Below are 72,089 nucleotides of genomic sequence, written 5' to 3'. Positions count from 1 at the left end.
GTATAACAGGAATAATTCCAACCAGTTTGAAAGTGATGGTCATTTCTACGTTCCGGGCAACCTAGGCTTCACTCTAGGGTGTTGTTACACCAGATCGAATTGTTAGGGCCTGAGAAGTCAACGCCAGAAGAGTAAAACACAATATATGTACAACAGTTTTTCCATCGTATAAAATGAATAATTGCTAACATTGTGAAGGTACTGGTCATTTCTATGTTCCGGCAACCTAGGCGTCACTCTAGGGCGCTGCTCCACCAGATCGAATAGCTAGCGACTTAGAATTAAACGCCAGAAGCATAGAATGCAATAAGAATACAACAGTTTTTCCATCGTATAACCGGAATAATTGCAACCAGTGTGAATGTAATGGTCATTTCTACGTTCCGGGCAACCTAGGCTTCACTCTGGGTCGTTAATCCACCAGATCGAACAGCTAGGGACTTAGAATTAAACGCCAGAAGCATAAAATACAATAAAGATGCAACAGTTTTTCCATCGTGTAACAGGAATAACTGCGACCAGTATGAATGTAATAGTCATTTCTACGTTCCGGGCAACCTAGATTTCACTCTAGGCCGTTGCTCCACCAGCTCGAATTGTTAGGGTCTTAGAAGTCAACGCCAGAGGCATCAAATACAATATAAATACAACAGCTTTACCATCGTACAAAATGAATAATTGCAAACAGTGTGAAAGTAATGGCCATTTCTACGTTCCGGGCAACCTAGGCTTCACTCTGGGTCGCTGCTCCACCAGATCGAATAGCTAGCGACTTAGAATTAAACGCCAGAAGCATAGAATGCAATAAGAATACAACAGTTTTTCCATCGTATAACCGGAATAATTGCAACCAGTGTGAATGTAATGGTCATTTCTACGTTGCGGGCAACCTAGGCTTCACTCTGGGTCGTTGCTCCACCAGATCGAACAGCTAGGGACTTAGAATTAAACGCCAGAAGCATAAAATACAATAAAGATGCAACAGTTTTTCCATCGTGTAACAGGAATAACTGCAACCAGTATGAATGTAATAGTCATTTCTACGTTCCGGGCAACCTAGATTTCACTCTAGGCCGTTGCTCCACCAGCTCGAATTGTTAGGGCCTAAGAAGTCAAAGCCAGAAGCATAAAATACGATATAAATACAACAGCCTTTCCAACGTATAAAACGAATAATTGCTACCAGTGTGAAAGTTATGGTCATTTCTACGTTCCGGGATACCTAGGCTTCACTCTAGGACGTCGCTCCATCAGATCGAATAGTTAGAGCCTTAGAAGTCGACGCCAGAAGCATAAAATACAGTAAAGACGCAACTGTTTTTCCATCGTATGACAGGAATAATTGCAACAAGCGTGAAGGTAATGGTCATTTCTACGTTCCGGGCAACCTAGGCTTCGCCCTACGGCGTTGTTCCACCAGATCGAATAGTCAGGGCCTAAGAAGTGAACGCCAGAAGCATAAAATACGATATAAATACAACAGTTTTTTCATCGTATAAAACGAATAATTGCAACCAGTATGAAAGTTATGGTCATTTCTACTTTCCGGGCAACCTAGGCTTCACCCTAGGGAGTTGCACCACCAGGTTGAATTGTTAGGGCCTTAAAAGTCAATGCCCGAAGCATAAAATGCAATAAAAATACAACAGTTTTTCCATCGTATAACAGGAATAATTGCAACCAGTGTGAAAGGAATGGTCAATTCTACGTTCCGGGCAACGTAGGTTTCACTCCAGGGCGTTGCTCCACCAGTTCGCATAGTTAGGTCATAAGAAGTCAACGCCAGAAGCATAAAATACGATATAAATACAACAGCTTTTCCATCGTATAAAATGAATAATTGCTAACATTGTGAAGGTACTGGTCATTTCTACGTTCCGGCAACCTAGGCTTCACTCTAGGGCGTTGCTCCACCAGATCGACTAGTTGGGGCCTTAGAAGTCAACGCCAGAAGCATAAAATACAATAAAGATGCAACGGCTTTTCCATCGTATAACAGGAATAATTGCAACCAGGGTGAAGGTAATGGTATGTTCTACTTTCCGGGCAACCTAGGCTTCACTCTAGGGCGGTGCTCCACCAGATCTAACAGTTACGGCCTTAGAAGTCGACGCCAGAGGCATAAAATACAATATAAATACAACAGCTTTACCATCGTACAAAATGAATAATTGCAAACAGTGTGAAAGTAATGGCCATGTCTACGTTCCGGGCAACCTAGGCTTTACTCTGGGTCGTTGCTCCACCAGATCGAATAGCTAGAGACTTAGAATTAAACGCTAGAAGCATAAAATACAATAAAGATGCAACAGTTTTTCCATCGTGTAATAGGAATAACTGCAACCAGTATGAATGTAATGGTCATTTCTACGTTCCGGGCAACCTAGATTTCACTCTAGGGCGTTGCTCCACCAGCTCGAATTGTTAGAGCCTAAGAAGTCAAAGCCAGAAGCATAAAATACGATATAAAGACAACAGCTTTTCCATCGTATAAAACGAATAATTGCAACCAGTGTGAAAGTTATGGTCATTTCTACGTTCCGGGATACCTAGGCTTCACTCTAGGGCGTCGCTCCATCAGATCGAATAGTTAGAGCCTTAGAAGTCGACGCCAGAAGCATAAAATACAATAAAGATGCAACTGTTTTTCCATCGTATTACAGGAATAATTGCAACAAGCGTGAAGGTAATGGTCATTTCTACATTCCGAGCAACCTAGGCTTCACTCTAGGGCGTTTCTCCACCAGACCGAATAGTTAGGTCCTTAGAAGTCAACGCCAGAAGCATAAAATACGATATAAATACAACAGCTTTTCCATCGTATAAAAGGAATAATTGCAACCAGTGTGAAAGTTATGGTCATTTCTACATTTCGAGCAACCTAGGCTTCACTCTAGGGCGTTGCTCCAACTGATCGAATAGTTAGGGCCTTAGAAGTCAACGCCAGAAGCATAAAATACAATATAAATACAACTGTGTTTCCACCATATAAAACGAATAATTGCAACCAGTATGAAAGTTATGGTCATTTCTACGTTCCGGGCAACCTAGGCTTCACCATAGGCCGTTGCTCCTCCAGATCGAATAGTTAGGACCTAAGATGTCAAAGCCCGAAGCATAAAATACGATGTAAATACAACAGCTTTTCCATCGTATAAAAGGAATAGTTGCAAACAGTGTGAAAGTAATGGTCATTTCTTCGTTCCGGGCAACCTAGGCTTCACTCTAGGGCGTTGTTCCACCAGATCGAATAGTTAGGGCCTATGAAGTGAACGCCAGAAGCATAAAATACAATATAAATATAACAGTCTTTCCATCGTATAAAACGAAAGATAGCAACCAGTGTGAATTTATGGTCATTTCTACGTTCCGGGCAACCTCAGCTTCACTCTAGGGCGTTGCTCCACTAGATCGAACAGCTAGGGCCATAGAAGACAACGCCAGAAGAATAAAATACAATATAAATACAACAGTTTTTCCATCGTATAAAACGAATGATTGCAACCAGGATGAAACTTATGCTCATTTCTACTTTCCGAGCAACCTAGGCTTCACTCTAGGGCGTGGCTCCAACAGATTGAATAGTTAGGGCCTTAGAAGTCAGCGCCAGAAGCATAAAATACAATATAAATACAACAGCATTTCCATCGTATAAAACGAATAATTGCAACCAGTATGAAACTTATGGTCATTTCTACTTTCCGAGAAACCTAGGCTTCACTCTGGGTCGCTGCTCCACCAGATCGAATAGCTAGCGACTTAGAATTAAACGCCAGAAGCATAGAATGCAATAAGAATACAACAGTTTTTCCATCGTATAACCGGAATAATTGCAACCAGTGTGAATGTAATGGTCATTTCTACGTTGCGGGCAACCTAGGCTTCACTCTGGGTCGTTGCTCCACCAGATCGAACAGCTAGGGACTTAGAATTAAACGCCAGAAGCATAAAATACAATAAAGATGCAACAGTTTTTCCATCGTGTAACAGGAATACCTGCAACCAGTATGAATGTAATAGTCATTTCTACGTTCCGGGCAGCCTATGCGACGCAGTAAGGCGTTGCACCTCAACATCCAATAGCTACGGCCTTAAAAGTCAACGCCAGAAGCATAAAATACGATATAAATACAACAGTTTTTCCATCGTATAAAATGAATAATTGCAGACATTGTAAAAGTAATGGCCATTTCTACGTTCCGGGCAACCTAGGCGTCACCCTAGTGCGTTGCTCCACCACATCTAATAGCTACGGCCTTAGAAGTCAACGCCAGAAGCATAAAATACAATATAAATACAACGGCTTTCCCATTGTATAAAACGAATAATTGCAAACAGTGTGAAAGTAATGGCCATTTCTACGTTCCGGGGATCCTAGGCGTCACTCTAGGGCGTTGCTCCACCATATCTAATAGATAAGGCCTTAGAAGTCAACGCCAGAAGCATAAAATACAATAAAAATGCCACAGTTTTTCCATCGTATAGCATGACTAATTGCAACCAGTGCGAAAGTAATGATCATTTCGACTTTTCGGGCATCCTAGGCTTAACTCTGAGGCGTTGCTCCACCAGATCGAAGAGTTAGGGCCTTAGAAGTTAGCGCCATAAGCATAAACTACAAAATAAATGCAACAGTCTTTCCATCGTATAAAACGTATAATTGCAACCTGTGTGAAGGTTATAGTCATATCTACGTTCCGGGCAACCTAGGCTTCACTGTAGGGTGTTGTTCCACCAGATCGAATAGGTAAGGCCATAGAAGTCAACGCCCGAAGCATAAAATCCAATAAATATACAAGAGTTTTTCCATCGTATAACAGGAATAATTGCAACCAGTGTGAAAGTGATGGACATTTCTACGTTCCGGGCAACCTAGGCTTCACCCTAGGGCGTTGCTCCACCACCTCGAATATTTAGGTCCTAAGAAGTCAACGCCAGAAGCATAAAATGCAATAAAAGTACAACAGTTTTTCGATCGTATAACAGGAATAATTCCAACCAGTTTGAAAGTGATGGTCATTTCTACGTTCCGGGCAACCTAGGCTTCACTCTAGGGCGTTGCTCCACCAGATCGAATTGTTAGGGCCTAAGAAGTCAAAGCCAGAAGCATAAAATACGATATAAATACAACAGCTTTTCCATCGTATAAAACGAATAATTGCAACCAGTGTGAAAGTTATGGTCATTTCTACGTTCCAGGCAACGTAGGCTTCACCCTAGGGCGTTGTCCCACCAGATGGAATAGTTAGGGCCTAAGAAGTCAACGCCAGAAGCATAAAATACAATATAAATATAACAGTTTTTCGATCGTATAAAACGAATAATACAAACCAGTGTGAAGGTTATGGTCATTTCTACCTTCCGGGCAACCTAGTCTTCACCCTAGGGCGGTGCACCAACAGATTGAATAGTTAGGGCCTCAGAAGTCAACGCCCGAAGCATAAAATACAAAATAAATAGAACAGCTTTTCCATCGTATAAAACGAACAGTTGCTACCGGTGTGAGAGTTATGGTCATTTCTACGTTCCAGGCAACCTAGGTTTCACACCAGGGCGTTGCTCCACGAGTTCGAATAGTTAGGTCATAAGAAGTCAACGCCAGAAGCATAAAATACTATATAAATACAACGGCTTTTGCATCGTATAAAACAAATAATTGCAACCAGTGTGAAAGTTATGGTCATTTCAACGTTCCGGGCAACCTAGGCTTCACCCTAGGCCGTTGTTCCACCAGATCGAATAGTTAGGTCCTAAGAAGTGGACGGCAGAAGCATAAAATGCAATAAAAGTACAACAGTTTTTCCATCGTATAGCAGGAATAATTTGCAACGAGTGTGATAGTAGTGGTCATTTCTACGTTCCGGGCAACCCAGGTTTCACTCCAGGGCGTTGCTCCACCAGATCGAATAGTTACGGCCTACGAAGTCAACGCCAGAAGCATAAAATACGATGAAGATGCAACAGTTTTTCCATCGTATAAAGCGAATAATTGCAATCAGTGTGAAAGTTATGGTCATTTCTACATTCCGAGTAACCCAGGCTTCACTCTAGGGCGTTGCTCCACCAGATCGAACAGTTAGGGCCTAAGAAGTCAACGCCAGAAGCATAAAATACGATATGAATACAACAGCTTTTCCGTCGTATAAAAGGAATAATTGCAATCAGTGTGCAAGTAATGGTCATTACTACGTTCCGGGCAACCTAGGCTTCACTCTACGGCGTTGTTCCACCCGATGGAATAGTTAGGGCCTAAGAAGTCAACGCCAGAAGCATAAAATACGATATAAATACAACAGCTTTTCCATCCTATAAAAGGAATAATTGCAACCAGTGTGAAAGTAATGGTCATTTCTACGTTCCCGGCACCCTAGGCGTCACTCTTGGGCGTTGCTCCAACGCATCTAATAGCTACGGCCTTAGAAGTCAACGCCAGAGGCATAAAATACAATATAAATACAACAGCTTTTCCAACGTATAAAAGGAATAATTGCAAACAGTGTGAAAGTAATGGTCATTTCTACGTTCCGGGCAACATAGGCTTCACTCTACGGCGTTGTTCCACCAGATCGAATAGTTAGAGCCTAAGAAGTCAACACCAGAAGCATAAAATACGATATAAATACAACAGCTTTTCCATCGTATAAAAGGAATAATTGCAAACAGTGTGACAGTAATGGTCATTTCTACATTCCGGGCAACCTAGGCTTCGCCCTAGGGCGTTGCTCGACCAGATCGAATAGCTAGGGCCTTAGAAGTCAACGCCCGAAGCATAAAATACAAAATAAATACAACAGTTTTTCCATCGTATAAAACGAATAATTGCTACCAGTGTAAAATTAATGGTCATTGCTACGTTCCGCGCAACCTACCCTTCACCCTAGGGAGTTGCTCCACCAGATCGAATAGTTACGGCCTTAGAAGTCAGCGCCAGAAGCATAAAATACAATAAAGATGCAACAGTTTTTCCATCGTTTAACAGGAACAACTGCAACCCGTATGAATGTACTGGTCATTTCTACGTTCCGGATAACCTAGGTTTCACTCTAGGGCGCTGCTCCACCAGATCAAATAGCTAGCGACTTAGAATTAAACGCCAGAAGCATAGAATACAATAAAAATTCAACAGTTTTTCCATCGTATAACAGGAATAATTGCAACCAGTGTGAATGTAATGGTCATTTCTACGTTCCGGGCAACCTAGGTTTCACTCTAGGGCGTTGCTTCACCAGGTCGAGTAGTAAGGGCCTAAGAAGTCAACGCCAGAAGCATAAAATACGATATAAATACAACAGCTTTTCCATCGTATAAAAGGAATAATTGCAAACAGTGTGAAAGTAATGGCCATTTCTACGTTCCGGGCAACCTAGGCTTCACTCTACGGCGTTGTTCCACCAGATCGAATAGCTAGGGCCTAAGAAGTCAACACCAGAAGAATAAAATACACAATAAATACAACAGCCTTTACACCGTATAAAACGAATAATTGCAACCTGTGTGAAGGTTATGGTCATATCTACGTTCTGGGCAACCTATGCTTCACTGTCGGGCGTTGCTCCACCAGATCAAAATGTTAGGGCCTAAGAAGTCTACGCCCGAAGCATAAAATACGATATAAATACAACAGCATTTCCATCGTATTTAATGAATAATTGCAAACAGTGTGAAAGCAGTAGTCATTTCTACGTTTCTTGCAACCTAGGCTTCACTGTATGGCGTTCTTCCACCACATCGAATAGCTACGGCCTCAGAAGTCCACGCCTGAAGCATAAAATACAATAAAGATACAACAGTCTTTTCATCGTATAACAGGAATAATTGCAACAAGCGTGAAAGTATTGATCATTTCGGCGTTTCGGGCATCCTAGACTTAACTCTGAGGCATTGCTCCACCAGATCGAATATTTAGGGCCTAAGAAGTCAACGCCAGAAGCATAAAATGCAATAAAAGTACAACAGTTTTTCCATCGTATAACAGGAATAATTCCAACCAGTTTGAAAGTGATGGTCATTTCTACGTTCCGGGCAACCTAGGTTTCACTCTAGGGCGTCGCTCCAATAGATCGAATAGCTAGGGACTTAGAATTCAACGCCAGAAGGATAAAATACAATATATGTACAACAGTTTTTTCATCGTATAAAATGAATAATTGCAAACATTGTGAAAGTTATGGTCATTTCTACTTTCCGGGCAACCTAGGCTTTACGCTAGGGCGTTGCTCCACCACATTGAATAGTCAGGGCCTTAGAAGTCAACGCCCGAAGCATAGAATGCAATAAAAATACAACAGTTTTTCGATCGTATAACCGGAATAATTGCAACCAGTGTGAATGTAATGGTCATTTCTACGTTCCGGGCAACCTAGGCTTCACTCTGGGTCGTTAATCCACCAGATCGAACAGTTAGGGACTTAGAATTAAACGCCAGAAGCATAAAATACAATAAAGATGCAACAGTTTTTCCATCGTGTAACAGGAATAACTGCGACCAGTATGAATGTAATAGTCATTTCTACGTTCCGGGCAACCTAGATTTCACTCTAGGCCGTTGCTCCACCAGCTCGAATTGTTAGGGTCTTAGAAGTCAACGCCAGAGGCATCAAATACAATATAAATACAACAGCTTTACCATCGTACAAAATGAATAATTGCAAACAGTGTGAAAGTAATGGCCATTTCTACGTTCCGGGCAACCTAGGCTTCACTCTGGGTCGCTGCTCCACCAGATCGAATAGCTAGCGACTTAGAATTAAACGCCAGAAGCATAGAATGCAATAAGAATACAACAGTTTTTCCATCGTATAACCGGAATAATTGCAACCAGTGTGAATGTAATGGTCATTTCTACGTTGCGGGCAACCTAGGCTTCACTCTGGGTCGTTGCTCCACCAGATCGAACAGCTAGGGACTTAGAATTAAACGCCAGAAGCATAAAATACAATAAAGATGCAACAGTTTTTCCATCGTGTAACAGGAATAACTGCAACCAGTATGAATGTAATAGTCATTTCTACGTTCCGGGCAACCTAGATTTCACTCTAGGCCGTTGCTCCACCAGCTCGAATTGTTAGGGCCAAAGAAGTCAAAGCCAGAAGCATAAAATACGATATAAATACAACAGCCTTTCCAACGTATAAAACGAATAATTGCTACCAGTGTGAAAGTTATGGTCATTTCTACGTTCCGGGATACCTAGGCTTCACTCTAGGACGTCGCTCCATCAGATCGAATAGTTAGAGCCTTAGAAGTCGACGCCAGAAGCATAAAATACAGTAAAGACGCAACTGTTTTTCCATCGTATGACAGGAATAATTGCAACAAGCGTGAAGGTAATGGTCATTTCTACGTTCCGGGCAACCTAGGCTTCGCCCTACGGCGTTGTTCCACCAGATCGAATAGTCAGGGCCTAAGAAGTGAACGCCAGAAGCATAAAATACGATATAAATACAACAGTTTTTTCATCGTATAAAACGAATAATTGCAACCAGTATGAAAGTTATGGTCATTTCTACTTTCCGGGCAACCTAGGCTTCACCCTAGGGAGTTGCACCACCAGGTTGAATTGTTAGGGCCTTAAAAGTCAATGCCCGAAGCATAAAATGCAATAAAAATACAACAGTTTTTCCATCGTATAACAGGAATAATTGCAACCAGTGTGAAAGGAATGGTCATTTCTACGTTCCGGGCAACGTAGGTTTCACTCCAGGGCGTTGCTCCACCAGTTCGCATAGTTAGGTCATAAGAAGTCAACGCCAGAAGCATAAAATACGATATAAATACAACAGCTTTTCCATCGTATAAAATGAATAATTGCTAACATTGTGAAGGTACTGGTCATTTCTACGTTCCGGCAACCTAGGCTTCACTCTAGGGCGTTGCTCCACCAGATCGACTAGTTGGGGCCTTAGAAGTCAACGCCAGAAGCATAAAATACAATAAAGATGCAACGGCTTTTCCATCGTATAACAGGAATAATTGCAACCAGGGTGAAGGTAATGGTATGTTCTACTTTCCGGGCAACCTAGGCTTCACTCTAGGGCGGTGCTCCACCAGATCAAACAGTTAGGGCCTAAGAAGTCAACGCCAGAAGCATAAAATAAAATATGAATACAACAGCTTTTCCATCGTATATAATGTATATTGGCAAACAGTGTGAAAGTAATGATCATTTCTGCGTCCCGGGCAACCTAGGATTCACTCTAGGGCGTTCTTCCACCTGATCGAATAGTTAGGGCCTAAGAAGTCAACGCCAGAAGAATAAAATACAATATAAGAACATCAGCTTTTCCATTGTATAAAATGGATAATTGCAAACATTGTGAAAGTAATGGTCATTTCTACGTTCAGGGCCACCTAGGCGTCACTCTAGGGCGTTGCTCCACCACATCTAACAGTTACGGCCTTAGAAGTCGACGCCAGAGGCATAAAATACAATATAAATACAACAGCTTTACCATCGTACAAAATGAATAATTGCAAACAGTGTGAAAGTAATGGCCATGTCTACGTTTCGGGCAACCTAGGCTTTACTCTGGGTCGTTGCTCCACCAGATCGAATAGCTAGAGACTTAGAATTAAACGCTAGAAGCATAAAATACAATAAAGATGCAACAGTTTTTCCATCGTGTAATAGGAATAACTGCAACCAGTATGAATGTAATGGTCATTTCTACGTTCCGGGCAACCTAGATTTCACTCTAGGGCGTTGCTCCACCAGCTCGAATTGTTAGAGCCTAAGAAGTCAAAGCCAGAAGCATAAAATACGATATAAATACAACAGCTTTTCCATCGTATAAAACGAATAATTGCAACCAGTGTGAAAGTTATGGTCATTTCTACGTTCCGGGATACCTAGGCTTCACTCTAGGGCGTCGCTCCATCAGATCGAATAGTTAGAGCCTTAGAAGTCGACGCCAGAAGCATAAAATACAATAAAGATGCAACTGTTTTTCCATCGTATTACAGGAATAATTGCAACAAGCGTGAAGGTAATGGTCATTTCTACATTCCGAGCAACCTAGGCTTCACTCTAGGGCGTTTCTCCACCAGACCGAATAGTTAGGTCCTTAGAAGTCAACGCCAGAAGCATAAAATACGATATAAATACAACAGCTTTTCCATCGTATAAAAGGAATAATTGCAACCAGTGTGAAAGTTATGGTCATTTCTACATTTCGAGCAACCTAGGCTTCACTCTAGGGCGTTGCTCCACCTGATCGAATAGTTAGGGCCTTAGAAGTCAACGCCAGAAGCATAAAATACAATATAAATACAACTGTGTTTCCACCATATAAAACGAATAATTGCAACCAGTATGAAAGTTATGGTCATTTCTACGTTCCGGGCAACCTAGGCTTCACCATAGGCCGTTGCTCCTCCAGATCGAATAGTTAGGACCTAAGATGTCAAAGCCCGAAGCATAAAATACGATGTAAATACAACAGCTTTTCCATCGTATAAAAGGAATAGTTGCAAACAGTGTGAAAGTAATGGTCATTTCTTCGTTCCGGGCAACCTAGGCTTCACTCTAGGGCGTTGTTCCACCAGATCGAATAGTTAGGGCCTATGAAGTGAACGCCAGAAGCATAAAATACAATATAAATATAACAGTCTTTCCATCGTATAAAACGAAAGATAGCAACCAGTGTGAATTTATGGTCATTTCTACGTTCCGGGCAACCTCAGCTTCACTCTAGGGCGTTGCTCCACTAGATCGAACAGCTAGGGCCATAGAAGACAACGCCAGAAGAATAAAATACAATATAAATACAACAGTTTTTCCATCGTATAAAACGAATGATTGCAACCAGGATGAAACTTATGCTCATTTCTACTTTCCGAGCAACCTAGGCTTCACTCTAGGGCGTGGCTCCAACAGATTGAATAGTTAGGGCCTTAGAAGTCAGCGCCAGAAGCATAAAATACGATATAAATACAACAGCCTTTCCAACGTATAAAACGAATAATTGCTACCAGTGTGAAAGTTATGGTCATTTCTACGTTCCGGGATACCTAGGCTTCACTCTAGGACGTCGCTCCATCAGATCGAATAGTTAGAGCCTTAGAAGTCGACGCCAGAAGCATAAAATACAGTAAAGACGCAACTGTTTTTCCATCGTATGACAGGAATAATTGCAACAAGCGTGAAGGTAATGGTCATTTCTACGTTCCGGGCATCCTAGGCTTCGCCCTACGGCGTTGTTCCACCAGATCGAATAGTCAGGGCCTAAGAAGTGAACGCCAGAAGCATAAAATACGATATAAATACAACAGTTTTTTCATCGTATAAAACGAATAATTGCAACCAGTATGAAAGTTATTGTCATTTCTACTTTCCGGGCAACCTAGGCTTCACCCTAGGGAGTTGCACCACCAGGTTGAATTGTTAGGGCCTTAAAAGTCAATGCCCGAAGCATAAAATGCAATAAAAATACAACAGTTTTTCCATCGTATAACAGGAATAATTGCAACCAGTGTGAAAGTTATGGCCATTTCTACGTTCCGGGCAACCTAGGCTGCACTCTAGGGCACTGCTCCACTAGCTCGAATAGTTAGGGCCTTAGAAGTCAACGCCCGAAGCATAAAATACAAAATAAATAAAACAGTTTTTCCACCGTATAAAACGATAAATTGCAAACAGTGTGAAAGATATGGCCATTTCTACGTTCCGGGCAACCTAGGCTTCACTCTAGAGCGTTTCTCCACCAGACCGAATAGTTAGGTCCTTAGAAGTCAACGCCAGAAGCATAAAATACGATATAAATACAACAGGTTTGCCATCGTATAAAATGAATAATTGCAAACAGTGTGAAAGTAATGATCATTTCGGCGTTTCGGGCATCCTAGACTTAACTCTGAGGCATCGCTCCACCTGATCGAATAGTTAGGGCCTAAGAAGTCAACGCCAGAAGCATAAAATACAATATAAATACAACAGGTTTGCCATCGTATAAAATGAATAATTGCAAACCGTGTGAAAGATATGGACATTTCTACGTTCCGGGCAACCTAGGGTTCACTGTATGGCGTTCTTCCACGACATCGAATAGCTACGGCCTCAGAAGTCAACGCCTGAAGTATAAAATACGATATAAATACAACAGCTTTTCCATCGTATAAAACGAATAATTGCAACCAGTGTGAAAGTTATGGTCATTTCTACATTTCGAGCAATCGTGGCTTTACCCTAGGGCGTTGTTCCACCAGATAGAATAGTTCGGGCCTAAGAAGTCAACGCCAGAAGCATAAAATACGATATAAATACAACAGCTTTTCCATCGTATAAAACGAATAATTGCAACCAGTGTGAAAGTTATGGTCATTTCTACATTTCGAGCAACACAGGCTTCACTCTAGGGCGTTGCTCCACCTGATCGAATAGTTAGGGCCTTAGATGTCAATGCCCGACGCATAAAATGCAATAGAAATACAACAGTTTTTCCATCATATAACAGGAATAATTGCAACCAGTTTGAAAGTGATGGTCATTTCTATGTTCCGGGCAACCTAGGCTTCACTCTAGGGCGTTGCTCCGCCAGATCGAACAGTTAGGGCCTTAGAAGTCAACGCCCGAAGCATAAAATACAAAATAAATAGTACAGTTTTTCAATCGTATAAAACGAATAATTTCTACTAGTGTGGAAGCTATGGGCATTTCTACTTTCCGGGCAACCTAGGCTTCACCCTAGGGAGTTGTTCCACCAGATGGAATAGTTAGGGCCTAAGAAGTCAACGCCAGAAGCATAAAACACGATATAAATACAACAGTTTTTCCATCGTATAAAACGAATAATCGCAAGCAGCATGAAAGTTATGGTCATTTCTACTTTCAGAGCAACCTAGGCTTCACCCTAGGGAGTTGCACCACCAGGTTGAATTGTTAGGGCCTTAAAAGTCAATGCCCGAAGCATAAAATGCAATAAAAATACAACAGTTTTTCCATCGTATAACAGGAATAATTGCAACCAGTGTGAAAGGAATGGTCATTTCTACGTTCCGGGCAACGTAGGTTTCACTCCAGGGCGTTGCTCCACCAGTTCGCATAGTTAGGTCATAAGAAGTCAACGCCAGAAGCATAAAATACGATATAAATACAACAGCTTTTCCATCGTATAATATGAATAATTGCTAACATTGTGAAGGTACTGGTCATTTTTACGTTCCGGCAACCTAGGCTTCACTCTAGGGCGTTGCTCCACCAGATCGACTAGTTGGGGCCTTAGAAGTCAACGCCAGAAGCATAAAATACAATAAAGATGCAACGGCTTTTCCATCGTATAACAGGAATAATTGCAACCAGGGTGGAGGTAATGGTATGTTCTACTTTCCGGGCAACCTAGGCTTCACTCTAGGGCGTTCTTCCACCAGATCGAATAGTTAGGGCCTAAGAAGTCAACGCCAGAAGAATAAAATACAATATAAGAACATCAGCTTTTCCATTGTATAAAATGGATAATTGCAAACATTGTGAAAGTAATGGTCATTTCTACGTTCAGGGCCACCTAGGCGTAACTCTAGGGCGTTGCTCCACCACATCTAACAGTTACGGCCTTAGAAGTCGACGCCAGAGGCCTAAAATACAATATAAATACAACAGCTTTACCATCGTACAAAATGAATAATTGCAAACAGTGTGAAAGTAATGGCCATGTCTACGTTCCGGGCAACCTAGGCTTTACTCTGGGTCGTTGCTCCACCAGATCGAATAGCTAGCGACTTAGAATTAAACGCTAGAAGCATAAAATACAATAAAGATGCAACAGTTTTTCCATCGTGTAATAGGAATAACTGCAACCAGTATGAATGTAATGGTCATTTCTACGTTCCGGGCAACCTAGATTTAACTCTAGGGCGTTGCTCCACCAGCTCGAATTGTTAGGGCCTAAGAAGTCAAAGCCAGAAGCATAAAATACGATATAAATACAACAGCTTTTCCATCCTATAAAACGGATAATTGCAACCAGTGTGAAAGTTATGGTCATTTCTACGTTCCGGGATACCTAGGCTTCACTCTAGGGCGTCGCTCCATCAGATCGAATAGTTAGAGCCTTAGAAGTCGACGCCAGAAGCATAAAATACAATAAAGATGCAACTGTTTTTCCATCGTATTACAGGAACGATTGCAACAAGCGTGAAGGTAATGGTCATTTCTACATTCCGAGCAACCTAGGCTTCACTCTAGGGCGTTTCTCCACCAGACCGAATAGTTAGGTCCTTACAAGTCAACGCCAGAAGCATAAAATACGATATAAATACAACAGCTTTTCCATCGTATAAAAGGAATAATTGCAACCAGTGTGAAAGTTATGGTCATTTCTACATTTCGAGCAACCTAGGCTTCACTCTAGGGCGTTGCTCCACCTGATCGAATAGTTAGGGCCTTAGAAGTCAACGCCAGAAGCATAAAATACAATATAAATACAACTGTGTTTCCACCATATAAAACGAATAAATGCAACCAGTATGAAAGTTATGGTCATTTCTACGTTCCGGGCAACCTAGGCTTCACCATAGGCCGTTGCTCCTCCAGATCGAATAGTTAGGGCCTAAGATGTCAAAGCCCGAAGCATAAAATACGATGTAAACACAACAGCTTTTCCATCGTATAAAACGGATAATTGCAAACAGTGTGAAGGTAGTGGTCATTTCTACGTTCCGAGCAACCTAGGCTTCACTCTAGGGCGTTGCTCCATTAGACCGAATAGCTAGGGCCTTAGAAGTCAACGCCAGAAGCATAAAATACGATATAAATACAACAGCTTTTCCATCGTATAAAAGGAATAGTTGCAAACAGTGTGAAAGTAATGGTCATTTCTTCGTTCCGGGCAACCTAGGCTTCACTCTAGGGCGTGGCTCCAACAGATTGAATAGTTAGGGCCTTAGAAGTCAGCGCCAGAAGCATAAAATACAATATAAATACAACAGCATTTCCATCGTATAAAACGAATAATTGCAACCAGTATGAAACTTATGGTCATTTCTACTTTCCGAGAAACCTAGGCTTCACTCTAGGGCGTTGCTCCACTAGATCGAATAGTTAGGGCCTAAGAAGTCAACGCCAGAAGCATAAAATACAATATAAATACAACAGCTTTGCCATCGTATAAAATGAATAATTGCAAACAGTGTGAAAGATATGGACATTTCTACGTTCTGGGCAACCTAGGGTTCACTGTATGGCGTTCTTCCACGACATCGAATAGCTACGGCCTCAGAAGTCAACGCCTGAAGTATAAAATACGATATAAATACAACAGCTTTTCCATCGTATAAAACGAATAATTGCAACCAGTGTGAAAGTTATGGTCATTTCTACATTTCGAGCAATCGTGGCTCTACCCTAGGGCGTTGTTCCACCAGATAGAATAGTTAGGGCCTAAGAAGTCAACGCCATGAGCATAAAATACGATATAAATACAACAGCTTTTCCATCGTATAAAACCAATAATTGCAACCAGTGTGAAAGTTATGGCCATTTCGACATTTCGAGCAACATAGGCTTCACTCTAGGGCATTGCTCCACCTGATCGAGTAGTTAGGGCCTTAGAAGTCAACGCCAAAAGCATAAAATACAATATAAATACAACAGTTTTTCCACCATATAGAACGAATAATTGCAACCAGTAAGAAAGTTATGGTCATTTCTGCTTTCCGGGCAACCTAGGCTTCACCCTAGGCCGTTGCTCCACCAGATCGAATAGTTAGGGCCTAAGAAGTCAACGCCAGAAGCATAAAATACGACATAAATACAACAGCTTTTCCACCGTATAAAACAAATAATTGCAACCAGTGTGAAAGTTATGGTCATTTCTACGTTCCGGGCAACCTAGGCTTCAATGTATGGCGTTCTTCCACCACATCGGATAGCTACGGCCTCAGAAGTCAACGCCTGAAGTATAAAATACAATAAAAATACAACAGTCTTTCCATCCTATAACAGGAATAATTGCAACCCGTGTGAAAGTGATGGTCATTTCTACGTTCCAGGCAACCTAGGCTTCACTCTAGGGCGTTGCTCCACCAGATCAAACAGTTAGGGCCTTAGAAGTCAACGCCCGAAGAATTAAATACAAAATAAATAGAACAGTTTTTCCATTATATAAAACGAATAATTGCTACCAGTGTAAAAGTTATGGTCATTTCTACGTTCCGGGCAACCTAGGCTTCACCCTAGGCCGTTGTTCCACCAGATCGAATAGTTAGGGCCTAAGAAGTGAACGCCAGAAGCATAAACACAATATAAATACAACAGTTTTTTGTTCATATAAAACGCATGATAGCAACCAGTGTGAAAGTTATGGCCATTTCTACGTTCCGGGCAACCTAGGCTGCACTCTAGGGCATTGCTCCACTAGCTCGAATAGTTAGGGCCTTAGAAGTCAACGCCCGAAGCATAAAATACAAAATAAATAAAACAGTTTTTCCACCGTATAAAACGATAAATTGCAAACAGTGTGAAAGATATGGACATTTCTACGATCCGGGCTACCTAGGCTTCACTCTATGGCGTTCTTCCACCACATCGAATAGCAACGGCCTCAGAAGTCAACTCCAGAAGCTTAAATACAATATAAATATAACAGTATTTCCATCGTATAAAACGAATAATTGCTACCAGTGTAAAAGTTATGGTCATTTCTACGTTCCGGGCAACCTAGGCCTCACCCTAGGCCGTTGTTCCACCAGATCGAATAGTTAGGGCCTAAGAAGTGAACGGCAGAAGCATAAAATACAATATAAATACAACAGTCTTTCCATCATATAAAACGAATGTTAGCAACCAGTGTGAAAGTTATGGCCATTTCTACGTTCCGGGCAACCTAGGCTTCACTCTAGGGCGTTTCTCCACCAGACCGAATAGTTAGGTCCTTAGAAGTCAACGCCAGAAGCATAAAGTACGATATAAATACAACAGCTTTTCCATCGTAGAAAAGGAATAATTGCAAACAGTGTGAAAGTAATGATCATTTCGGCGTTTCGGGCATCCTAGACTTAACTCTGAGGCATCGCTCCACCTGATCGAATAGTTAGGGCCTAAGAAGTCAACGCCAGAAGCATAAAATACAATATAAATACAACAGGTTTGCCATCGTATAAAATGAATAATTGCAAACAGTGTGAAAGTGATGGCCAATTCTACGTTCCGGGCAACCTAGGCTTCGCTCTATGGCGTTGCTCCACCAGATAGAATAGATAGTGCCTTAGAAGACAACGCCAGAAGCATAAAATACAATATAAATACAACAGTTTTTCCACCATGTAAAACGAATAATTGCAACCAGTATTAAAGTTATGGTCATTTCTACTTTCCGGGCAACCTAGGCTTCACCCTAGGGCGTTGCTCCAACAGATTGAATAGTTAGGGCCTTAGAAGTCATCGCCCGAACCATAAATTGCAAAAAAAATACAACAGTGTTTCCATCATATATCAGGAATAATTGCAACCAGTTTGAAAGTGATGGCCAATTCTACGTTCCAGGCAACCTAGGCTTCACTGTAGGGCGTTGTTCCACCAGATCGAACAGTTAGGGCCTAAGAAGTCAACGCCAGAAGCATAAAATACGATATAAATACAACAGCTTTTCAATCGTATAAAAGGAATAATTGCAAACAGTGTGAAAGTAATGGTCATTTCTACGTTCCGGGCAGCCTAGGCTTCACTCTAGGGCTTTGCTCCACCAGATCAAACAGTTACGGCCTTAGAAGTCAACGCCCGAAGCATAAAATACAAAATAAATAGAACAGTTTTTCCATTGTATAAAACGGATAATTGCTACCAGTGTAAAAGTTATGATCATTTCTACGTTCCGGGCAACCTAGGCTTCACCCTAGGGCGTTGTTCCACCAAATCGAATAGTTAGGGCCTAAGAAGTGAACGCCAGAAGCATAAAATACAATATAAATACAACAGCCTTTCCATCGCATAAAAGGAATAATTGTACCCAGTGTGAAAGTAATGATCATTTATACGTTCCGGGCAACCTAGGCTTCACTCTAGGGCGTTGCTCCACCAGATCAAACAGTTAGGGCCTTAGAAGTCAACGCCCGAAGCATAAAACACACAATAAATAGAACAGTTTTTCCATGGTATAAAACGAATAATTGCTACCAGTGTAAAAGTTATGGTCATTTCTACGTTCCGTGCAACCTAGGCTTCACTCTAGGGCGGTGCTCCACCATATCGAATAGCTACGGCCTTAGAAGCCTACGCCTGAAGCATAAAATACAATAAAAATACAACGGTCTTTTCATCGTATAACAGGAATAATTGCAACAAGCGTGAAAGTAATGATCATTTCGGCGTTTCGGGCATCCTAGACTTAACTCTGAGGCATTGCTCCACCAGATCGAATAGTTAGGGCCTAAGAAGTCAACGCCAGAAGCATAAAATACAATATAAATACAACAGTTTTTCCAATGTATAAAACGAATAATTGCTACCAGTGTAGAAGTTATGATCATTTCTTCGTTCCGGGCAACCTAGGCTTCACCCTAGGGCGTTGCTCCACTAGATCGAATAGTTAGGGCCATAGAAGTCAACGCCAGAAGCATAAAATACGATATAAATACAACAGCTTTTCAATCGTATAAAAGGAATAATTGCAAACAGTGTGAAAGTAATGGTCATTTCTACGTTCCGGGCAACCTAGGCTTCACCCTAGGGCGTTGCTCCACCAGATTAAACAGTCAGGGCCTTAGAAGTCAACGCCCGAAGCATAAAATACGATATAAATACAACAGTTTTTCCATCGTATAAAACTAATAATTGCAACCAGTGTGAAAGTTATGGACATTTCTACGTTCCGGCAACCTAGGCTTCACCCTAGGGCGTTGTTCCACCAGATCGAATAGTTAGGGCCTAAGAAGTGAACGCCAGAAGCATAAAATACAATATAAATACAACAGCCTTTCCATCTTATAAATGGAATAATTGCACACAGTGTGAAAGTAATGGTCATATCTACGTTCCGGGCAACCTAGGCTTCACTCTAGGGCGTTGCTCCACCAGATCAAACCGTTAGGGCCTTAGAAGTCAGCGCCCGAAGCATAAAATACAATATAAATACAACAGTTTTTCCATCGTATAAAACGAATAATTGCAACCAGTGTGAAAGTTATGGTCATTTCTACGTTCCGGGCAACCTAGGCTTCACCCCAGGTCGTTGTTCCACCAGATCGAATAGTTAGGGCCTAAGAAGTGAACGCCAGCAGCATAAAATACAATAAAAATACAACAGTCTTTCCGTCCTATAACAGGAATAATTGCATCCCGTGTGAAAGTGATGGTCATTTCTACGTTCCGGGCAACCTAGGCTTCACTCTAGGGCGTTGCTCCACCAGATCGAATAGTTAGGGCCAAAGAAGTCAACGCCCGAAGCATAAAATAGAAAATAAATAGAACAGTTTTTCCATCGTATAACAGGAATAATTGCAAAGAGTGTTAAAGTAATGGTCATTTCTACGTTCCGGGCAACCTAGGCTTCACTCTAGGTCGTTGCTCCACCAGATCAAACAGTTAGGGCCTTAGAAGTCAACGCCCGAAGCATAAAATACAAAATAAATAGAACATTTTTTCCATTGTATAAAACGAATAATTGCTACCAGTGTAAAAGCTATGGTCATTTCTACGTTCCGGGCAACCTAGGCTTCACTCTAGGGCGGTGCTGCACCATATCGAATAGCTACGGCCTTAGAAGCCTACGCCTGAAGCATAAAATACAATAAAAATTCAACGGTCTTTTCATCGTATAACAGGAACAATTGCAACAAGCGTGAAAGTAATGATCATTTGGGCGTTTCGAGCATCCTAGACTTAACTCTGAGGCATTGCTCCACCAGATCGAATAGTTAGGGCCTAAGAAGTCAACGCCAGAAGCATAAAATACAATATAAATACAACAGTTTTTCCATTGTATAAAACGAATAATTGCTACCAGTGTAAAAGTTATGGTCATTTCTACGTTCCGGGCAACCTAGGCTTCAGCCTAGGGCGTTGTTCCACAAGGTCGAATAGGTAGGGCCTAAGAAGTGAACGCCAGAAGCATAAAATACAATATATATACAACAGCTTTTCCATCGTATAAAACGAATAATTGCAACCAGTGTGAAAGTTATGGTCATTTCTACATTCCGAGCAACCGAGGCTTCACTCTAGGGCGTTGCTCCACCAGATCGAATTGTTAGGTCCTTAGAAGTCAACGCCAGAAGCATAAAATACGATATAAATACAGCAGCATTTCGATCGTATAAAAGGGATAATTGCAAACAGTGTGAAAGTAATGGTCATTTCTACGTTCCGGGCAACCTAGGCTTCACTCTACGGCGTTGTTCTACCAGATCGAATAGTCAGGGCCTAAGAAGTCAACTCCAGAAGAATAAAATACAAAATAAATACAACAGCCTTTACACCGTATAAAACGAATAATTGCAACCTGTGTGAAGGTTATGGTCATACCTACGTTCCGGGCAACCTAGGCTTCACTGTAGGGCGTTGCTCCACCAGATCGAGGTGTTAGGGCCTAAGAAGTCAACGCCAGAAGCATTAAATACAATATAAATACAACAGTTCTTCCATCGTATAAAACGAATAATTGCAACCAGTGTGAAAGTTATGGTTATTTCTACATTCCGAGCAACCTAGGCTTCACTCTAGGGCGTTGCTCCACTAGATCGAGTAGCTAGGGCCTTAGAAGTCAACGCCAGAAGCATAAAATACGATATAAATACAACAGCTTTTCCATCCGATAACAGGAATAATTGCAACCCGTGTGAGAGTGGTGGTCATTTCTACGTTCCGGGTAACCTAGGCTTCACCCTAGGGCGTTGTTCCACCAGATCGAATAGTTAGGGACTAACAAGTGAACGCCAGAAGCATAAAATACAATATAAATACAACAGTTTGTACATCGTATAAATCGAATAATTGCAACCAGTGTGAAAGTAATGGTCATTTCTACGTTCCGGGCAGCCTAGGCTTCACTCTAAGGCGTTGCTCCACTAGATCGAATAGCTAGGGCCTTAGAAGACGACGCCAGAAGCATAAAATACGATATAAATACAACAGCTTTTCCATCGTGTAAAAGGAATAATTGCAAACAGTGTGAAAGTAATGGTCATTTCTACGTTCCGGGCAACCTAGGCTTCACTCTAGGGCGTTGCTCCACCAGATCAAACAGTTAGGGCCTTAGAAGTCAACGCCCGAAGCATAAAACACAAAATAAATAGAACAGTTTTTCCATGGTATAAAACGAATAATTGCTACCAGTGTAAAAGTTATGGTCATTTCTACGTTCCGTGCAACCTAGGCTTCACTCTAGGGCGGTGCTCCACCATATCGAATAGCTACGGCCTTAGAAGCCTACGCCTGAAGCATAAAATACAATAAAAATACAACGGTCTTTTCATCGTGTAACAGGAATAATTGGAACAAGCGTGAAAGTAATGATCATTTCGGCGTTTCGGGCATCCTAGACTTAACTCTGAGGCATTGCTCCACCAGATCGAATAGTTAGGGCCTAAGAAGTCAACGCCAGAAGCATAAAATACAATATAAATACAACAGTTTTTCCAATGTATAAAACGAATAATTGCTACCAGTGTAGAAGTTATGATCATTTCTTCGTTCCGGGCAACCTAGGCTTCACCCTAGGGCGTTGCTCCACTAGATCGAATAGTTAGGGCCATAGAAGTCAGCGCCAGAAGCATAAAATACGATATAAATACAACAGCTTTTCAATCGTATAAAAGGAATAATTGCAAACAGTGTGAAAGTAATGGTCATTTCTACGTTCCGGGCAACCTAGGCTTCACCTTAGGGCGTTGTTCCACCAGATCGAATAGTTAGGGCCTAAGAAGTGAACGCCAGAAGCATAAAATACAAAATAAATAGAACAGTTTTTCCATTGTATAAAACGAATAATTGCTACCAGTGTAAAAGTTATGGTCATTTCTACGTTCCAGGCAACCTAGGCTTCACCCTAGGGCGTTGTTCCACCAGATCGAATAGTTAGGGCCTAAGAAGTGAACGCCAGAAGCATAAAATACAATATAAATACAACAGTTCTTCCATCGTATAAAACGAATAATTGCAACCAGTGTGAAAGTTATGGTTATTTCTACATTCCGAGCAGCCTAGGCTTCACTCTAGGGCGTTGTTCCACCAGCTATAATAGTTAGGGCCTAAGAAGTGAACGCCAGAAGCATTAAATACAATAAAAATCCAACAGTTTTTCCATCGTATAACAGGAATAATTGCAACCCGTGTGAAAGTGATGGTCATTTCTACGTTCCGGGCATCCTAGACTTAACTCTGAGGCATTGCTCCACCAGATCGAATAGTTAGGGCCTAAGAAGTCAACGCCAGAAGCATAAAATACAATATAAATACAACAGTTCTTCCATCGTATAAAACGAATAATTGCTACCAGTGTAGAAGTTATGATCATTTCTTCGTTCCGGGCAACCTAGGCTTCACCCTAGGGCGTTGCTCCACTAGATCGAATAGTTAGGGCCATAGAAGTCAACGCCAGAAGCATAAAATACGATTTAAATACAACAGCTTTTCAATCGTGTAAAAGGAATAATTGCAAACAGTGTGAAAGTAATGGTCATTTCTACGTTCCGGGCAACCTAGGCTTCACCCTAGGGCGGTGCTCCACCAGATTAAACAGTTAGGGCCTTAGAAGTCAACGCCCGAAGCATAAAATACGGTATAAATACAACAGCTTTTCCATCGTATAAAATGAATAATTGCAAACAGTGTGAAAGTAGTGGTCATTTCTACGTTCCGAGCAACCTAGGCCTCAATCTAGGGCGGTGCTCCACCATATCGAATAGCTACGGCCTTAGAAGCCTACGCCTGAAGCATAAAATACAATAAAAATACAACGGTCTTTTCATCGTATAACAGGAATAATTGCATCAAGCGTGAAAGTAATGATCATTTCGGCGTTTCGGGCATCCTAGACTTAACTCTGAGGAATTGCTCCACCAGGTCGAATAGGTAGGGCCTAAGAAGTGAACGCCAGAAGCATAAAATACAATATATATACAACAGTTTTTCCATCGTATAAAATTAATAATTGCAACCAGTGTGAAAGTTATGGACATTTCTACATTCCGAGCAACCTAGGCTTCACTCTAGGTCGTTGCTCCAACAGATTGAATAGTTAGGGCCTTAGAAGTCAACGCCCGAAGCATAAAATGCAATAAAATTACAACAGATTTTCCATCGTATAACAGGAATAATTGCAACCAGTTTGAAAGTGATGGTCATTTCTATGTTCCGGGCAACCTAGGCTTCACTCTAGGGCGTTGCTCCGCCAGATCGAACAGTTACGGCCTTAGAAGTCAACGCCCGAAGCATAAAATACAAAATAAATAGTACAGTTTTTCAATCGTATAAAACGAATAATTTCTACTAGTGTGGAAGCTATGGGCATTTCTACTTTCCGGGAAACCTAGGCTTCACCCTAGGGAGTTGTTCCACCAGATGGAATAGTTAGGGCCTAAGAAGTCAACGCCAGAAGCATAAAACACGATATAAATACAACAGTTTTTCCATCGTATAAAACGAATAATCGCAAGCAGCATGAAAGTTATGGTCATTTCTACTTTCAGAGCAACCTAGGCTTCACCCTAGGGAGTTGCACCACCAGGTTGAATTGTTAGGGCCTTAAAAGTCAATGCCCGAAGCATAAAATGCAATAAAAATACAACAGTTTTTCCATCGTATAACAGGAATAATTGCAACCAGTGTGAAAGGAATGGTCATTTCTACGTTCCGGGCAACGTAGGTTTCACTCCAGGGCGTTGCTCCTCCAGTTCGCATAGTTAGGTCATAAGAAGTCAACGCCAGAAGCATAAAATACGATATAAATACAACAGCTTTTCCATCGTATAATATGAATAATTGCTAACATTGTGAAGGTACTGGTCATTTTTACGTTCCGGCAACCTAGGCTTCACTCTAGGGCGTTGCTCCACCAGATCGACTAGTTGGGGCCTTAGAAGTCAACGCCAGAAGCATAAAATACAATAAAGATGCAACGGCTTTTCCATCGTATAACAGGAATAATTGCAACCAGGGTGGAGGTAATGGTATGTTCTACTTTCCGGGCAACCTAGGCTTCACTCTAGGGCGGTGCTCCACCAGATCAAACAGTTAGGGCCTAAGAAGTCAACGCCAGAAGCATAAAATAAAATATGAATACAACAGCTTTTCCATCGTATATAATGTATATTGGCAAACAGTGTGAAAGTAATGATCATTTCTGCGTCCAGGGCAACCTAGGATTCACTCTGGGGCGTTCTTCCACCAGATCGAATAGTTAGGGCCTAAGAAGTCAACGCCAGAAGAATAAAATACAATATAAGAACATCAGCTTTTCCATTGTATAAAATGGATAATTGCAAACATTGTGAAAGTAATGGTCATTTCTACGTTCAGGGCCACCTAGGCGTAACTCTAGGGCGTTGCTCCACCACATCTAACAGTTACGGCCTTAGAAGTCGACGCCAGAGGCATAAAATACAATATAAATACAACAGCTTTACCATCGTACAAAATGAATAATTGCAAACAGTGTGAAAGTAATGGCCATGTCTACGTTCCGGGCAACCTAGGCTTTACTCTGGGTCGTTGCTCCACCAGATCGAATAGCTAGCGACTTAGAATTAAACGCTAGAAGCATAAAATACAATAAAGATGCAACAGTTTTTCCATCGTGTAATAGGAATAACTGCAACCAGTATGAATGTAATGGTCATTTCTACGTTCCGGGCAACCTAGATTTAACTCTAGGGCGTTGCTCCACCAGCTCGAATTGTTAGGGCCTAAGAAGTCAAAGCCAGAAGCATAAAATACGATATAAATACAACAGCTTTTCCATCCTATAAAACGGATAATTGCAACCAGTGTGAAAGTTATGGTCATTTCTACGTTCCGGGATACCTAGGCTTCACTCTAGGGCGTCGCTCCATCAGATCGAATAGTTAGAGCCTTAGAAGTCGACGCCAGAAGCATAAAATACAATAAAGATGCAACTGTTTTTCCATCGTATTACAGGAACGATTGCAACAAGCGTGAAGGTAATGGTCATTTCTACATTCCGAGCAACCTAGGCTTCACTCTAGGGCGTTTCTCCACCAGACCGAATAGTTAGGTCCTTACAAGTCAACGCCAGAAGCATAAAATACAATATAAATACAACTGTGTTTCCACCATATAAAACGAATAATTGCAACCAGTATGAAAGTTATGGTCATTTCTACGTTCCGGGCAACCTAGGCTTCACCATAGGCCGTTGCTCCTCCAGATCGAATAGTTAGGGCCTAAGATGTCAAAGCCCGAAGCATAAAATACGATGTAAACACAACAGCTTTTCCATCGTATAAAACGGATAATTGCAAACAGTGTGAAGGTAGTGGTCATTTCTACGTTCCGAGCAACCTAGGCTTCACTCTAGGGCGTTGCTCCATTAGACCGAATAGCTAGGGCCTTAGAAGTCAACGCCAGAAGCATAAAATACGATATAAATACAACAGCTTTTCCATCGTATAAAAGGAATAGTTGCAAACAGTGTGAAAGTAATGGTCATTTCTTCGTTCCGGGCAACCTAGGCTTCACTCTAGGGCGTTGTTCCACCAGATCGAATAGTTAGGGCCTATGAAGTGAACGCCAGAAGCATAAAATTCAATATAAATATAACAGTCTTTCCATCGTATAAAACGAAAGATAGCAACCAGTGTGAATTTATAGTCATTTCTACGTTCCGGGCAACCTCAGCTTCACTCTAGGGCGTTGCTCCACTAGATCGAACAGCTAGGGCCATAGAAGACAACGCCAGAAGAATAAAATACAATATAAATACAACAGTTTTTCCATCGTATAAAACGAATGATTGCAACCAGGATGAAACTTATGCTCATTTCTACTTTCCGAGCAACCTAGGCTTCACTCTAGGGCGTGGCTCCAACAGATTGAATAGTTAGGGCCTTAGAAGTCAGCGCCAGAAGCATAAAATACAATATAGATACAACAGCATTTCCATCGTATAAAACGAATAATTGCAACCAGTATGAAACTTATGGTCATTTCTACTTTCCGAGAAACCTAGGCTTCACTCTAGGGCGTTGCTCCACTAGATCGAATAGTTAGGGCCTAAGAAGTCAACGCCAGAAGCATAAAATACAATATAAATACAACAGCTTTGCCATCGTATAAAATGAATAATTGCAAACAGTGTGAAAGATATGGACATTTCTACGTTCTGGGCAACCTAGGGTTCACTGTATGGCGTTCTTCCACGACATCGAATAGCTACGGCCTCAGAAGTCAACGCCTGAAGTATAAAATACGATATGAATACAACAGCTTTTCCATCGTATAAAACGAATAATTGCAACCAGTGTGAAAGTTATGGTCATTTCTACATTTCGAGCAATCGTGGCTTTACCCTAGGGCGTTGTTCCACCAGATAGAATAGTTAGGGCCTAAGAAGTCAACGCCATGAGCATAAAATACGATATAAATACAACAGCTTTTCCATCGTATAAAACCAATAATTGCAACCAGTGTGAAAGTTATGGCCATTTCGACATTTCGAGCAACATAGGCTTCACTCTAGGGCATTGCTCCACCTGATCGAGTAGTTAGGGCCTTAGAAGTCAACGCCAAAAGCATAAAATACAATATAAATACAACAGTTTTTCCACCATATAGAACGAATAATTGCAACCAGTAAGAAAGTTATGGTCATTTCTGCTTTCCGGGCAACCTAGGCTTCACCCTAGGCCGTTGCTCCACCAGATCGAATAGTTAGGGCCTAAGAAGTCAACGCCAGAAGCATAAAATACGACATAAATACAACAGCTTTTCCACCGTATAAAACAAATAATTGCAACCAGTGTGAAAGTTATGGTCATTTCTACGTTCCGGGCAACCTAGGCTTCAATGTATGGCGTTCTTCCACCACATCGGATAGCTACGGCCTCAGAAGTCAACGCCTGAAGTATAAAATACAATAAAAATACAACAGTCTTTCCATCCTATAACAGGAATAATTGCAACCCGTGTGAAAGTGATGGTCATTTCTACGTTCCAGGCAACCTAGGCTTCACTCTAGGGCGTTGCTCCACCAGATCAAACAGTTAGGGCCTTAGAAGTCAACGCCCGAAGAATTAAATACAAAATAAATAGAACAGTTTTTCCATTATATAAAACGAATAATTGCTACCAGTGTAAAAGTTATGGTCATTTCTACGTTCCGGGCAACCTAGGCTTCACCCTAGGCCGTTGTTCCACCAGATCGAATAGTTAGGGCCTAAGAAGTGAACGCCAGAAGCATAAACACAATATAAATACAACAGTTTTTTGTTCATATAAAACGCATGATAGCAACCAGTGTGAAAGTTATGGCCATTTCTACGTTCCGGGCAACCTAGGCTGCACTCTAGGGCATTGCTCCACTAGCTCGAATAGTTAGGGCCTTAGAAGTCAACGCCCGAAGCATAAAATACAAAATAAATAAAACAGTTTTTCCACCGTATAAAACGATAAATTGCAAACAGTGTGAAAGATATGGACATTTCTACGATCCGGGCTACCTAGGCTTCACTCTATGGCGTTCTTCCACCACATCGAATAGCAACGGCCTCAGAAGTCTTCTCCAGAAGCTTAAATACAATATAAATATAACAGTATTTCCATCGTATAAAACGAATAATTGCTACCAGTGTAAAAGTTATGGTCATTTCTACGTTCCGGGCAACCTAGGCCTCACCCTAGGCCGTTGTTCCACCAGATCGAATAGTTAGGGCCTAAGAAGTGAACGGCAGAAGCATAAAATACAATATAAATACAACAGTCTTTCCATCATATAAAACGAATGTTAGCAACCAGTGTGAAAGTTATGGCCATTTCTACGTTCCGGGCAACCTAGGCTTCACTCTAGGGCGTTTCTCCACCAGACCGAATAGTTAGGTCCTTAGAAGTCAACGCCAGAAGCATAAAGTACGATATAAATACAACAGCTTTTCCATCGTAGAAAAGGAATAATTGCAAACAGTGTGAAAGTAATGATCATTTCGGCGTTTCGGGCATCCTAGACTTAACTCTGAGGCATCGCTCCACCTGATCGAATAGTTAGGGCCTAAGAAGTCAACGCCAGAAGCATAAAATACAATATAAATACAACAGGTTTGCCATCGTATAAAATGAATAATTGCAAACAGTGTGAAAGTGATGGCCAATTCTACGTTCCGGGCAACCTAGGCTTCGCTCTATGGCGTTGCTCCACCAGATAGAATAGATAGTGCCTTAGAAGACAACGCCAGAAGCATAAAATACAATATAAATACAACAGTTTTTCCACCATGTAAAACGAATAATTGCAACCAGTATTAAAGTTATGGTCATTTCTACTTTCCGGGCAACCTAGGCTTCACCCTAGGGCGTTGCTCCAACAGATTGAATAGTTAGGGCCTTAGAAGTCATCGCCCGAACCATAAATTGCAAAAAAAATACAACAGTGTTTCCATCATATATCAGGAATAATTGCAACCAGTTTGAAAGTGATGGCCAATTCTACGTTCCAGGCAACCTAGGCTTCACTGTAGGGCGTTGTTCCACCAGATCGAACAGTTAGGGCCTAAGAAGTCAACGCCAGAAGCATAAAATACGATATAAATACAACAGCTTTTCAATCGTATAAAAGGAATAATTGCAAACAGTGTGAAAGTAATGGTCATTTCTACGTTCCGGGCAACCTAGGCTTCACCTTAGGGCGTTGCTCCACCAGATTAAACGGTTAGGGCCTTAGAAGTCAACGCCCGAAGCATAAAATACAAAATAAATAGAACAGTTTTTCCACTGTATAAAACGAATAATTGCTACCAGTGTAAAAGTTATGGTCATTTCTACGTTCCAGGCAACCTAGGCTTCACCCTAGGGCGTTGTTCCACCAGATCGAATAGTTAGGGACTAACAAGTGAACGCCAGAAGCATAAAATACAATATAAATACAACAGTTTGTCCATCGTATAAATCGAATAATTGCAACCCGTGTGAAAGTAATGGTCATTTCTACGTTCCGGGCAGCCTAGGCTTCACTCTAGGGCGTTGCTCCACCAGATCAAACAGTTACGGCCTTAGAAGTCAACGCCCGAAGCATAAAATACAATATAAATACAACAGTTTTTCCAATGTATAAAACGAATAATTGCTACCAGTGTAGAAGTTATGATCATTTCTTCGTTCCGGGCAACCTAGGCTTCACCCTAGGGCGTTGCTCCACTAGATCGAATAGTTAGGGCCATAGAAGTCAACGCCAGAAGCATAAAATACGATATAAATACAACAGCTTTTCAATCGTATAAAAGGAATAATTGCAAACAGTGTGAAAGTAATGGTCATTTCTACGTTCCGGGCAACCTAGGCTTCACCCTAGGGCGTTGCTCCACCAGATCAAACAGTTAGGGCCTTAGAAGTCAACGCCCGAAGCATAAAACACACAATAAATAGAACAGTTTTTCCATCGCATAAAAGGAATAATTGTACCCAGTGTGAAAGTAATGATCATTTATACGTTCCGGGCAACCTAGGCTTCACTCTAGGGCGTTGCTCCACCAGATCAAACAGTTAGGGCCTTAGAAGTCAACGCCCGAAGCATAAAATACAAAATAAATAGAACATTTTTTCCATTGTATAAAACGAATAATTGCTACCAGTGTAAAAGCTATGGTCATTTCTACGTTCCGGGCAACCTAGGCTTCACTCTAGGGCGGTGCTGCACCATATCGAATAGCTACGGCCTTAGAAGCCTACGCCTGAAGCATAAAATACAATAAAAATTCAACGGTCTTTTCATCGTATAACAGGAATAATTGCAACAAGCGTGAAAGTAATGATCATTTGGGCGTTTCGAGCATCCTAGACTTAACTCTGAGGCATTGCTCCACCAGATCGAATAGTTAGGGCCTAAGAAGTCAACGCCAGAAGCATAAAATACAATATAAATACAACAGTTTTTCCATTGTATAAAACGAATAATTGCTACCAGTGTAAAAGTTATGGTCATTTCTACGTTCCGGGCAACCTAGGCTTCAGCCTAGGGCGTTGTTCCACAAGGTCGAATAGGTAGGGCCTAAGAAGTGAACGCCAGAAGCATAAAATACAATATATATACAACAGCTTTTCCATCGTATAAAACGAATAATTGCAACCAGTGTGAAAGTTATGGTCATTTCTACATTCCGAGCAACCGAGGCTTCACTCTAGGGCGTTGCTCCACCAGATCGAATTGTTAGGTCCTTAGAAGTCAACGCCAGAAGCATAAAATACGATATAAATACAGCAGCATTTCCATCGTATAAAAGGGATAATTGCAAACAGTGTGAAAGTAATGGTCATTTCTACGTTCCGGGCAACCTAGGCTTCACTCTACGGCGTTGTTCTACCAGATCGAATAGTCAGGGCCTAAGAAGTCAACTCCAGAAGAATAAAATACAAAATAAATACAACAGCCTTTACACCGTATAAAACGAATAATTGCAACCTGTGTGAAGGTTATGGTCATACCTACGTTCCGGGCAACCTAGGCTTCACTGTAGGGCGTTGCTCCACCAGATCGAGGTGTTAGGGCCTAAGAAGTCAACGCCAGAAGCATTAAATACAATATAAATACAACAGTTTTTCCATCGTATAAAACTAATAATTGCAACCAGTGTGAATGTTATGGACATTTTTACATTCCGAGCAACCTAGGCTTCACTCTAGGGCGGTGCTCCACCATATCGAATAGCTACGGCCTTAGAAGCTTACGCCTGAAGCATAAAATACAATAAAAATACAACGGTCTTTTCATCGTATAACAGGAATAATTGCAACAAGCGTGAAAGTAATGATCATTTCGGCGTTTCGGGCATCCTAGACTTAACTCTGAGGCATTGCTCCACCAGATCGAATAGTTAGGGCCTAAGAAGTCAACGCCAGAAGCATAAAATACAATATAAATACAACAGTTTTTCCAATGTATAAAACGAATAATTGCTACCAGTGTAGAAGTTATGATCATTTCTTCGTTCCGGGCAACCTAGGCTTCACCCTAGGGCGTTGCTCCACTAGATCGAATAGTTAGGGCCATAGAAGTCAACGCCAGAAGCATAAAATACGATATAAATACAACAGCTCTTCAATCGTGTAAAAGGAATAATTGCAAACAGTGTGAAAGTAATGGTCATTTCTACGTTCCGGGCAACCTAGGCTTCACCCTAGGGCGGTGCTCCACCAGATTAAACAGTTAGGGCCTTAGAAGTCAACGCCCGAAGCATAAAATACGGTATAAATACAACAGCTTTTCCATCGTATAAAATGAATAATTGCAAACAGTGTGAAAGTAGTGGTCATTTCTACGTTCCGAGCAACCTAGGCCTCAATCTAGGGCGGTGCTCCACCATATCGAATAGCTACGGCCTTAGAAGCCTACGCCTGAAGCATAAAATACAATAAAAATACAACGGTCTTTTCATCGTATAACAGGAATAATTGCATCAAGCGTGAAAGTAATGATCATTTCGGCGTTTCGGGCATCCTAGACTTAACTCTGAGGAATTGCTCCACCAGGTCGAATAGGTAGGGCCTAAGAAGTGAACGCCAGAAGCATAAAATACAATATATATACAACAGTTTTTCCATCGTATAAAATTAATAATTGCAACCAGTGTGAAAGTTATGGACATTTCTACATTCCGAGCAACCTAGGCTTCACCCTAGGGCGTTGTTCCACCAGATCGAATAGTTAGGGCCGAAGAAGTGAACGCCAGAAGCATAAAATACAATATAAATACAACAGTTCTTCCATCGTATAAAACGAATAATTGCAACCAGTGTGAAAGTTATGGTTATTTCTACATTCCGAGCAACCTAGGCTTCACTCTAGGGCGTTGCTCCACTAGATCGAGTAGCTAGGGCCTTAGAAGTCAACGCCAGAAGCATAAAATACGATATAAATACAACAGCTTTTCCATCCGATAACAGGAATAATTGCAACCCGTGTGAGAGTGGTGGTCATTTCTACGTTCCGGGTAACCTAGGCTTCACCCTAGGGCGTTGTTCCACCAGATCGAATAGTTAGGGACTAACAAGTGAACGCCAGAAGCATAAAATACAATATAAATACAACAGTTTGTACATCGTATAAATCGAATAATTGCAACCAGTGTGAAAGTAATGGTCATTTCTACGTTCCGGGCAGCCTAGGCTTCACTCTAAGGCGTTGCTCCACTAGATCGAATAGCTAGGGCCTTAGAAGACGACGCCAGAAGCATAAAATACGATATAAATACAACAGCTTTTCCATCGTATAAAAGGAATAATTGCAAACAGTGTGAAAGTAATGGTCATTTCTACGTTCCGGGCAACCTAGGCTTCACTCTAGGGCGTTGCTCCACCAGATCAAACAGTTAGGGCCTTAGAAGTCAACGCCCGAAGCATAAAACACAAAATAAATAGAACAGTTTTTCCATGGTATAAAACGAATAATTGCTACCAGTGTAAAAGTTATGGTCATTTCTACGTTCCGTGCAACCTAGGCTTCACTCTAGGGCGGTGCTCCACCATATCGAATAGCTACGGCCTTAGAAGCCTACGCCTGAAGCATAAAATACAATAAAAATACAACGGTCTTTTCATCGTGTAACAGGAATAATTGGAACAAGCGTGAAAGTAATGATCATTTCGGCGTTTCGGGCATCCTAGACTTAACTCTGAGGCATTGCTCCACCAGATCGAATAGTTAGGGCCTAAGAAGTCAACGCCAGAAGCATAAAATACAATATAAATACAACAGTTTTTCCAATGTATAAAACGAATAATTGCTACCAGTGTAGAAGTTATGATCATTTCTTCGTTCCGGGCAACCTAGGCTTCACCCTAGGGCGTTGCTCCACTAGATCGAATAGTTAGGGCCATAGAAGTCAACGCCAGAAGCATAAAATACGATATAAATACAACAGCTTTTCAATCGTATAAAAGGAATAATTGCAAACAGTGTGAAAGTAATGGTCATTTCTACGTTCCGGGCAACCTAGGCTTCACCTTAGGGCGTTGTTCCACCAGATCGAATAGTTAGGGCCTAAGAAGTGAACGCCAGAAGCATAAAATACAAAATAAATAGAACAGTTTTTCCATTGTATAAAACGAATAATTGCTACCAGTGTAAAAGTTATGGTCATTTCTACGTTCCAGGCAACCTAGGCTTCACCCTAGGGCGTTGTTCCACCAGATCGAATAGTTAGGGCCTAAGAAGTGAACGCCAGAAGCATAAAATACAATATAAATACAACAGTTCTTCCATCGTATAAAACGAATAATTGCAACCAGTGTGAAAGTTATGGTTATTTCTACATTCCGAGCAGCCTAGGCTTCACTCTAGGGCGTTGTTCCACCAGCTCGAATAGTTAGGGCCTAAGAAGTGAACGCCAGAAGCATTAAATACAATAAAAATCCAACAGTTTTTCCATCGTATAACAGGAATAATTGCAACCCGTGTGAAAGTGATGGTCATTTCTACGTTCCGGGCATCCTAGACTTAACTCTGAGGCATTGCTCCACCAGATCGAATAGTTAGGGCCTAAGAAGTCAACGCCAGAAGCATAAAATACAATATAAATACAACAGTTTTTCCAATGTATAAAACGAATAATTGCTACCAGTGTAGAAGTTATGATCATTTCTTCGTTCCGGGCAACCTAGGCTTCACCCTAGGGCGTTGCTCCACTAGATCGAATAGTTAGGGCCATAGAAGTCAACGCCAGAAGCATAAAATACGATTTAAATACAACAGCTTTTCAATCGTGTAAAAGGAATAATTGCAAACAGTGTGAAAGTAATGGTCATTTCTACGTTCCGGGCAACCTAGGCTTCACCCTAGGGCGGTGCTCCACCAGATTAAACAGTTAGGGCCTTAGAATTCAACGCCCGAAGCATAAAATACGGTATAAATACAACAGCTTTTCCATCGTATAAAATGAATAATTGCAAACAGTGTGAAAGTAGTGGTCATTTCTACGTTCCGAGCAACCTAGGCCTCAATCTAGGGCGGTGCTCCACCATATCGAATAGCTACGGCCTTAGAAGCCTACGCCTGAAGCATAAAATACAATAAAAATACAACGGTCTTTTCATCGTATAACAGGAATAATTGCATCAAGCGTGAAAGTAATGATCATTTCGGCGTTTCGGGCATCCTAGACTTAACTCTGAGGAATTGCTCCACCAGGTCGAATAGGTAGGGCCTAAGAAGTGAACGCCAGAAGCATAAAATACAATATATATACAACAGTTTTTCCATCGTATAAAATTAATAATTGCAACCAGTGTGAAAGTTATGGACATTTCTACATTCCGAGCAACCTAGGCTTCACTCTAGGTCGTTGCTCCAACAGATTGAATAGTTAGGGCCATAGAAGTCAACGCCAGAAGCATAAAATACGATATAAATACAACAGCTTTTCAATCGTATAAAAGGAATAATTGCAAACAGTGTGAAAGTAATGGTCATTTCTACGTTCCGGGCAACCTAGGCTTCACCTTAGGGCGTTGCTCCACCAGATTAAACAGTTAGGGCCTTAGAAGTCAACGCCCGAAGCATAAAATACAAAATAAATAGAACAGTTTTTCCACTGTATAAAACGAATAATAGCTACCAGTGTAAAAGTTATGGTCATTTCTACGTTCCAGGCAACCTAGGCTTCACCCTAGGGCGTTGTTCCACCAGATCGAATAGTTAGGGCCGAAGAAGTGAACGCCAGAAGCATAAAATACAATATAAATACAACAGTTCTTCCATCGTATAAAACGAATAATTGCAACCAGTGTGAAAGTTATGGTTATTTCTACATTCCGAGCAACCTAGGCTTCACTCTAGGGCGTTGCTCCACTAGATCGAGTAGCTAGGGCCTTAGAAGTCAACGCCAGAAGCATAAAATACGATATAAATACAACAGCTTTTCCATCCTATAACAGGAATAATTGCAACCCGTGTGAGAGTGGTGGTCATTTCTACGTTCCGGGTAACCTAGGCTTCACCCTAGGGCGTTGTTCCACCAGATCGAATAGTTAGGGACTAACAAGTGAACGCCAGAAGCATAAAATACAATATAAATACAACAGTTTGTACATCGTATAAATCGAATAATTGCAACCAGTGTGAAAGTTATGGTTATTTCTACATTCCGAGCAGCCTAGGCTTCACTCTAGGGCGTTGTTCCACCAGCTCGAATAGTTAGGGCCTAAGAAGTGAACGCCAGAAGCATAAAATACAATATAAATGCAACAGTTTTTCCATCGTAAAGAACGTATAATTGCAACCAGTGTGAAAGTTATGGTTATTTCTACATTCCGAGCAACCTAGGCTTCACTCTAGGGCGTTGCTCCACCAGATCGAATAGTTAGATCCTTAGAAGTCAACGCCAGAAGCATAAAATACGATATAAATACAACAGCTTTTTGCATCGTATAAAAGGAATAATTGCAAACAGTGTGAAAGTAGTTGTCATTTCTACGTTCCGGGCAACCTAGGCTACACTCTAGGGCGTTGCTCCACCAGATCAAACAGTTAGGTCCTTAGAAGTCAACGCCCGAAGCATAAAATACAAAATAAATAGAACAGTTTTTCCATCGTATAAAACGAAAAATTGCTACCAGTGTGAAAGTTATCGTCATTTCTACTTTCCGGGCAACCTAGATTTCACCCTAGGGCGTTGTTCCACCAGATGGAATAGTTAGGGCCTAAGAAGTCAACGCCAGGAGCATAAAATACGATATAAATACAACAGTTTTTCCATCGTATAAAACGAATAATTGCAACCATTATGAAACTTATGGTCATTTCTACGTTCCGGGCAACCTAGGCTTCACTCTAGGGCGTTGCACCGACAGATTGAATAGTTAGGGCCTTAGAAGTCAGCGCCCGAAGCATAAAATGCAATAAAAATACAACAGTTTTTCCATCGTATAACAGGATTAATTGCAACCAGTTTGAAAGTGATGGCCATTTCTACGTTCCGGGCAACCTAGGCTTCACTCTAGGGCGTTGCTCCACTAGATCGAATAGCTAGGGCCTTAGAAGTCAACGCCAGAAGCATAAAATACGATATAAATACAACAGCTTTTCCATCCTATAACAGGAATAATTGCAACCCGTGTGAGAGTGATGGTCATTTCTACGTTCCGGGCAACCTAGGCTTCACCCTAGGGCGTTGTTCCACCAGATCGAATAGTTAGGGACTAACAAGTGAACGCCAGAAGCATAAAATACAATATAAATACAACAGTTTTTCCATCGTATAAAACGAATAATTGCAACCAGTGTGAAAGTTATGGTCATTTCTACATTCCGAGCAACCTAGGCTTCACTCTAGGGTGTTGCTCCAACAGATTGAATAGTTAGGGCCTTAGAAGTCAACGCCCGAAGCATAAAATGCAATAAAAATACAACAGATTTTCCATCGTATAACAGGATTAATTGCAACCAGTTTGAAAGTGATGGTCATTTCTACGTTCCGGGCAACCTGGGCTTCACTCTCGGGCGTTGCTCCACCAGATCAAACAGTTAGGGCCTTAGAAGTCAACGCCCGAAGCATAAAGTACAAAATAAATAGAACAGTTTTTCCATTGTATAAAACGAATAATTGCTACCAGTGTAAAAGTTATGGTCATTTCTACGTTCCGGGCAACCTAGGCTTCACCCTAGGGCGTTGTTCCACCAGATCGAAGAGTCAGGGCCTAAGAAGTGAACGCCAGAAGCATAAAATGCAATAAAAATACAACAGTCTTTCCATCCTATAACAGGAATAATTGCAACCCGTGTGAAAGCGATGGTCATTTGTACGTTCCAGGGAACCTAGGCTTCACTCTAGGGCGTTGCTCCACCAGATCGAATTGTTAGGGCCAAAGAAGACAACGCCCGAAGCATAAAATACAAAATAAATAGAACAGTTTTTCCATTGTATAAAACGAATAATTGCTACCAGTGTAAAAGTTATGGTCATTTCTACGTTCCGGGCAACCTAGGCTTCACCCTAGGGCGTTGTTCCACCAGATCGAATAGTTAGGGCCTAACAAGTGAACGCCAGACGCGTAAAATAAAATATAAATAAAACAGTTTTTCCATCGTATAAAACGAATAATTGCAACCAGTGTGAAAGCAATGGTCATTTCTACATTCCGAGCAACATAGGCTTCACTCTAGGGCGTTGCACCAACAGATTGAATAGTTAGGCCCTTAGAAGTCGACGCCCGAAGCATAAAATGCAATAAAAATACAACAGTTTTTCCATCGTATAACAGGATTAATTTAAACCAGTTTGAAAGTGATGGCCATTTCTACGTTCCGGGCAACCTAGGCTTCACTCTAGGGCGTTGCTCCACTAGATCGAATAGCTAGGGCCTTAGAAGTCAACGCCAGAAGCATAAAATACGATATAAATACAACAGCTTTTCCATCCTATAACAGGAATAATTGCAACCCGTGTGAGAGTGATGGTCATTTCTACGTTCCGGGCATCCTAGGCTTCACCCTAGGGCGTTGTTCCACCCGATCGAATAGTTAGGGTCTAACAAGTGAACGCCAGAAGCATAAAATACAATATAAATACAACAGTTTTTCCATCGTATAAAACGAATAATTGCAACCAGTGTGAAAGTTATGGTCATTTCTACATTCCGAGCAACCTAGGCTTCACTCTAGGGTGTTGCTCCAACAGATTGAATAGTTAGGGCCTTAGAAGTCAACGCCCGAAGCATAAAATGCAATAAAAATACAACAGTTTTTCCATCGTATAACAGGATTAATTGCAACCAGTTTGAAAGTGATGGTCATTTCTACGTTCCGGGCAACCTGGGCTTCACTCTAGGGCGTTGCTCCACCAGATCAAACAGTTAGGGCCTTAGAAGTCAACGCCCGAAGCATAAAGTACAAAATATATAGAACAGTTTTTCCATTGTAAAAAACGAATAATTGCTACCAGTGTAAAAGCTATGGTCATTTCTACGTTCCAGACAACCTAGGCTTCACCCTTGGGCGTTGTTCCACCAGATCGAATAGTTAGGGCCTAAGAAGTGAACGCCAGAAGCATAAAATGCAATAAAAATACAACAGCCTTTCCATCCTATAACAGGAATAATTGCAATCCGTGTGAAAGTGATGGTTATTTGTACGTTCCAGGCAACCTAGGCTTCACTCTAGGGCGTTGCTCCACCAGATCGAATTGTTAGGGCCAAAGAAGTCAACGCCCGAAGAATAAAACACAAAATAAATAGAACAGTTTTTCCATCGTATAAAAGGAATAATTGCAAACAGTGTGAGAGTAATGGTCATTTCTACGTTCCGGGCAACCTAGGCTTCACTCTACGGCTTTGTTCCGCCAGATCGAATAGTTAGGGCCTAAGAAGTCAACACCAGAAGAATAAAATACAAAATAAATACAACAGCCTTTACACCGTATAAAACGAATAATTGCAACCTGTGTGAAGGTTATGGCCATATCTACGTTCCGGGCAACCTAGGCTTCACTGTAGGGCGTTGCTCCACCAGATCGAAGTGTTAGGGACTAAGAAGTCAACGCCCGAAGCATAAAATACAATGGAAATGCAACAGTTTTTCCATCGTATAAAACGAATAATTGCAACCATTATGAAACTTATGGTCATTTCTACGTTCCGGGCAACCTAGGCTTCACTCTAGGGCGCTGCTCCACCAGATCAGACAGTTAGGGCCTTAGAAGTCAACGCCCGAAGCATAAAATACAAAATAAATAGAACAGTTTTTCCATCGCAGAAAACGAATAATTGCAACCAGTGTGAAAGTTATGGTCATTTCTATATTCCGAGCAACCTAGGCTTCACTCTAGGGCGTTGCTCTACCAGGTCGAATAGTTAGGGCCTAAGAAGTGACCGCCAGAAGCATAAAATACAATATAAATATAACAGTTTTTGCATCGTATAAAACGAATAATTGCAACCAGTGTGAAAGTAATGATCATTTCTACATTCCGAGCAACCTAGGCTTCACTCTAGGGCGTTGCTCCAACAGATTGAATAGTTAGGGCCTTAGAAGTCAACGCCCGAGGCATAAAATGCAATAAAAATACAACAGTTTTTCCATCGTATAACAGGATTAATTGCAACCAGTTTGAAAGTGATGGTCATTTCTACGTTCCGGGCAACCTAGGCTTCACTCTAGGGCGTTGCTCCACTAGATCGAATAGCTAGGGCCTTAGAAGTCAACGCCAGAGGCATATAATACAATATAAATACAACAGCTTTTCCATCGTAAAAAACGAATAATTGCAAACAGTGTGAAAGTAATTGTCATTTCTTCGTTGCGGGCAACCTAGGCTTCACTCTAGGACGTTGCTCCACCAGATCAAACAGTTACGGCCTTAGAAGTCAACGCCCGAAGTATAAAATACAAAATAAAAAGAAAAGTTTTTCCATTGTATAAAACGAATAATTGCTACCAGTGTAAATGTTATGGTCTGTTCTACGTTCCGGGCAACCTAGGCTTCACCCTAGGGCGTTGTTCCACCAGATTGAATGGTTAGGGCCCAAGAAGTGAACGCCAGAAGCATAAAATACAATATAAATACAACAGTTTTTCCATTGTATAAAACGAATAATTGCAACCAGTGTGAAAGTTATGGTCATTTCTACATTCCCAGCAACCTAGGCTTCACTCTAGGGCGTTGCTCCACCAGGTCGAATAGTTAGGTCCTTAGAAGTCAACGCCAGAAGCATAAAATACGATATAAATACAGCAGCTTATCCAACGTATAAAAGGAATAATTGCAAACAGTGTGAAAGTAATGGTCGTTTATACGTTCCGGGCAACCTAGTCTTCACTCTACGGCGTTGTTCCACCAGATCGAATAGTTAGGGCCTAAGAAGTCAACACCAGAAGAATAAAATACAAAATAAATACAACAGCCTTTACACCGTATGAAACGAATAATTGCAACCTGTGTGAAGGTTATGGTCATATCTACGTTCCGGGCAACCTAGGCTTCACTGTAGGGCGTTGCTCCACCAGATCGAAGTGTTAGGGCCTAAGAAGTCAACGCCCGAAGCATAAAATACAATAGAAGTACACCAGTTTTTCCATCGTATAAAACGAATAATTGCAACCATTACGAAACTTATGGTCATTTCTACGTTCGGGGCAACCTAGGCTTCACCCTAGGGCGTTGTTCCACCAGATCGAATAGTTAGGGCCTAAGAAGTGAACGCCAGAAGCATAAAATGCAATAAAAATACAACAGTTTTTCCATCGTATAACAGGATTAATTGCAACCAGTTTGATAGTGAAGGTCATTTCTACGTTCCGGGCAACCTAGGCTTCACTCTAGGGCGTTGCTCCACCAGGTCGAATTGTTAGGGCCAAAGAAGTCAACGCCCGAAGCATAAAATACAAAATAAATAGAACAGTTTTTCCATTGTATAAAACGAATAATTGCTACCAGTGTAAAAGTTATGGTCATTTCTACGTTCCAGGCAACCTAGGTTTCACTCTAGGGCGTTGCTCCACCAGATCGAACAGTAAGGTCCTTAGAGGTCAACGCCCGAAGCATAAAATACAAAATAAATAGATCAGTCTTTCCATTGTATAAAACGAATAATTGCTACCAGTGTAAAAGTTATGGTCATTTCTACGTTCCGGGCAACCTAGGCTTCACCCTAGGGCGTTGTTCCACCAGATCGAATAGTCAGGGCCTAAGAAGTGAACGCCAGAAGCATAAAATGCAATAAAAATACAACAGTCTTTCCATCCTATAACAGGAATAATTGCAACCCGTTTGAAAGCGATGGTCATTTGTACGTTCCAGGGAACCTAGGCTTCACTCTAGGGCGTTGCTCCACCAGATCGAATTGTTAGGGCCAAAGAAGTCAACGCCCGAAGCATAAAATACAAAATAAATACAACAGCCTTTACACCGTATAAAACGAATAATTGCAACCTGTGTGAAGGTTATGGCCATATCTACGTTCCGGGCAACCTAGGCTTCACTGTAGGGCGTTGCTCCACCAGATCGAAGTGTTAGGGACTAAGAAGTCAACGCCCGAAGCATAAAATACAATGGAAATGCAACAGTTTTTCCATCGTATAAAACGAATAATTGCAACCATTATGAAACTTATGGTCATTTCTATATTCCGAGCAACCTAGGCTTCACTCTAGGGCGTTGCTCTACCAGGTCGAATAGTTAGGGCCTAAGAAGTGACCGCCAGAAGCATAAAATACAATATAAATATAACAGTTTTTGCATCGTATAAAACGAATAATTGCTACCAGTGTAAAAGTGATGGTCATTTCTACGTTCCGGGCAACCTAGGCTTCATCCTAGGGCATTGTTCCATCAGATCGAACAGTTAGGCCCTAAGAAGTGAACGCCAGAAGCATAAAATACAATATAAATACAACAGTTTTTCCATCGTAGAAAACGAATAATTGCAGCCAGTGTGAAAGTTATGGTCATTTGTATATTCCGAGCAACCTAGGCTTCACTCTAGGGCGGTGCTCCACCATATCGGATTGCTACGGCCTTAGAAGCCTACGCCTGAAGCATAAAATACAATAAAAATACAACAGTCTTTTCATCGTATAACCGGAATAATAGCAACATGCGTGAAAGTAATGATCATTTCGGCGTTTCGGGCATCCTAGACTTAACTCTGAGGCATTGCTCCACCAGATTGAATAGTTAGGGCCTAAGGAGTCAACGCCAGAAGCGTAAAATACAATATAACTGCAAGAGCTTTGCCACCGTATAAAATGAATAATTGCAAACCGTGTGAAAGATATGGACATTTCTACGTTCCGGGCAACCTAGGCTTCACTCTATGACGTTCTTCCACCACATCGAATAGCTACGGCCTCAGAAGTCAACGCCTGAAGCATAAAATACAATATAAATATAACAGTTTTTCCATCGTATAAAACGAATAATAGCAACCAGTGTGAAAGTTATGGTCATTTCTACGTTCCGGGCAACCGAGGCTTCACTCTAGGGCGTTGCTCCGCCAGATCAAACAGTTAGGGCCTTAGAACCCAACGCCCGAAGCATAAAATACAAAATAAATAGATCAGTTTTTCCATTGTATAAAACGAATAATTGCTACCAGTGTAAAAGTGATGGTCATTTCTACGTTCCGGGCAACCTAGACTTCACTCTAGGGCGTTGCTCCACTAGATCGAATAGCTAGGGCCTTAGAAGTCAACGCCAGAGGCATAAAATACAATATAAATACAACAGCTTTTCCATTGTAGAAAACGAATAATTGCAACCAGTGTGAAAGTTATGGTCATTTGTACGTTCCAGGGAACATAGGCTTCGCTCTAGGGCGTTGCTCCACCAGATCGAATTGTTAGGGCCAAAGAAGTAAACGCCCGAAGCATAATATACAAAATAAATAGAACAGTTTTTCCATTGTATAAAACGAATAATTGCTACCAGTGTAAAAGTTATGGTCATTTCTACGTTCCGGGCAACCTAGGCATCACCCTAGGGCATTGTTCCATCAGATCGAATAGTTAGGCCCTAAGAAGTGAACACCAGAAGCATACAATACAATATAAATACAACAGTTTTTCCATCGCAGAAAACGAATAATTGCAACCAGTGTGAAAGTTATGGTCATTTCTATATTCCGAGCAACCTAGGCTTCACTCTAGGGCGTTGCTCCACCAGATCGAATAGTTAGGTCCTTAGAAGTCAACACCAGAAGAATAAAATACAAAATAAATACAAAAGCCTTTACACCGTATAAAACGAATAATTGCAACCTGTGTGAAGGTTATGGTCATATCTACGTTCCGGGCAACCTAGGCTTCACTGTAGGGCGTTGCTCCACCAGATCGAAGTGTTAGGGCCTAAGAAGTCAACGCCCGAAGCATAAAATACGATATAAATACAACAGCTTTTCCATCGTATTAAATAAATAATTGCAAACTCTGTGAAAGTAGTGGTCATTTCTGCGTTCCGAGCAACCTAGGCTTCACTCTAGGGCGGTGCTCCACCATATCGAATTGCTACGGCCTTAGAAGCCTACGCCTGAAGCATAAAATACAATAAAAATACAACAGTCTTTTCATCGTATAAGCGGAATAATAGCAACATGCGTGAAAGTAATGATCATTTCGGCGTTTCGGGCATCCTAGACTTAACTCTGAGGCATTGCTCCACCAGATTGAATAGTTAGGACCTAAGGAGTCAACGCCAGAAGCGTAAAATACAATATAAATGCAAGAGCTTTGCCACCGTATAAAATGAATAATTGCAAACCGTGTGAAAGATATGGACATTTCTACGTTCCGGGCAACCTAGGCTTCACTCTATGACGTTCTTCCACCACATCGAATAGCTACGGCCTCAGAAGTCAACGCCTGAAGCATAAAATACAATATAAATATAACAGTTTTTCCAACGTATAAAACGAATAATAGCAACCAGTGTGAAAGTTATGGTCATTTCTACGTTCCGGGCAACCGAGGCTTCACTCTAGGGCGTTGCTCCACCAGATCAAACAGTTAGGGCCTTAGAAGCCAACGCCCGAAGCATTAAATACAAAATAAATAGAACAGTTTTTCCATTGTAAAAAACGAATAATTGCTACCAGTGTAAAAGTTATGGTCATTTCTTCGTTCCGGGCAACCTAGGCTTCACCCTACGGCGTTGTTCCACCAGATCGAATAGTTAGGGCCTAAGAAGTGAACGCCAGAAGCATAAAATACAATATAAATACAACAGTTTTTCTATCGTATAAAACGAATAATTGCAGCCAGTGTGAAAGTTATGGTCATTTCTACATTCCGAGCAACCTAGGCTTCACTCTAGGGCGTTGCTCCAACAGATTGAATAGTCAGGGCCTTATAAGTCAACGCCCGAAGCATAAAATGCAATAAAAATACAACAGTTTTTCCATCGTATAACAGGATTAATTGCAACCAGTTTGAAAGTGATGGTCATTTCTACGTTCCGGGCAACCTAGACTTCACTCTAGGGCGTTGCTCCACTAGATCGAATAGCTAGGGCCTTAGAAGTCATCGCCAGAGGCATAAAATACAATATAAATACAACAGCTTTTCCATTGTATAAAACGAATAATTGCAACCAGTGTAAAAGCTATGGTCATTTCTACGTTCCGGGCAACCTAGGCTTCACCCTGGGGCGTTGTTCCACCAGATCGAATAGTTAGGGCCTAAGAAGTGAACGCCAGAAGCATAAAATACAATATAAATACAACAGTTTTTCTATCGTATAAAACGAATAATTGCAGCCAGTGTGAAAGTTATGGTCATTTCTACATTCCGGGCAACCTAGGTTTCACTCTAGGGCGTTGCTCCAACAGATTGAATAGTCAGGGCCTTATAAGTCAACGCCCGAAGCATAAAATGCAATAAAAATACAACTGTTTTTCCATCGTATAACAGGATTAATTGCAACCAGTTTGAAAGTGATGGTCATTTCTACGTTCCGGGCAACCTAGACTTCACTCTAGGGCGTTGCTCCACTAGATCGAATAGCTAGGGCCTTAGAAGTCAACGCCAGAGGCATAAAATACAATATAAATACAACAGCTTTTCCATTGTAAAAAACGAATAATTGCAACCAGTGTGAAAGTTATGGTCATTTGTACGTTCCAGGGAACATAGGCTTCGCTCTAGGGCGTTGCTCCACCAGATCGAATTGTTAGGGCCAAAGAAGTAAACGCCCGAAGCATAATATACAAAATAAATAGAACAGTTTTTCCATTGTATAAAACGAATAATTGCTACCAGTGTAAAAGTTATGGTCATTTCTACGTTCCGGGCAACCTAGGCATCACCCTAGGGCATTGTTCCATCAGATCGAATAGTTAGGCCCTAAGAAGTGAACACCAGAAGCATAAAATACAATATAAATACAACATTTTTTCCATCGCAGAAAACGAATAATTGCAACCAGTGTGAAAGTTATGGTCATTTCTATATTCCGAGCAACCTAGGCTTCACTCTAGGGCGTTGCTCCACCAGATCGAATAGTTAGGTCCTTAGAAGTCAACACCAGAAGAATAAAATACAAAATAAATACAAAAGCCTTTACACCGTGTAAAACGAATAATTGCAACCTGTGTGAAGGTTATGGTCATATCTACGTTCCGGGCAACCTAGGCTTCACTGTAGGGCGTTGCTCCACCAGATCGAAGTGTTAGGGCCTAAGAAGTCAACGCCCGAAGCATAAAATACGATATAAATACAACAGCTTTTCCATCGTATTAAATAAATAATTGCAAACTGTGTGAAAGTAGTGGTCATTTCTGCGTTCCGAGCAACCTAGGCTTCACTCTAGGGCGGTGCTCCACCATATCGAATTGCTACGGCCTTAGAAGCCTACGCCTGAAGCATAAAATACAATAAAAATACAACAGTCTTTTCATCGTATAACCGGAATAATAGCAACATGCGTGAAAGTAATGATCATTTCGGCGTTTCGGGCATCCTAGACTTAACTCTGAGGCATTGCTCCACCAGATTGAATAGTTAGGACCTAAGGAGTCAACGCCAGAAGCGTAAAATACAATATAAATGCAAGAGCTTTGCCACCGTATAAAATGAATAATTGCAAACCGTGTGAAAGATATGGACATTTCTACGTTCCGGGCAACCTAGGCTTCACTCTATGACGTTCTTCCACCACATCGAATAGCTACGGCCTCAGAAGTCAACGCCTGAAGCATAAAATACAATATAAATATAACAGTTTTTCCAACGTATAAAACGAATAATAGCAACCAGTGTGAAAGTTATGGTCATTTCTACGTTCCGGGCAACCGAGGCTTCACCCTACGGCGTTGTTCCACCAGATCGAATAGTTAGGGCCTAAGAAGTGAACGCCAGAAGCATAAAATACAATATAAATACAACAGTTTTTCTATCGTATAAAACGAATAATTGCAGCCAGTGTGAAAGTTATGGTCATTTCTACATTCCGAGCAACCTAGGCTTCACTCTAGGGTGTTGCTCCACCAGATGGAATTGCTAGGGACTGGGAATTCAATGCCAGAAGCATAAAGTGCAATATAAATTTAACAGCTTTTCCATCGTATAAAAGGAATAATAGCAACCAGTGTGAAAGTTATGGTCATTTCAACGTTCCGGGCAACCTAGGCATCACGCTAGGGTGCTGCTCCACCAGATGGAATTGCAAGGGACTTAGATTTCTATGCCAGAAGCATAATATGCAATATAAATATAACAGCTTTTCCATCGTATAAAACGAATAATAGCAACCAGTGTGAATGTTATGGTCATTTCTACTTCCCGGGCAACCTTGGCTTCACTCTAGGGCGTTGCTCCACCAGGTCTAATAGTTAGGGCCTTAGAAGTCAACGCCCCAAGCATAAAATGCAAAATAAATAGAACAGTTTTTCCATTGTATAAAACGAATAACTGCTACCAGTGTGAAAGTACTGATCATTTCTACGTTGCGGGCAACCTAGGCTTCACTCTAGGGCGGTGCTCCACCAGATCAAATAGTTACAGCCTAAGAAGTCAACGCCAGAAGCATAAATTACAATATAAGTACAGCAGCTTTTCCATCGTATATAAAGTACATTTGCAAACAGTGTGGAAGTAATGGTCATTTCTACGTGCCTGGCAACCTACGCGTCTCTCTAGGGCGTTGCTGCTCCACATCTGATAGCTACGGCCTTAGAAGTTAACGCCGGAAGCATAAAATGCAAAATAAATAGAACAGCTTTTCCATTGTATAAAACGAATAATAGCTACCAGTGTAAAAGTTATGGTCATTTCTACGTTCTGGGCAACCTAGGCTTCACTCTAGGGCGTTGCTCCACCAGATCGAATAGTTAGGGCCTTAGAAGTCCACACCAGAAGCATAAAATACGATAAAGATGCAACAGTTTTTCCATCGTATAAAATGGATAATTGCAACCAGTGCGAAATTTATGGTCATTCCTACATTCCGAGCAACCTAGACTTCACTCTAGAGCGTTGCTCCACCAGATCGAATAGTTAGGTCCTTAGACGTCAACGCCAGAAGCATAAAATACGATATCAATACAACAGTTTGTCCATCGTAGAACAGGAATAATTGCAACCAGTGTGAAAGTTATTGTCATTTCTACGCTCCGGTCAACCTAGGCTTCACTCTAGGGCGTTGCTCCACCAGATCAAATGTTAGGGCCTTAGAAGTCAACGCCCGAAGCATAAAATACAAAATAAATGGAACAGTTTTTCCATTGTATAAAACGAATAATTGCTACCAGTGTGAAAGTTACGGTCATTTCTACGTTCCCGCCAACGTAGGTTTCACTCTACGGCGATGATCCACCAGAGGGAATAGTTAGGGCCTAAGAATTCAACGCCAGGAGGATAAAATACAATATAAGTACAACAGTTATTCCATCGTATAAAATGAGTAGTTGCAAACATTGTGAAAGTAATGGTCATTTCTACGTCCCGGGCAACCTAGGCGACACTCTAGGGCGTTGCTCTACCTGACCGAATAGTTAGGGCCTTAAAAGTCAACGCCAGAAGCATAAAATGCAATAAAGATGCAACAGTTTTTCCATCGTATAACAGGAATAACTGCAAACAGTGTGAAAGTTATGGTCATTTCAACGTTTCGGGCAATCTAGGCTTCACTCTAGGGCGTTGCTCCACCAGGTCAATCAGTTAGGGCCTTAGAAGTCAACGCCCGAAGCATAAAATGCAAAATAAATAGAACAGTTTTTCCATTGTATAAACGAATAATTGCTACCAGTGTAAAAGTTAAGGTCATTTCTACGTTCCGGTCAACCTAGGCTACACCCTAGGTCGTTTTCCCACCAGATCGAATAGTTAGGGCCTAAGAAGTGAACGCCAGAAGCATAAAATACAATATAAATACAACAGTTTTTTCATCGTATAATACGAATAATTGCAACCAGTATGAAAGTTATGGTCACTTCTACTTTCCGGGCACCCTAGGCTTCACCCTAGGGCGTTGCTCCAACAGATTGAATAGTTAGGGCCTTAGAAGTCAATGCCCGAAGCATAAAATGCAATAAAATTACAACAGTTTTTCCATCATATAACAGGAATAATTGCAATCAGTTTGAAAGTGATGGTCATTTACACGTTCCGGGCAACCTAGGATTCACTCTGGGGCGTTGCTCCACCAGATTGAATAGTTAGGGCCTAAGAAATCAACGCCAGAAGCATAAAATACAATATAAATATAACAGTTTTTCCATCGTATAAAACGAATAATAGCAACCAGCGTGAAAGTTATGGTCATTTCTACGTTTCGGGCAACCTAGGCTTCACCCCAGGGCGTTGTTCCACCAGATCGAATAGTTAGGGCCGAAGAAGTGTACGCCAGCAGCATAAAATACAATATAAATACAACAGTTTTTCCATCATATAAAACGAATAATTGCAACCAGTATGAAAGTTCTGGTCATTTCTACGTTCCGGGCAACCTAGGCTTCACCCTATGGCGATCTTCCACCACATCGAATAGCTACGGCCTCAGAAGTCAACGCCTGAAGCATAAAATACAATAAAAATACAACAGTCTTTCCATTCTATAACAGGAATAATTGCAACCCGTGTGAAAGTGATGATCATTTCTACAGGGCAGCCTCGGCTTCACTCTAGGGCGTTGCTCCACCATATCAAACAGTTAGGGCCTTAGAAGTCAACGCCCGAAGCATAAAATACAAAATAAATAGAACAGTTTTCCATCGTATAAAACGAATAATAGCAACCAGTGTGAAAGTTACGGTCATTTCTACGTTCCGGGCAACCTAGGCTTCACCCCAGGGCGTTGTTCCACCAGATTGAATAGTTAGGGCCTAAGAAGTGAACGCCAGCAGCATAAAATACAATATAAATACAACAGTTCTTCCATCATATAAAACGAATGATTGCAACCAGTATGAAAGTTATGGTCATTTCTTCGTTCCGAGCAACCTAGGCTTCACTCTATGGCGTTCATCCACCACATCGAATAGCTACGGCCTCAGAAGTCAACGCCCGAAGCATAAAATGCAATAAAAGTACAACAGTGTTTCCATCATATAACAGGAATAATTGCAACCAGTTTGAAAGTGATGGCCGATTCTACGTTCCGGGCAACCTAGGCTTCACTCTAGGGCGTTGCTCCTACAGATTGAATAGTTAGGACCTTAGAAGTCAATGCACGAAGCATAAAATGCAATAAAAATACAACAGTTTTTCCATCATATAACAGGAATAATTGCAACCAGTTAGAAAGTGATGGTCATTTCAACGTTCCGGGCAACCTAGGCTTCTCTCTAGGGCGTTGCTCCACCAGATAGAATAGTTAGTGCCTTCGAAGTCAACGCCAGAAGCATAAAATTCAATAAAGATGCAACAGTTTTTCCATCGTATAGCAGGAGTATCTGCAAACAGTGTGAAAGTACTGGTCATTTCTACGTTCCGGGTAACCTAGGCTTCACTCTAGGGCGTTGTTCCACCAGATGGAACTGTTAGGGCCTAAGAAGGCAACGCCAGGAGCATAAAATACAATATAAATACAACAGCTTTTCCACCGTATAAAATGAATAATTGCAAACAGTGTGAAAGTAATGGTCATTTGTACGTTCCGGTTAACCTAGGCTGCACTCTAGGGCGTTGCTCCACCACATCTAATAGCTACGGCCTTAGAAGTCAACGCCAGGAGCATAAAATACAATATAAATACAACAGCTTTTCCGTCGTATAAAATGAATAATTGCAAACAGTGTGAAAGTTACGGTCATGTCTACGTTCCGGGTAACCTAGGTTTCACACTAGGGCGTTGTTCCACCAGATAGAATAGCTAGGGACTTAGAATTCAACGCCAGGAGAATAAAATACAATATAAGTACAACAGTTTTTCCATCGTATAAAATGAATATATGCAAACATTGTGAAAGTAATGGTCATTTCTACGTCCCGGGCAACCCATGTGACACTCTAGGGCGTTGCTCCACCACATCTAATAGCTACGGCCTTCAAAGTCAACGAGAGAAGCATAAAATACGATATAAATACAACAGCTTTTCCATCATATAAAACGAATAATGGTAACCAGTGTGTAAGTTATGGTCATTTCTACGTGCCGGTCAACATAGGCTTCACTCTAGGACGTTGCTCCACCAGATCGAATGGTTTGGGCCTATGCAGTCAACGCCAGAAGCATAAAATACAATAAAGGAGCAACAGTTTTTCCATCGTATAACAGGAATAATTGCAACCAGTGTGAAGGTAGTGGTATGTTCTACGTTCCGGGCAACCTAGGCTTCACTCTAGGGCGGTGCTCCACCAGATCAAATAGTTAGGGCCTAAGAAGTCAACGCCAGAAGCATAAATTACAATATAAGTACAACAGCTTTTCCATCGTATATAATGTATATTTGCAAACAGTGTGGAAGTAATGGTCACTTCTACGTTCCGGGCAACCTAGGCTTCACTCTAGGGTGTTGCTCCACCAGATGGAATTGCTAGGGACTGGGAATTCAATGCCAGAAGCATCTAGTGCAATATAAATTTAACAGCTTTTCCATCGTATAAAAGGAATAATAGCAACCAGTGTGAAAGTTATGGTCATTTCAACGTTCCGGGCAACCTAGGCATCACGCTAGGGTGCTGCTCCACCAGATGGAATTGCAAGGGACTTAGATTTCTATGCCAGAAGCATAATATGCAATATAAATATAACAGCTTTTCCATCGTATAAAACGAATAATAGCAACCAGTGTGAATGTTATGGTCATTTCTACTTCCCGGGCAACCTTGGCTTCACTCTAGGGCGTTGCTCCACCAGGTCTAATAGTTAGGGCCTTAGAAGTCAACGCCCCAAGCATAAAATGCAAAATACATAGAACAGTTTTTCCATTGTATAAAACGAATAACTGCTACCAGTGTAAAAGTTATGGTCATTTCTACGTTCCGGGCAACCTAGGCTTCACTCTAGGGCGTTGCTCCACCAGATCGAATAGTTAGGGCCTTAGAAGTCCACACCAGAAGCATAAAATACGATAAAGATGCAACAGTTTTTCCATCGTATAAAATGGATAATTGCAACCAGTGTGAAATTTATGGTCATTCCTACATTCCGAGCAACCTAGACTTCCCTCTAGAGCGTTGCTCCACCAGATCGAATAGTTAGGTCTTTAGACGTCAACGCCAGAAGCATAAAATACGATATCAATACAACAGTTTGTCCATCGTAGAACAGGAATAATTGCAACCAGTGTGAAAGTTATTGTCATTTCTACGCTCCGGTCCACCTAGGCTTCACTCTAGGGCGTTGCTCCACCAGATCAAATGTTAGGGCCTTAGAAGTCAACGCCCGAAGCATAAAATACAAAATAAATGGAACAGTTTTTCCATTGTATAAAACGAATAATTGCTACCAGTGTGAAAGTTATGGTCATTTCTACGTTCCCGCCAACGTAGGTTTCACTCTACGGCGATGATCCACCAGAGGGAATAGTTAGGGCCTAAGAATTCAACGCCAGGAGGATAAAATACAATATAAGTACAACAGTTATTCCATCGTATAAAATGAGTAGTTGCAAACATTGTGAAAGTAATGGTCATTTCTACGTCCCGGGCAACCTAGGCGACACTCTAGGGCGTTGCTCTACCTGACCGAATAGTTAGGGCCTTAGAAGTCAACGCCAGAAGCATAAAATGCAATAAAGATGCAACAGTTTTTCCATCGTATAACAGGAATAACTGCAAACAGTGTGAAAGTTATGGTCATTTCAACGTTTCGGGCAATCTAGGCTTCACTCTAGGGCGTTGCTCCACCAGGTCAATCAGTTAGGGCCTTAGAAGTCAACGCCCGAAGCATAAAATGCAAAATAAATAGAACAGTTTTTCCATTGTAGAAACGAATAATTGCTACCAGTGTAAAAGTTAAGGTCCTTTCTACGTTCCGGTCAACCTAGGCTACACCCTAGGTCGTTTTCCCACCAGATCGAATAGTTAGGGCCTAAGAAGTGAACGCCAGAAGCATAAAATACAATATAAATACAACAGTTTTCCCATCATATAAAACGAATAATTGCAACCAGTATGAAAGTTATGGTCATTTCTACTTTCCCGGCAACCTAGGCTTCACCATAGGTCGTTGCTCCAACAGATGGAATAGTTAGGGCCTTAGAAGTCAATGCCCGACGCATAAAATGCAATAAAAATACAACAGTTTTTCCATCATATAACAGGAATAATTGCAACCAGTTTGAAAGTGATGGTCATTTCTACGTACCGGGCACCCTAGGCTTCACCCTAGGGCGTTGCTCCACCAGATCGAATAGTTAGGTACTTAGAAGTCAACGCCAGAAGCATAAAATACAAGAAAGATGCAACAGCTTTTCCATCGTTTTACAGGAATAACTGCAACCACTGCGAATGTAGTGGTCATTTCTACGTTCCGGCTAACCTAGGTTTCACCCTAGGGCGTTGCTCTACCAGAGCGAATAGCTAGGGACTTAGAATTCAACGCCAGAAGTATAAAACGCAATATAAGTACAACAGCTATTCCATCGTATAAAATGAGTAGTTGCAAACATTGTAAAAGTAATGGTCATTTCTACGTTCCGGGCATGCTAGGCGTCACTCTAGGGCGTTGCTCCACCACATCTAATAGCTACGGCCTTAGAAGTCAACGCCAGAGGCATAAAATACAATATAAATACAACAGCTTTTCCATCGCACAAAATGAATAATAGCAAACAGTGTGAAGGTAATGGTCATATCTACGGACCGGGCAACCTAGGCTTCACTCTAGGTCGTTGCTCCACCAGATCAAATAGCTAGAGACTTAGAATTAAACGCCAGAAGCATAGAATACAACAAAAATACAACAGTTTTTCCATCGTATAACAGGAATAATTGCAACCAGTGTGAATGTAATGGTCATTTCTACGTTCCGGGCAACCTAGGCTTCACCCTAGGGCGTTGCTCCAACAGATCGAATAGTAAGGGCCTTAAAAGTCAGTGCCCGAAGCATAAAATACAATATAAATACAACAGCTTTTCAATCGTATAAAACGAATAATTGCAACCAGTATGAAAGTTATGGTCATTTCTACTTTCCCGGCAACCTAGGCTTCACCATAGGTCGTTGCTCCAACAGATGGAATAGTTAGGGCCTTAGAAGTCAATGCCCGACGCATAAAATGCAATAAAAATACAACAGTTTTTCCATCATATAACAGGAATAATTGCAACCAGTTTGAAAGTGATGGTCATTTCTACGTACCGGGCACCCTAGGCTTCACCCTAGGGCGTTGCTCCACCAGATCGAATAGTTAGGTACTTAGAAGTCAACGCCAGAAGCATAAAATACAATAAAGATGCAACAGTTTTTCCATCGTTTTACAGGAATAACTGCAACCAGTGCGAATGTACTGGTCATTTCTACGTTCCGGCTAACCTAGGTTTCACCCTAGGGCGCTGCTCTACCAGATCGAATAGCTAGGGACTTAGAATTCAACGCCAGAAGGATAAAACGCGATATAAGTACAACAGCTATTCCATCGTATAAAATGAGTAGTTGCAAACATTGTGAAAGTAATGGTCATTTCTACGTTCCGGGCAAGCTAGGCGTCACTCTAGGGCGTTGCTCCACCACATCTAATAGCTACGGCCTTAGAAGTCAACGCCAGAGGCATAAAATACAATATAAATACAACAGCTTTTCCATCGCACAAAATGAATAATAGCAAACAGTGTGAAGGTAATGGTCATTTCTACGGACCGGGCAACCTAGGCTTCACTCTAGGTCGTTGCTCCACCAGATCGAATAGTTAGGGCCTTAGAAGTCAACGCCAGAAGCATAAAATACAAAATAAATAAAACAGTTTTTCCATCGTATAAAACGAATAATTGCAACCAGTGTGAAGGTAATGGTCTTTTCTACGTTCCGGGCAACCTAGGCTTCACCCAAGGGCGTTGTTCCACCAGATGGAATAGTTAGGGCCTAAGAAGTCAACGCCGGAGGCATAAAATACGATATAAATACAACAGCTTTTCCATCGTATAAGACGAATAATTGCAACCAGTGTGAATGTAATGGTCATTTCTACGTTCCGGGCAACATAGGCTTCACCCTTGGTCGTTGCACCAACAGATTGAATAGTTAGGGCCTTAGAAGTCAACGCCCGAAGCATAAAATACAAAATAAAAAGAACAGTTTTTCCATCGTATAAAACGAATAATTGCTACCAGTGTGAAAGTTATGGCCATTTCTACGTTCCGCGCAACCTAGGCTTCACCCTAAGGCGTCGTTCCACCAGATGGAATAGTTGGGGCCTAAGAAGTCAACGCCAGAAGCATAAAACACTATATAAATACAACAGTTTTTCCATCATATAAAACGCATAATTGCAACCAGGATGAAAGTTATGGTCATTTCTACTTTCCGGGCAACCTGGGCTTCACTCTAGGGCGTTGCTCCACCACATCGAATAGTTAGGGACTTAGAAGTCAACGCCAGAAGCATAAAATACAAAATAAATAAAACAGTTTTTCCATCGTATAAAACGAATAATTGCTACCAGTGTGAAAGTTATGGCCATTTCTACGTTCCGCGCAACCTAGGCTTCACCCTAAGGCGTCGTTCCACCAGATGGAATAGTTAGGGCCTTAGAAGTCAACGCCAGAAGCATAAAATACAAAATAAATAAACCTGTTTTTCCATCGTATAAAACGAATAATTGCTACCAGTGTGAACGTTATGGTCATTTCTACATTCCGCGCAACATAGGCTTCACTCTAGTGCGTTGCTCCACCAGATCGAATAGTTAGGTCCTTAGAAGTCAACGCCAGAAGCATAAAATACAAAATAAATAGAACAGTTTTTCCATCGTATAAAACGAATGATTGCTACCGGTGTGAAAGTTATGGTCATTTCTCCGTTCCGGGCAACCTAGGCTTCACTCTAGGGCGCTGCTCCATCAGATCGAATAGTTAGGGCCTTAGAAGTCAACGCCAGAAGCATAAAATACAAAATAAATAAACCTGTTTTTCCATCGTATAAAACGAATAATTGCTACCAGTGTGAACGTTATGGTCATTTCTACATTCCGCGCAACATAGGCTTCACTCTTGTGCGTTGCTCCACCAGATCGAATGGTTAGGTCCTTAGAAGTCAACGCCAGAAGCATAAAATACCATATAAATACAACAGATTTTCCATCGTATAAAACGAATAATTGCAACCAGTGTGGAAGTTATGGTCATTTCTACGTTCCGGGCAACCTAGGCTTCACTCTAGGGCGCTGCTCCACCAGATCGAATAGTTAGGGCCTTAGAAGTCAACGCCAGAAGCATAAAATACAAAATAAATAAAACTGTTTTTCCATCGTATAAAACGAATAATTGCTACCAGTGTGAACGTTATGGTCATTTCTATATTCCGGGCAACCTAGGCGTCACTCTATGGCGTTGCTCCACCAGATCGAATAGTTAGGTCCTTAGAAGTCAACGCCAGATGCATAAAATACGATATAAATACAACAGCTTTTCCATCCTATAAAACGAATAATTGCAACCAGGATGAAAGTTATGGTCATTTCTACGTTCTGGGCAGCCCAGGCTTCACTCTAGGGCGTTGCTCCACCAGATCGAATAATTAGGGCCTTAGAAATCAACGCCAGAAGCATAAAATACAATAAAGATGCAACAGTTTTTCCACCGTAAAGCAGGAATAATTGCAACCAGTTTGAAAGTGACGGTCATTTCTACGTTCCGGGCAACCTAGGCTTCACCCTAGGGCGTTGTTCCACCAGATGGAATAGCTAGGCCATAAGAAGTCAACGCCAGAAGCATAAAATACGGTATAAATACAACAGATTTTCCATCGTATATAATGTATATTTGCAAACAGTGTGAAAGTAATGGTCATTTCTACGTACCGGGCAACCTAGGCACCACTCTCGGGCGTTGCTCCACCAAATCGAATAGCTAGGGCCTTAGAAGTCAACGCCAGAGGCATACAATACAATATAAGTACAAAAGTTTTTCCATCGTATAAAACGAATAATTGCAAACAGTGTGAAAGATATGGACATTTCTACGTTCCGGGCTACCTAGGCTTCACTCTATGGCGTTCTTCCACCACATCGAAAAGCAACGGCCTCAGAAGTCAACGCCAGAGGCATAAAATACAATATAAATATAACAGTTTTTCCATCGTATAAAACGAATAGTAGCAACCAGTGTGAAAGCTATGGTCATTTCTACGTTCCGGGCAACCTAGGCTTCACTCTAGGGCGTTGCTCCACCAGATCAAACAGTTACGGCCTTAGAAGACAACGCCCGAAGCATAAAACACAAAATAAATAGGACGGTGTTTCCATTGTATAAAACGAATAATTGCTACCAGTGTAAAAGTTATGGTCATTTCTACGTTCCGGGCAACCTAGGCTTCACTCTAGGGCGTCGTTCCACCATATCGAATAGTTAGGGCCTAAGAAGTGAACGCCAGAAGCATAAAATACAATATAAATACAACAGTTTTTCCATCGTATAAAACGAATAATTGCTACCAGTGTGAAAGTTATGGTCATTTGTACGTTCCGGGCAACCTAGGCTTCACTCTAGGGCGTTGCTCCACCAGATCAAACCGTTAGGGCCTTAGAAGTCAACGCCCGAAGCATTAAATACAAAATAAATAGAACAGTTTTTCCATTGTATAAAACGAATAATTGCTACCAGTGTAAAAGTTATCGTCATTTCTACGTTCCGGGCAACCTAGGCTATACCCGAGGGCGTTGTTCCACCAGATCGCATAGTTAGGGCGTAGGAAGTGATCGCCAGACGCATTAGATACAATATAAATACAACAGTCTTTCCATCCTATAACAGGAATAATTGCAGCCCGTGTGAAAGTGATGGTCATTTCTACGTTCCCGGCAACATAGACTTCACTCTTGGACGTTGCCGCACCAGATCGTATAGCTAGGACCTTAGCAGTCAACGACAGAAGCATAAAATACAATTAAAATACAACAGCTTTTCCATCGTATAAAACGAATAATTGCAACCAGTGTGAAAGTAATGGTCATTTCTACGTACCGGGCAACGTAGGCTTCACTATAGGACGTTGCTCGACCAGATCGAATAGCTGGGGCCTTAGAAGTCAACGCCTGAAGTATAAAATACAATAAAAATGCAACAGTCTTTCCATCCTATAACAGGAATAATTGCAACCCGTGTGAAAGTGATGGTCATTTCTACGTTCCAGGCAACCTAGGCTTCACCCAAGGGCGTTGTTCCACCAGATGGAATAGTTAGGGCCTAAGAAGTCAACGCCAGAAGCATAAAACGCTATATAAATACAACAGTTTTTCCATCATATAAAACGAATAATAGCAACCAGGATTAAAGTTATGGTCATTTCTACTTTCCGGGCAACGTAGGCTTCACCCTAGGGCGTTGCTCCAACGGATTGAGTAGTTAGGGCCTTAGAGGTCAATGCCCGAAGCATAAAATACAAAATAAATAAAACTGTTTTTCCATCGTATAAAACGAATAATTGCTACCAGTGTGAACGTTATGGTCATTTCTACATTCCGCGCAACCTAGGCTTCACCCAAGGGCGTTGTTCCACCTGATGGAATAGTTAGGGCCTAAGAAGTCAATGCCGGAAGCATAAAATACGATATAAATACAACAGCTTTTCCATCGTATACGACGAATAATTGCAACCAGTGTGAATGTAATGGTCATTTCAACGTTCCGGGCAACCTAGGCTTCACTGTAGGGCGTTGCTCCACCAGATCGAATAATTAGGGCCTTAGAAATCAACGCCAGAAGCATAAAATACAATAAAGATGCAACAGTTTTTCCATCGCAAAACAGGAATAATTGCAACCAGTGTGAAGGTAATGGTATGTTCTACGTTCCGGGCAACCTAGGCATCACGCTAGGGTGCTGCTCCACCAGATGGAATTGCTAGGGACTTAGATTTCTATGCCAGAAGCATAATATGCAATATAAATATAACAGCTTTTCCATCGTATAAAACGAATAATAGCAACCAGTGTGAATGTTATGGTCATTTCTACTTCCCGGGCAACCTAGGCTTCAGTCTAGGGCGTTGCTCCACCAGGTCTAATAGTTAGGGCCTTAGAAGTCAACGCCCCAAGCATAAAATGCAAAATAAATAGAACAGCTTTTCCATTGTATAAAACGAATAATAGCTACCAGTGTAAAAGTTATGGTCATTTCTACGTTCCGGGCAACCTAGGCTTCACTCTAGGGCGTTGCTCCACCAGATCGAATAGTTAGGGCCTTAGAAGTCCACACCAGAAGCATAAAATACGATAAAGATGCAACAGTTTTTCCATCGTATAAAATGGATAATTGCAACCAGTGTGAAATTTATGGTCATTCCTACATTCCGAGCAACCCAGACTTCACTCTAGAGCGTTGCTCCACCAGATCGAATAGTTAGGTCCTTAGACGTCAACGCCAGAAGCATAAAATACGATATCAATACAACAGTTTGTCCATCGTAGAACAGGAATAATTGCAACCAGTGTGAAAGTTATTGTCATTTCTACGCTCCGGTCAACCTAGGCTTCACTCTAGGGCGTTGCTCCACCAGATCAAATGTTAGGGCCTTAGAAGTCAACGCCCGAAGCATAAAATACAAAATAAATGGAACAGTTTTTCCATTGTATAAAACGAATAATTGCTACCAGTGTGAAAGTTATGGTCATTTCTACGTCCCGGGCAACCTAGGCTTCACCCTAGGGCGTTGTTTCACCAGTTCGAATAGTTAGGGCCTAAGAAGTGAACGCCAGAAGCATAAAATACAATATAAATACAACAGTTTTTTCATCGTATAAAACGAATAATTGCAACCAGTATGAAAGTTATGGTCACTTCTACTTTCCGGGCACCCTAGGCTTCACCCTAGGGCGTTGCTCCAACAGATTGAATAGTTAGGGCCTTAGAAGTCAATGCCCGAAGCATAAAATGCAATAAAAATACAACAGTTTTTCCATCATATAACAGGAATAATTGCAACCAGTGTGAAGGTAATGGTCACTTCTACGTTCCGGGCAACCTAGGCTTCACTCTAGGGCGTTGCTCCACCAGATGGAATTGCTAGGGACTTAGATTTCTATGCCAGAAGCATAATATGCAATATAAATATAACAGCTTTTCCATCGTATAAAACGAATAATAGCAACCAGTGTGAATGTTATGGTCATTTCTACTTCCCGGGCAACCTAGGCTTCACTCTAGGGCGTTGCTCCACCAGATCGAATAGTTAGGTCCTAAGAAGTCAACGCCAGAAGCATAAAATACGATATAAATGCGACAGCTTTTCCATCGTATAAAACGAATAATTGCAACCAGTGTGAAAGTAATGGTCATTTCTACGTTCCCGCCAACGTAGGTTTCACTCTACGGCGTTGATCCACCAGAGGGAATAGTTAGGGCCTAAGAATTCAACGCCAGGAGGATAAAATACAATATAAGTACAACAGTTATTCCATCGTATATAATGAGTAGTTGCAAACATTGTGAAAGTAATGGTCATTTCTACGTCCCGGGCAACCTAGGCGTCACTCTAGGGCGTTGCTCTACCTGACCGAATAGTTAGGGAATTAGAAGTCAACGCCAGAAGCATAAAATGCAATAAAGATGCAACAGTTTTTCCATCGTATAACAGGAATAACTGCAAACAGTGTGAAAGTTATGGTCATTTCAACGTTCCGGGCAATCTAGGCTTCACTCTAGGGCGTTACTCCACCAGGTCAATCAGTTAGTGCCTTAGAAGTCAACGCCCGAAGCATAAAATGCAAAATAAATAGAACAGTTTTTCCATTGTATAAAACGAATAATTGCTACCAGTGTAAAAGTTAAGGTCAATTCTACGTTCCGGTCAACCTAGGCTACACCCTAGGTCGTTTTCCCACCAGATCGAATAGTTAGGGCCTAAGAAGTGAACGCCAGAAGCATAAAATACAATATAAATACAACAGTTTTTTCATCGTATAATACGAATAATTGCAACCAGTATGAAAGTTATGGTCACTTCTACTTTCCGGGCACCCTAGGCTTCACCCTAGGGCGTTGCTCCAACAGATTGAATAGTTAGGGCCTTAGAAGTCAATGCCCGAAGCATAAAATGCAATAAAAATACAACAGTTTTTCCATCATATAACAGGAATAATTGCAATCAGTTTGAAAGTGATGGTCATTTATACGTTCCGGGCAACCTAGGATTCACTCTGGGGCGTTGCTCCACCAGATTGAATAGTTAGGGCCTAAGAAATCAACGCCAGAAGCATAAAATACAATATAAATATAACAGTTTTTCCATCGTATAAAACGAATAATAGCAACCAGCGTGAAAGTTATGGTCATTTCTACGGTTCGGGCAACCTAGGCTTCACCCCAGGGCGTTGTTCCACCAGATCGAATAGTTAGGGCCGAAGAAGTGTACGCCAGCAGCATAAAATACAATATAAATACAACAGTTTTTCCATTATATAAAACGAATAATTGCAACCAGTATGAAAGTTCTGGTCATTTCTACGTTCCGGGCAACCTAGGCTTCACCCTATGGCGTTCTTCCACCACATCGAATAGCTACGGCCTCAGAAGTCAACGCCTGAAGCATGAAATACAATAAAAATACAACAGTCTTTCCATTCTATTACAGGAATAGTTGCAACCCGTGTGAAAGTGATGATCATTTCTACGTTCCGGGCAGCCTCGGCTTCACTCTAGATCGTTGCTCCACCATATCAAACAGTTAGGGCCTTAGAAGTCAACGCCCGAAGCATAAAATACAAAATAAATAGAACAGTTTTTCCATCGTATAAAACGAATAATAGCAACCAGTGTGAAAGTTACGGTCATTTCTACGTTCCGGGCAACCTAGGCTTCACCCCAGGGCGTTGTTCCACCAGATTGAATAGTTAGGGCCTAAGAAGTGAACGCCAGCAGCATAAAATACAATATAAATACAACAGTTCTTCCATCATATAAAACGAATGATTGCAACCAGTATGAAAGTTATGGTCATTTCTTCGTTCCGAGCAGCCTAGGCTTCACTCTATGGCGTTCATCCACCACATCGAATAGCTACGGCCTCAGAAGTCAACGCCCGAAGCATAAAATGCAATAAAAGTACAACAGTGTTTCCATCATATAACAGGAATAATTGCAACCAGTTTGAAAGTGATGGCCGATTCTACGTTCCGGGCAACCTAGGCTTCACTCTAGGCCGTTGCTCCTACAGATTGAATAGTTAGGACCTTAGAAATTAATGCACGAAGCATAAAATGCAATAAAAATACAACAGTTTTTCCATCATATAACAGGAATAATTGCAACCAGTTAGAAAGTGATGGTCATTTCAACGTTCCGGGCAACCTAGGCTTCTCTCTAGGGCGTTGCTCCACCAGATAGAATAGTTAGTGCCTTCGAAGTCAACGCCAGAAGCATAAAATTCAATAAAGATGCAACAGTTTTTCCATCGTATAGCAGGAGTATCTGCAAACAGTGTGAAAGTACTGGTCATTTCTACGTTCCGGGTAACCTAGGCTTCACTCTAGGGCGTTGTTCCACCAGATGGAACTGTTAGGGCCTAAGAAGGCAACGCCAGGAGCATAAAATACAATATAAATACAACAGCTTTTCCACCGTATAAAATGAATAATTGCAAACAGTGTGAAAGTAATGGTCATTTCTACGTTCCGGTTAACCTAGGCTGCACTCTAGGGCGTTGCTCCACCACATCTAATAGCTACGGCCTTAGAAGTCAACGCCAGGAGCATAAAATACAATATAAATACAACAGCTTTTCCGTCGTATAAAATGAATAATTGCAAACAGTGTGAAAGTTACGGTCATGTCTACGTTCCGGGTAACCTAGGCTTCACTCTAGGGCGTTGTTCCACCAGATGGAACTGTTAGGGCCTAAGAAGGCAACGCCAGGAGCATAAAATACAATATAAATACAACAGTTTTTCCATCGTATAAAATGAATATTTGCAAACATTGTGAAAGTAATGGTCATTTCTACGTCCCGGGCAACCCATGTGACACTCTAGGGCGTTGCTCCACCACATCTAATAGCTACGGCCTTCAAAGTCAACGAGAGAAGCATAAAATACGATATAAATACAGCAGCTTTTCCATCATATAAAACGAATAATGGTAACCAGTGTGAAAGTTATGGTCATTTCTACGTGCCGGTCAACATAGGCTTCACTCTAGGACGTTGCTCCACCAGATCGAATGGTTTGGGCCTATGCAGTCAACGCCAGAACCATAAAATACAATAAAGGAGCAACAGTTTTTCCATCGTATAACAGGAATAATTGCAACCAGTGTGAAGGTAATGGTATGTTCTACGTTCCGCGCAACCTAGGCTTCACTCTACGGCGGTGCTCCACCAGATCAAATATTTAGGGCCTAAGAAGTCAACGCCAGAAGCATAAAATACGATATAAATACAACAGCTTTTCCATCGTATAAAACGAATAATTGCAACCAGTGCGGAAGATATGGTCATTTCTACATTCCGCGCAACCTAGGCTTCACCCTAGTGCGTTACTCCACCAGATCGAATAGTTAGGTCCTTAGAAGTCAACGCCAGATGCATAAAATACGATATAAATACAACAGCTTTTCCATCGTATAAAACGAATAATTGCAACCAGTGTGGAAGTTACGGTCATTTCTACGTTCCGGGCAACCTAGGCTACACTCTAGGGCGTCGCTCGACCAGATAGAATAGCTAGGGCCTTAGAAGTCAACGCCCGAAGCATAAAATACAAAATAAGTAGAATAGTTTTTCCATCGTATAAAACGAATAATTGCTACCGGTGTGAAAGTTATGGTCATTTCTCCGTTCCGGGCAACCTAGGCCCCACTCTAGGGCGCTGCTCCACCAGATCGAATAGTTAGGGCCTTAGAAGTCAACGCCAGAAGCATAAAATACAAAATAAATAAAAGAGTTTTTCCATCGTATAAAACGAATAATTGCAACCAGTGTGGAAGTTATGGTCATTTCTACGTTCCGGGCAACCTAGGCTTCACTCTAGGGCGTTGCTCGACCAGATCGAATAGCTAGGGCCTTAGAAGTCAACGCCTGAAGTATAAAATACAATAAAAATACAACAGTCTTTCCATCCTATAACAGGAATAATTGCAACCCGTGTGAAAGTGATGGTCATTTCTACGTTCCAGGTTACCTAGGCTTCACCCTAGGTCGTTGTTCCACCAGACGGAATAGTTAGGGTCTAAGAAGTCAACGCCAGAAGCATAGAACACTATATAAATACAACAGTTTTTCCATCATATAAAACGCATAATTGCAACCAGGATGAAAGTTATGGTCATTTCTACTTTCCGGGCAACCTAGACTTCACTCTAGGGCGTTGCTCCACCAGATCGAATAGTTAGGTCCTTAGAAGTCAACGCCAGAGGCATAAAATACAAATTAAATAAATCAGTTTTTCCATCGTATAAAACGAATAATAGCTACCAGTGTGAACGTTATGGTCATTTCTACGTTCCGCGCAACCTAGGCTTCACTCTAGGGCGTTTCTCCACCAGATCGAATAGTTAGGTCCTTAGAAGTCAACGCCAGAAGCATAAAATACGATATAAATACAACAGCTTTTCCATCGTATAAAACGAATAATTGCAACCAGTGTGGAAGTTATGGTCATTTCTACGTTCCGGGCAACCTAGGCTTCACCCTTGGTCGTTGCACCAACAGATTGAATAGTTAGGGCCTTAGAAGTCAACGCCCGAAGCATAAAATACAAAATAAATAGAACAGTTTTTCCATCGTATAAAACGAATAATTGCTACCGGTGTGAAAGTTATGGTCATTTCTCCGTTCCGGGCAAGCTAGGCTTCACTCTACGGCGTTCCTCCACCAGATCGAATAGTTAGGGCCTTAGAAGTCAACGCCAGAAGCATAAAATACAAAATAAATAAAACTGCTTTTCCATCGTTTAAACCGAATAATTGCTACCAGTGTGAACGTTATGGTCATTTCTACATTCCGCGCAACCTAGGCTTCACACTAGTGCGTTGCTCCACCAGATCGAATAGTTAGGTCCTTAGAAGTCAACGCCAGAAGCATAAAATATGATATAAATACAACAGGGTTTCCATCGTATAAAACGAATCATTGCAACCCGTGTTGAAGTTATGGTCATTTCTACGTTCCGGGCAACCTAGGCTTCACTCTAGGGCGTTGCTCGACCAGATCGAATAGCTAGGGCCTTAGAAGTCAACGCCTGAAGTATAAAATACAATAAAAATACAACAGCCTTTCCATCCTATAACAGGAATAATTGCAACCCGTGTGAAGGTGATGGTCATTTCTACGTTCCAGGTTACCTAGGCTTAACCCTAGGGCGTTGTTCCACCATATGGAATAGTTAGAGACTAAGAAGTCAACGCCAGAAGCATAAAATACGATATAAATACAACAGCTTTTCCATCGTATAAGACGAATAATTGCAACCAGTGAGAATGTAATGGTCATTTCTACGTTCTGGGCAGCCCAGGCTTCACTCTAGGGCGTTGCTCCACCAGATCGAATAGTTAGGGCCTAAGAAGTCAACGCCAGAAGCATAAAATACAACATAAATACAACAGATTTTCCATCGTATATAATGTATATTTGCAAACAGTGTGAAAGTAATGGTCATTTCTATGTACAGGGCAACCTAGGCCCCACTCTCGGGCGTCGCTCCACCAAATCGAATAGCTAGGGCCTTAGAAGTCAACGCCAGAAGCATAAAATACGATATAAATACAACAGCTTTTCCATCGTATAAAACGAATAATTGCAACCAGTGTGGAAGTTATGGTCATTTCTACGTTCCGGGCAACCTAGGCTTCACTCTAGGGCGTTGTTCCACCAGATGGAATATTTAGGGCCTAAGAACTCAACGCCGGAAGCATAAAATACGATACTAATACAACAGCTTTTCCAACGTATAAGACGAATAATTGCAACCAGTGTGAATGTAATGGTCATTTCTACGTTCCGGGCAACCTAGGCTTCACTCTAGGGCGTTGCTCCACCAGATCGAATAGTTAGGGCCTAAGAAGTCAACGCCAGAAGCATAAAATACAACATAAATACAACAGATTTTCCATCGTATATAATGTATATTTGCAAACAGTGTGAAAGTAATGGTCATTTCTATGTACAGGGCAACCTAGGCCCCACTCTCGGGCGTTGCTCCACCAAATCGAATAGCTACGGCCTTAGAAGTCAACGCCCGAAGCATAAAATACAAAATAAATAAAACAGTTTTTCCATCGTATAAAACGAATAATTGCAACCAGTATGAAAGTTAACGTCATTTCTACTTTCCGGGCAACCTAGACTTCACTCTAGGGCGTTGCTCCACCAGATCGAATAGTTAGGGCCTTAGAAGTCAACGCCAGAGGCATAAAATACAAATTAAATAAATCAGTTTTTCCATCGTATAAAACGAATAATTGCTACCAGTGTGAAAGTTATGGCCATTTCTACGTTCCGCGCAACCTAGGCTTCACCCTAAGGCGTCGTTCCACCAGATGGAATAGTTGGGGCCTAAGAAGTCAACGCCAGAACCATAAAATACGATATAAATACAACAGCTTTTCCATCGTATAAAACGAATAATTGCAACCAGTGTGAATGTTATGGTCATTTCTATTGTTCCGGGCAACATAGGCTTCACTCTAGGGCGTTGCCCTACCAGATAGAATAGCTAGGGCCTTAGAAGTCAACGCCCGATGCATAAAATACAAAATAAATAGAACAGTTTTTCCATCGTATAAAACGAATAATTGCTACCAGTGTGAAAGCTATGGTCATTGCTACGTTCCGCGCAACCTAGCCTTCACCCATGGGCGTTGTTCCACCAGATGCAATAGTTAGGGCCTTAGAAGTCAACGCCAGAAGAATAAAATACAATATAAGTACAAAAGCTTTTCCGTCGTATAAAATGAATAATTGCAAACATAGTGAAAGTAATGGTCATTTCTACGTTCCGGGCAACCTAGGCGTCACTCTAGGGCGTTGCGACACCAGATCGAATAGTTAGGGCCTTAGAAGTCAACGCCAGAAGCATAAAATACAAAATAAATAAAACTGCTTTTCCATCGTTTAAACCGAATAATTGCTACCAGTGTGAACGTTATGGTCATTTCTACATTCCGCGCAACCTAGGCTTCACACTAGTGCGTTGCTCCACCAGATCGAATAGTTAGGTCCTTAGAAGTCAACGCCAGAAGCATAAAATATGATATAAATACAACAGGGTTTCCATCGTATAAAACGAATCATTGCAACCCGTGTGGAAGTTATGGTCATTTCTACGTTCCGGGCAACCTAGGCTTCACTCTAGGGCGTTGCTCGACCAGATCGAATAGCTAGGGCCTTAGAAGTCAACGCCTGAAGTATAAAATACAATAAAAATACAACAGTCTTTCCATCCTATAACAGGAATAATTGCAACCCGTGTGAAGGTGATGGTCATTTCTACGTTCCAGGTTACCTAGGCTTCACCCTAGGGCGTTGTTCCACCAGATGGAATAGTTAGAGACTAAGAAGTCAACGCCAGAAGCATAAAATACGATATAAATACAACAGCTTTTCCATCGTATAAGACGAATAATTGCAACCAGTGAGAATGTAATGGTCATTTCTACGTTCTGGGCAGCCCAGGCTTCACTCTAGGGCGTTGCTCCACCAGATCGAATAATTAGGGCCTTAGAAATCAACGCCAGAAGCATAAAATACAATAAAGATGCAACAGTTTTTCCACCGTAAAACAGGAATAATTGCAACCAGTTTGAAAGTGATGGTCATTTCTACGTTCCGGGCAACCTAGCCTTCACCCTAGGGCGTTGTTCCACCAGATGGAATAGCTAGGCCATAAGAAGTCAACGCCAGAAGCATAAAATACGGTATAAATACAACAGATTTTCCATCGTATATAATGTATATTTGCAAACAGTGTGAAAGTAATGGTCATTTCTACGTACCGGGCAACCTAGGCACCACTCTCGGGCGTTGCTCCACCAAATCGAATAGCTAGGGCCTTAGAAGTCAACGCCAGAAGCATAAAATACGATATAAATACAACAGCTTTTCCATCGTATAAAACGAATAATTGCAACCAGTGTGGAAGTTATGGTCATTTCTACGTTCCGGGCAACCTAGGCTTCACTCTAGGGCGTTGCTCCACCAGATCGAATAGTTAGGGCCTAAGAAGTCAACGCCAGAAGCATAAAATACAACATAAATACAACAGATTTTCCATCGTATATAATGTATATTTGCAAACAGTGTGAAAGTAATGGTCATTTCTATGTACAGGGCAACCTAGGCCCCACTCTCGGGCGTTGCTCCACCAAATCGAATAGCTACGGCCTTAGAAGTCAACGCCCGAAGCATAAAATACAAAATAAATAAAACAGTTTTTCCATCGTATAAAACGAATAATTGCAACCAGTATGAAAGTTAACGTCATTTCTACTTTCCGGGCAACCTAGACTTCACTCTAGGGCGTTGCTCCACCAGATCGAATAGTTAGGGCCTTAGAAGTCAACGCCAGAGGCATAAAATACAAATTAAATAAATCAGTTTTTCCATCGTATAAAACGAATAATTGCTACCAGTGTGAACGTTATGGTCAGTTCTACGTTCCGCGCAACCTAGGCTTCACTCTAGGGCGTTTCTCCACCAGATCGAATAGTTAGGTCCTTAGAAGTCAACGCCAGAAGCATAAAATACGATATAAATACAACAGCTTTTCCATCGTATAAAACGAATAATTGCAACCAGTGTGGAAGTTATGGTCATTTCTACGTTCCGGGCAACCTAGGCTTCACTCTAGGGCGTTGCTCGACCAGATCGAATAGCTAGGGCCTTAGAAGTCAACGCCTGAAGTATAAAATACAATAAAAATACAACAGTCTTTCCATCCTATAACAGGAATAATTTTAACCCGTGTGAAAGTGATGGTCATTTCTACGTTCCAGGCAACCGAGGCTTCACCCTAGGGCGTTGTTCCACCAGATGGAAAGTTAGGTACTAAGAAGTCAACGCCAGAAGCATAAAACACTATATAAATACAACAGTTTTTCCGTCATATAAAACGCATAATTGCAACCAGGATGAAAGTTATGGTCATTTCTACTTTCCGGGCAACCTAGGCTTCACTCTAGGGCGTTGCTCCACCACATCGAATAGTTAGGGCCTTAGAAGTCAACGCCAGAAGCATAAAATACAAAATAAATAAAACAGTTTTTCCATCGTATAAAACGAATAATTGCTACCAGTGTGAAAGTTATGGCCATTTCTACGTTCCGCGCAACCTAGGCTTCACCCTAAGGCGTCGTTCCACCAGATGGAATAGTTGGGGCCTAAGAAGTCAACGCCAGAACCATAAAATACGATATAAATACAACAGCTTTTCCATCGTATAAAACGAATAATTGCAACCAGTGTGAATGTTATGGTCATTTCTACGTTCCGGGCAACATAGGCTTCACTCTAGGGCGTTGCTCGACCAGATAGAATAGCTAGGGCCTTAGAAGTCAACGCCCGATGCATAAAATACAAAATAAATAGAACAGTTTTTCCATCGTATAAAACGAATAATTGCTACCAGTGTGAAAGCTATGGTCATTGCTACGTTCCGCGCAACCTAGCCTTCACCCATGGGCGTTGTTCCACCAGATGCAATAGTTAGGGCCTTAGAAGTCAACGCCAGAAGAATAAAATACAATATAAGTACAAAAGCTTTTCCGTCGTATAAAATGAATAATTGCAAACATAGTGAAAGTAATGGTCATTTCTACGTTCCGGGCAACCTAGGCGACACTCTAGGGCGTTGCGACACCAGATCGAATAGTTAGGGCCTTAGAAGTCAACGCCAGAAGCATAAAATACAAAATAAATAAAACTGCTTTTCCATCGTTTAAACCGAATAATTGCTACCAGTGTGAACGTTATGGTCATTTCTACATTCCGCGCAACCTAGGCTTCACACTAGTGCGTTGCTCCACCAGATCGAATAGTTAGGTCCTTAGAAGTCAACGCCAGAAGCATAAAATATGATATAAATACAACAGGGTTTCCATCGTATAAAACGAATCATTGCAACCCGTGTGGAAGTTATGGTCATTTCTACGTTCCGGGCAACCTAGGCTTCACTCTAGGGCGTTGCTCGACCAGATCGAATAGCTAGGGCCTTAGAAGTCAACGCCTGAAGTATAAAATACAATAAAAATACAACAGTCTTTCCATCCTATAACAGGCATAATTGCAACCCGTGTGAAGGTGATGGTCATTTCTACGTTCCGGGCAACCTAGCCTTCACCCTAGGGCGTTGTTCCACCAGATGGAATAGCTAGGCCATAAGAAGTCAACGCCAGAAGCATAAAATACGGTATAAATACAACAGATTTTCCATCGTATATAATGTATATTTGCAAACAGTGTGAAAGTAATGGTCATTTCTACGTACCGGGCAACCTAGGCACCACTCTCGGGCGTTGCTCCACCAAATCGAATAGCTAGGGCCTTAGAAGTCAACGCCAGAAGCATAAAATACGATATAAATACAACAGCTTTTCCATCGTATAAAACGAATAATTGCAACCAGTGTGGAAGTTATGGTCCTTTCTACGTTCCGGGCAACCTAGGCTTCACTCTAGGGCGTTGTTCCACCAGATGGAATATTTAGGGCCTAAGAAGTCAACGCCGGAAGCATAAAATACGATACTAATACAACAGCTTTTCCAACGTATAAGACGAATAATTGCAACCAGTGGGAATGTAATGGTCATTTCTACGTTCCGGGCAACCTAGGCTTCACTCTAGGGCGTTGCTCCACCAGATCGAATAGTTAGGGCCTAAGAAGTCAACGCCAGAAGCATAAAATACAACATAAATACAACAGATTTTCCATCGTATATAATGTATATTTGCAAACAGTGTGAAAGTAATGGTCATTTCTATGTACAGGGCAACCTAGGCCCCACTCTCGGGCGTTGCTCCACCAAATCGAGTAGCTACGGCCTTAGAAGTCAACGCCCGAAGCATAAAATACAAAATAAATAAAACAGTTTTTCCATCGTATAAAACGAATAATTGCAACCAGTATGAAAGTTAACGTCATTTCTACTTTCCGGGCAACCTAGACTTCACTCTAGGGCGTTGCTCCACCAGATCGAATAGTTAGGGCCTTAGAAGTTAACGCCAGAGGCATAAAATACAAATTAAATAAATCAGTTTTTCCATCGTATAAAACGAATAATTGCTACCAGTGTGAACGTTATGGTCATTTCTACGTTCCGCGCAACCTAGGCTTCACTCTAGGGCGTTTCTCCACCAGATCGAATAGTTAGGTCCTTAGAAGTCAACGCCAGAAGCATAAAATACGATATAAATACAACAGCTTTTCCATCGTATAAAACGAATAATTGCAACCAGTGTGGAAGTTATGGTCATTTCTATGTTCCGGGCAACCTAGGCTTCACTCTAGGGCGTTGCTCGACCAGATCGAATAGCTAGGGCCTTAGAAGTCAACGCCTGAAGTATAAAATACAATAAAAATACAACAGTCTTTCCATCCTATAACAGGAATAATTGTAACCCGTGTGAAAGTGATGGTCATTTCTACGTTCCAGGCAACCGAGGCTTCACCCTAGGGCGTTGTTCCACCAGATGGAAAGTTAGGTACTAAGAAGTCAACGCCAGAAGCATAAAACACTATATAAATACAACAGTTTTTCCATCATATAAAACGCATAATTGCAACCAGGATGAAAGTTATGGTCATTTCTACTTTCCGGGCAACCTAGGCTTCACTCTAGGGCGTTGCTCCACCACATCGAATAGTTAGGGCCTTAGAAGTCAACGCCAGAAGCATAAAATACAAAATAAATAAAACAGTTTTTCCATCGTATAAAACGAATAATTGCTACCAGTGTGAAAGTTATGGCCATTTCTACGTTCCGCGCAACCTAGGC

The sequence above is a fragment of the Calliopsis andreniformis genome, unplaced genomic scaffold, assembly GCF_051401765.1.
Source record: "Calliopsis andreniformis isolate RMS-2024a unplaced genomic scaffold, iyCalAndr_principal scaffold0025, whole genome shotgun sequence".
In the NCBI taxonomy this organism is placed as follows: domain Eukaryota; kingdom Metazoa; phylum Arthropoda; class Insecta; order Hymenoptera; family Andrenidae; genus Calliopsis; species Calliopsis andreniformis.
This window is presented reverse-complemented; position numbering follows the sequence as displayed.